Here is a 67,922-nt window from a genome sequence, read left to right on the forward strand (position 1 = left end):
AGATAAACCTGCTCAAGGACGACGGAGCAAGATAACAGCCGGCGGGGACAAGAGACCTCGCTTTGACCCCGGTGGAAGCGCGAGCTGTTGCCTTCGCCAGCACAGAGATACAAACATGAACACCTTCTGACATATCAGGCGCATGCTGCTGCTGTCTGCCTCACTCGGGGTTTCCTCTCGGACGTGTCATGGAACAAGTCTTCTGGTGCTTTGTATCCACCTGTGTTCTTTTCAAAGATGCACAACACGCGTTCCTTCGTGTGGGAAACATCGTCACCGGATTCATCTGACGTGCACGCACTCCTCACGTTGGGGAGCGACGCTTCGTCTTCAAAACTCCTCAGGCTGTATTAGCAGAACGGGGGTGGCGTGGTCAGCACTGCAGACCTTTAGTCACGGTGCCCTTTGAATTTCACTGCGGGACTCAAAGCCATCAATCCTTGTTATTAATCACCCCGACTTGATGGCTTCCTCACCTCCGGTTCATGGTGTGAGTGAGTGAGTGAATGGCGCCCCCTTTCCACCTGACACTGAAGTGCCATGACCATGTTGTGTGTTATGTGTACGTTCGTGAATATTTTTCTTCTCTCTCCTGCTGACAAACTCGTGAGGTCGCTTGTCCTCAGATTATTTCTGGGTGAACCGATTTCAAGATTATTTCAAACAGATTGGAAAAGAGATGTAAACTTGCTTTGTTGTTTATTTAAAGTCGGCGTCTTGAGGGGCGTCTCTTGCTTCGCTGGGGTTTGAGGAGGTGTTACTTAAGTTCATGTGTTGCATCATTTAAATACTGCAGCGTCACCGTCAGATTATTTTTGCATTCGGAACAGGACAGCAGCGAGGAGTGGGAAACAGCGGGAAGATAAAGAGGAGAAAACATCGAACAGGCTGAAACTAAATGGAGATCGGCGTCGAGATAGCAGAACTGAGGTACAGCACGGTCCGTGTTGAACACAGTGGGCGAGTCTAGATGTGAGTCAAGGTCCAAATTATGGGAGGACCGTCAAGTCACCGAAGTAAACAAGGCCTGTCTCCAGCAAAACATGTGACCTGGCCAAGAGAAACCCAGAAAGTGTGCTGAGTGACCGCAGCTTTCCGAGGTTCTGATGAAACGTTGCCGGCAGCAGTTGTGAATATGTCAATATTTCATTCGCCATTGATTGATTTGTGACTCTTATTTTCTCCCGGCTTCGTTGATTTCAGAGATCAGGCGTGATTCCTCCTCTGCTGGGAGGAAGAACAAATCCCCAAAGCCTCTGAGCCGCGTCCTTCTTTGATGGAGCTAATTAGTGCTAGCATATGCTACGACGGGGAGGACGTCGACAACGCGACGAGCTGAATTGTCGACGCCACAGTTGTCGGGTGGATTTTGTTTTGCCACATTTGATGATGTTTTTCAGGAGCGAAAACGTCGGCGCACAGGTTGCGTGTTTCCAGGAGACGAGCTGCAAAGTTGTTACCCGAGCAGCGACATCACAGGCCGAGCCGCTGCTCTGTGTCAATTCCCATTTCCACTGCCAAAATGAGAATCATTATCTTCCCTTTCTCCATTCTGAACGGAAAAACCTTCCACTGGCTCCTTGCCAGGAGGCGCTTTTACATCACTCGGTTGGGTCTTTTGCTGTGCTTTCTCTGCCAACTGCCTCTCCGGGGTCCTGCAGTCGCGGTCAGAAGTCGCGGATCTGTGCGAGGCAAACAAAGACAACAACTCGGGTTCGCTCACTGCAGCAATTACGCTGAGCGCGCAGAGAAAAGCCCTTGTGCATGGTCGGGAGCAGGAACTGAACCTTGGGCTTTCTCGCTGTGCGTGACAAACACAATCGCAGCGTGGAGACCTTTGAAGGCCAGTCTGTGCAGTCCATGTTGAGCGGACGGGTGCGTTCAGAACCATTTTGGGGGGAGTTTTTAGTCATTGAAAATGAAAATATCAAGCGCCAAATCAGTGGTCGGGAACCTTTTTGACAGAAAGAGCCGAAAAACCCACGTATTTTAAAATGTATTTCCATTCCATATATATATATATATATATATATATATATATATATATACATTCTCCGTGCCCCAGGTAGACACACCAGTTGGTCCAGACTGATGTCCATTGGTATTTAGCATTATGGAATGGTTCTGTGAAACAGTGATGACAAACCTTGTGACTTCCGTAACTACATACCAATACCAACCAATACTGCCATGGCTGGTGTGACTGACTGCAGAGCAGCACTGGTGCCATTAATCTCAATAATAAACTCCCATGATGCTTAGCAGTCCATTTGGCCAATCACAGTGGTTCATCGCTACAACATGGCTCCGCCTCTACAGCCAGTCAGCTGAGCAGCGCGGAGCTACTGGAACAGAAGAGAAGTGGGAAGACGTCGGAAAACATATGGACGAAAACAGCGTGTTTTAGCAATTTAATGTCAATAAAACGCCTGTAACTTCATTGGTCTGATGTGACAAGGCGCAATCTTGGCGGCCTGAAACCGTCATTCAGTGACTGACGGTTGTGATTGGTTGACTGGGCTGCAGTGCATCATGGGAAGACGCCGTTACTGAGCTGGCTGTTGAGGGTGAAGGCTCCTCACATGCTACTTCATTTATTGACGTGGCAAAACAGGATGGTTAAATTGGAAATGAGTTCTGACAGTATTCCGCACTCTGATTTCCTTCAAAGAGCCAGATTCCTTGTGGAGAGAGCCACATAGGTTCCCGGCCCCTGCGCCGCATGCTGCTATGATTCGCTCAGTGCAGCTCAGGACACAACTGGTGCTACTAAGGCAGGCGTAAATGCGCCGCGAGTCAGCCGTCGTTACGCTCCAACCTGAAAACAATGTTGCCAAGCTGTGGACGGTCCAAGTCTAGCTTGACTCTCGTGACACGCTGCGGGTGTGTGGCGGTTCCTAAAAGCATTTTTCCATGTTTCTGTCTGCCTCTGCTGTGTGTTTCCCTGTGGGATTCACAACAAGCGACAATAGAGTCGGACAGATGGCAAGGTGGGTGTGTTGGGTAACCATCTTCTGAACCCGGGGGAGATCTGCACATACACAAGCTGTCCAACAAATGTCCTCGGCAAGACTCGCACTAATGTAATGAGTCTTGACTCTGAGCTTCATTTACGCGATGCTCTGTGACGTCCCGCATCATCAAGGATACGCTCCTAATTCCACACCCCTCTGCTCGTGATAGGAACAATCTGCGATTGAAATTGAAATTTAAAGACTCCAAAACAACGTGTCATGTCAGGTTACTGCCTCTCCTGCTCACTTCATCCGTGATCTGTCCTCATCCCATTCTCTTGCCTCGGACAGCAGCCAGGATGATTCAACATCTGCCGCTCACTCCGGCAACTCTTTTTAAATTTAGTCACTGCACGTCAGCAGAAGAGGGATGGAGATTAAAAAAAAAGGAAATAATAAGCAGATTCAGGTAGAAAGGTTGGCAGAATCCCAGCGGTCGGCTCAGAACACATGATGTAATAACACGTGCGTGTCATTCTCCGGGTAATAACGCAGTAACTAACCATAATAACTGACTGAAACGGAAGCTGAAAAGAAATTCAGGAGCAGGTTTGGGACTTTTCATTCACGACACCATGAGTCATCATAACGCAGGAAGTGCCGCTCCACATTTGTTTGTTTGGTTTCTAGTTCCGGGTAATCCGTGCCGAGGCAAGGAGGACCGCATAGAGTGACACGTGTTAAGTGCACCAGACCTGGTAAACAACCTCAGTGTGTGTGTTTCCACCGACACCAGAAGCAGGTCAGAGGCAGAGCCTATTGTTTTCTCACTGCGGCTATGAATGTTTTCCACCTTGTTTTTGACAGACTGATTTCCCATCTGGAGGGCGGCACACCTTCTTCAGCAAGAGGGGTCAGGTTTGGGATCCAGCTCTATTCTGGGTACTCGGGTTTCCTCCCACAGCCCAAAGACACGCTCACTAGATTAATAGGACACTCCAGGTGTGAATGGTGCGTGTGCCCTGCGACGGACTGGCCACCTGTCCGGCCTGTATTCCTGCCTCTCACCCGTGACAGCTGGGAGGGACAGGCTCCAGCACTCGCCGCAACCCTGACCAGGACTAGGCACTGGTCCACTGAAGAGGCATGTATGATTTGTAGGATTGATATGAGCAATCCTCTCAACTGCAACTTACCTGGTTGAGCCGTGAACAGCTGTATATTAGAAGCAAAGCTCTGAATCTATGGACGATTCCAAGTCAAAAACCTCCGGTTGCTTCCATGTCCAGTGGAAATAGAGGGGTTTGTGCGTGATACATGCGTCTCGTAAACGTCTCAACTGTGAGGGCATGGCAACACAAGGCTCCTGTTTTTGTCATACATTCAGCACAGCTGAGCTCCAGCAGGGGAAGTACACATGGTGACTGATGGATGGATGGATGGATGGATGGATGAATGGATAGATAGATAGATAGATAGATAGATAGATAGATGATAGATAGATAGATAGATAGATAGATAGACGGACGGACGGGCGGACGGACGGACGGACGGACGGACAGACAGACAGACAGACAGACAGACAGACAGACAGACAGACAGACAGACAGACAGACAGATAGATAGATAGATAGATAGATAGACGGACGGATGGATGGACGGATGGACAGATAGATAGATAGATAGATAGATAGATAGATAGATAGATAGATAGATAGATAGATAGATAGATGGATGGATGGATGGATGGATGGATGGATGGATGGATGGAAGGATGGAAGGAAGGATGGAAGGAAGGATGGATAGATCGACAGACAGACAGACAGACAGACAGACAGATAGATAGATAGATAGATAGACAGACAGACAGACAGATAGATAGATAGATAGATAGATAGATAGATAGATAGATAGATAGATAGATAGATAGATAGATGGACGGACGGACGGACGGACGGACGGACGGACGGACGGACGGACAGACAGATAGATAGATAGATAGATAGACGGATGGATAGATAGACAGACAGACAGACAGACAGACAGACAGACAGACAGACAGACAGACAGATAGATAGATAGATAGATGGAGATGTGGCAGCCTGCATCAGTCGCCCATGAAGATCCTGCTGCTCCACATCTGAGTCTTCCCCTCGTGACACGATTGGAAAGGCATCCTCTCCTGGAGGGCCAGAGCGCGGCTCTCCTGCTCATGAAATCCATCTAAATGACTCACAGCAAATTTCATCATGATTCATTTTCTTTACATTTGAAACCATCCGGAAGATTAGCAGGGATGCAGAGGTGATGGTGATGTTTCCTGACAGGGTTCCACCCACACCGCTGTTGCGGCTCACAGAACCACCAAGTGCTTCAGCGTTTGACGTAAACTATTCTTCAGCTGTGGAGGCCGTCACCTGCGAGGCCTCCACAGAAGATCCAGAATATCGCCGAGCAGGCTGCAGGTTCTCCATCCTCAGGCTGTGTCACAGTGGGAACCCGCTCTGATCTTTGGAGAAAACAGGGCGCCTGTTCCTCCTCCCACAAGGAAGCAGCAGCCCTGCTGCTGTGTTGTCTCTCTCTCTTATCAGCAGCACTGTTGCACACCACTTCTTCATCTTCACTTGCTTTTAAAAGCAAGTCCCTTCCTGCTTTTGTGCGACTCTTATCTGCTGCAGCTTCTCACAAAAAGGTGCCCACCAGATTCCTCCCCTTCATTCCGTAGTGGATCACTTCATGAGTCAGCCGGGGAGATAGCGGCGGCCGTGATAACAATGAGAGTAGATTTCTGAGGCGAGGAGATATCTGTCTTCAGCAGCTCCTCCTGAATAATTATCCGACTCAATCGATGATAGAGGGAAGCGCTGAAGCCGTCTCTGGCCAGAAACAACGGTGGGTTTTCCCTGTGTGTGAGTGCACACGAGGACGGGGAGAAGAGCCCCGCCTGTCACACTCCATCGCACTCATGCATGTGACACGCAGAGACCAGATATCACAGTGGGCTCCATCCTCTCAGTGCTCATTCACTTCAGACCATCAGCTACCAACATGAGGAAAACAGCCACATTAGATGGATGGTGGAGGCAGCGGCTGATCCAGGGTTTCCTCTCCTCAGAGACTTCCAGGGTAATTTCAAAGGGTTCCCAGAAAACTTAAGAAGCCCGTCTCACGATTGGAAGAGACAGGAGCCACAGGAGTGAAAGTGTAGGAGTTTAGATACAACACACGTGGATCGGAAAGAACATCCGGAGCGAGCAGAGAAGTCAAGCACTAAAGGCAACAATGAGAGGACATCCAAGGATTGTGAGAGGACCATAACAACGGTCTGGTCTGGCTGCTCAGGTCCAGATGAGCAGCCGGCCAGAGTCCACAGTCAAGCTCAGGGTGGACCGGGACCTAGACCTGGAAGGAACACGACAGTATAGTCTCTCCAGTGAGTCCTGGGTCTGCCCCGACCTGCAGAGATATATAGATACCAAAGGAGCACAACTGGCTTCTCTTGTCTCACACTGGACAGAGTCGGAGTGAGGGCTATCTAGGAAGATGAACATACTTGCAACTAGATGCAAAGTAAATTTGAGGACAGGATGACAAGGTAAAGCCTAAAATACAATCCATTAGAATTGACTTAGATAGTACTTTCCATATATCTCACTTTGGACCAAGAGGCTAAGAGGCAGCCATGCTAAAATTGGGCACCCAGAGGCGAGTCACAGAACTGCATCCTCGAGATCATTCATGGAAGTTTGAGACCCTTGATGTAGAAGATGCAATGAACCTTCCATGTCTCCAGGTGTCTCTACAGAAGCTTATTCTCTCAGTCACTACCTGATATCAGTCCAAATCCGTCACTCATGTCATGATTCTGCTTTTATTTTGGTCACGTGAGTCCTGTTTTGTTTTCTCCCTCCTCTCTTCCTGTTCCTGTGGCACACGGCTGGAGCCCATCAACCCCGATCACCTGAGTACAAGAGCACCTGGACTCCAGCGACGTGGGCCAGATCGTCTGCTTCTTTTGCTCCAACTGCGCTCGTTCCTCTCTACCCGCGTACATTTACCCGTCGTTAAAATTATCTTCTGTTTAGCTATTTCTATACCCTGGTGTTCTGAGGTTTTGTAGTTTGACCCCCTTTGTTCTCCCCGCTCCGTGTGGCTTCTTGGTTTTCTCTGTTTTCTGTAACTCCCTACTCGTTCGGTGAGGCTTTTGGTTTGGACTCAATCCGTTGTAGACTCTTCTCACGCTCTGGATTTGTCTTCTGTTTTGTACTCCCGGTTCGGTGACGCCTTTTGTTATGTATTTTGTATCTTGTGATTAAATTTATTGTCTTGACTCGCTCCTGCCTCCTGTGACTCTTTCAACACTGCACTGGGTCCCACCTTGCCTCTTGACCCGTAACAAGTCGGTCTCCATCGTTCACTGGTGAACAAGACCCCAACTGACCCACTAGAAGCAGGTTTTGACCAATGAGCTTTCAGCTTAAACACCAGCACCAGAGTGAGAATCAGCTGTTGACTCTCCTAAGACACCTGGTTGGTGAGAAGGTGTCCAAAGCCCTGCTCTCTCTGCTGCCCTCTGTGGAGCCGAGTGGAAACCGCAGAGAAATTCTTCAACTCGAGAACAGAACCACTTACTGCTGTGGCTGAGATGAGTCCCAGCTGGAATGTGGTCTGGCTTCTGGCCTGTGGTGCCACATTCTGGGAGCACCTCCCCAGAGGTGAGGGGAGAGACACAGCAGTGCAAACTGACATGAACATTCAGTTCTGATGGACAAGCAGAAGGAGAACTGCACTGCAGCAGCCCTGAAGAGACCTCGCCACGACACGGCGCCAGCGACAGGAAGTGGAGATCACCTCCACTACACCTCTCTAAAGGTGATTCTACATTCAGATCTTCACTGACCCTGCTGAGCTTCACTCAGGCAGTGATTCTCCCAGCTTCCCTCCAGGCTGTCGCCACCAAGCCTCCATCAAAGCTCCCTCCGTCCGCTGGTATCTTCCCTTCTCCATCAAGCCACCGTCTCACCACACTGGAGGAGTGAATCCAAACCAAAGCGAATGTTCCTGCGCCTGCTATTTCCGTGAGATCTGCGTCTGGCTGCTGCTCCTGTCATGTCAGAGACCACCACAGACATCGAGTGATGCTGTTCCAGCAGCCTGATTTCTATTTAAAACAGCGCACCTCTGAGGGGAAAGTGTTTGCGTCTGAACATGCAAGAGCATTTGCATGGCGTACGGGCTCTTCGCAGTCTTTTCCAGCCCATCTTACACGTCTGACTATCGCCGATGTCACTGCAGGAATACATTCATATCACAGCAGCTTCAGTCCTGCAGTGATTGCAGCCTCTTTCCCCGGGTGGCTGGGGAGGCAGCGTGTGCAGCAGCTTCCTGCCGTGTTGGAGCCTGATGCAGTTGTGGGGTGCTGGAGCTTGCAATATTATCCAGCAACAAACCAATGGCATCACACTGACCCTGCACTGACAGACTTCAGCACTTTATCCTGGTAACTCCTGATGTTTGCTGACAGCTACAGAGCCGGGCGACACTGTCCTCGCTCGATAGCCAGTGAGCTACTGCGCCTCAGAAAATGAGCAACGTTCCAGATTTACTTCGTGTGTGCCTTCCAATGAATAACAGGAGTAATACACACATATATGACTGATATATATATATAAATCTGCTAAGCTGTTTTGTATAGCTTTATGCACTTTATAATATAATTTCTTTTTCATTTGATTGTGATGTGTTGTGTACAGAGCATGTTACCAACGTAATTTCCCATGGGATTCGTAAAATCTTCTGATTCTGATTTAGTTCATTTCCATTCGTATTCTCAACCATTTTAGGTCTGTATTTTCATTTCCTATCCTCTCTATAAATTGTAATACTTTGATGAGCAACGCCTACTGGGGCAGTATTTGTTGTTGCATAAAAGAAATAGTTAAGAGATAACTCGTGAAATTAAGTGGCTAAATGTCATATTCCATGTCTGGCCATAGTTCTGTTATTATTTATTTTAACAAATATGCTCATTCCGAAGGTGAAGAGTTTTTATGGTCGCAGTACTTCACTCAGCTGAACGGCGAGGCGCTGGCGCTGTAAATCCATGGCACGTTCCTCAGAGATTTCAGTGAGTTGATGCTTCGTTGGTTCCGCGTCTGCCTTGGCGTCTGGCTGTGGTCTGTGGGAGTCTTTCCAACCCGTGTCCGAAGTGTACCCACCTCCCCTAAAGCCGTCAAAGTGGAAACAGAAAGTCAGTGCATGAACGCCACAATGGCCAGTTTCCAAAAGGAAAGCGCATCACGTCTCCAACCACTGGCTCGGGCACCAAGCCATCAGACTCTTAGTGGCGGAGGGGAGTAAGACCACATGGTGTCATGTGACATGGCGAAGATAGAGAACGGCAGGAAGGTTTATTGTCGCCGTCAGCTGCCCATAGAGCAGCCTTTTTTAAACTGGTGTGCCGCCAGTGTCAGGTGTCCCGTGAAAAAATGATCCAGTTTCACCTCATTTGTCGCGAAATAGAGGTGGGCGACATGATGACATAAAATCATCTACCAACATGAAGAGTTTATGTGGATTCACTCCCATTCTTTCTATACACTATAGATCTATGCTGTTGTCTTGATTCGTCCAAAGCTCTTCGCCCTCACGCACCCAGTGAAGACGCTCCTCAAATGTGCAACTTGGAGTTGTTTTCAGAGCTGACGCACCTCGAACTTCACCACACACCGTCATGACACGGACCCTGATTCAGACGCCTGAGAGAGCTAACAGAGCTAACGGCTAACCTGAGCTAACAGCGAACCTGAGCTAACGGCTAACGTTCTAAACTTTATTGACACTGGTAGACCATCAAGGTTTGCTCCTTGGTTTGAAAGTGGACTTAAAACTAAATACAGAACCAAACAAATGCGCTCCAAAATGTGAAGCGAGAAAGAATGATGATTGGCTAACCATCCATTTGTGAATGTCATGTGACTCGGGTGACCAGAAGTCCTGAATAGTTCCAGACAGCCAGGGGAACAAGGTGCTCCAATGAGAGTGACAACTGAAGTAAAGCCGCTGAGAGCGTCTCCTTCTTTTGTGCTTATTTTGACCCAAACACTGTTAAATAAGTGTGTGTCAGAGCCAGCAAACACGAGTGACGATACACACGTGTTGTGTCGGAACCATCGGCTGAGCGAGCCGCGGGTCACCGATCGCCGGTGCGGAGATGCAAAATGGGCAGCGACAACTCGCTTCCTGAGAGGTGAACTATCAAAGCGAATGTTCAAACGCGCTTCAAGTGGACGACACAGTCCTGAGCCGGAGAAGCAGCTCCCTGGTGAATCCCATTGTTGTTGTGCCAGCAGCGTTTCATGAAGCCGCCTTGTGAATTCACCGGGGCAGCAAGGCCATCAGGACTTTCCACGATGTGAAGTAGAAATAGGACAGGAATATCATGAATATTCAAGCGCTGCACTTCAAAGAGTGGGAGTGAAACACTTGGGCGTTAACTACGTCTGACCAGTCAGAGCTTCGCTCATTAAGCAGAGCATTATTTCCTCAAGACGGTGCCGCCTGGCTCCACTGCTCATTCTTTAAAAGCGTTTGCCCGTCCTGTTAGCAGCTGCATGTTCATGTGTGAAGCAGGGCAGATGGAGCTCGCGCAGCGTTAGATAATAGCTGGATAAGTGACAGAGATGTGGCACGACCATCCAATAACTCATGGTTTGAGTGGATTTACCAAAGTACAGAGCATGAAAGCCGCCGAGCAAATAACCGATCACAAATGCACAGCGCGGGCTTCATTTAACATTCATTTAGGATCCAAAACTCTGCAGTAAATATGTGAAATTATTCAGAGGGCTGGCAACGTTTTTATTTTTCATGGCGCCTTGCTGGGTTTGTAGCACAAACACAATCCGTTTCTCTGCGATCCTTGAAGCCCCTCTGCTCCTGTAGACGCGCCATGTAGTCTGGATCTTTTGACACATTTTTCTCAACCAGCAACAGTGTCACGGTTGTCATCCACTCAATCCTTCGCGGATTTCGTGATTAAAAGTGGGAGAAGCCATTTTCCTGCGTCACAACATGAGCAAATGAACAGGAAGTGTGGCTGCGTTCATAAAAAGTGCCTCGCAGGCTGTTTAATAATGTCAATAAATAATGTGAGAGACAACAAGAGCAGAATCTCTGAATGGAGCTGTCGCTGCTCTTCACCGCTCCCGTCACTTCCTCACTAATTCCTGCGCTTCTGTCTCGCGGAACTTAAAAGACAGTGCTGACGCTGATGACATTAGCATTTCACGACGCTGGCACCTTTTCCCAGAACGGCCGTGCACACAGGGACATGGCCGCCGGGCACACTCACGGCCCAGCTCCTTTTCAGGGTTCAACCTCCGCAGAGGGAATTGACTCGCCATTTGTGCATGGATGTGTCTGGTAGATGTCAATTTTGTAGCAGGACTCCATGAAAGCCGGGCTGGATTTTGCTGACATCAGCGCGCTACATCCATTGTATCTTCAATATTTTAAAAAGCTCTCTGCTTTGACACGATTTGTCCATCATCCTGTCTTGCTCCCTCCTTTCTCTTCACTGGAGAATACCTGTCCTGGCCTGGGATCTCACCCAGTCTTCACTCAGACCCCACACATCCTTCACTTCTCCACAGCTGACGAAAACCTGCTTCATGAAACAGACCCCACCCAAGCTCTCACATTCCTGGGGCTCCGCCCTCGACCATCCCACTTCTGATACCATTTGTTGCTCCAGTCCGTGCCGTCTCCCACCTCTGACCAGGGTGAGGGGTGGGGTTAGGGGAGGTTCCCAGGAAGACCCCTGTGCTGCCACTCATCTCACACCCTATCACTGAGGACGTGTCCAGACTCTTGTGCTCTTGTATACGACTAGAGTTTAGGATCCCCCACAGGCCATTGACACCACTGTGCAACCCCAAAATTCCAGGTTCACATCCAGACCGCCCAAGTGGAGAGCAGCCTCATTATCAGAGGTAGGTGGGCGTTGAGACAACTACTAAAAAACTCATTTTGATGCACCGTATCTGCTTCTTTTGGTCGCTACCCAAAGCTGGTGACTAAAGTCAATGAAGGGTTGTGTCTTTTGGCTCAGCTCTGTCTCCGCAGAAACAGAGGCCTGATGACTGAAGACACTTTCTGTCCTTCATCTCATGTTCGATCCACGGACAGCGATTCATTTATCACTTCCATCGTTCACTCTCTCTAGAACAAGACCCCCAGAGACTAGAACTCCTCCATCCAGGGAACGAAACAGACAAACTACTTCCATCATGGGAGTAAATAAGGAGGAGTGATGGAGCAGAGTCACCACAGGCATCGACACCCGGTTCTCTCATGTGATCCAACACATGTAAACAGCTTATCTTCCTCTTATCTCAGCATCTAAGTCAGAAACACTCTTGTGTCTGAGGTCCTTTCTTCTGTTGTTGTTGGTTACATCAGCGAAATGATGCAAAAGTCTGTGTTGATCTCTTCAAGCGCAGGTCGACAGCCATAATATTGAAGTTCCCAAAAACGCAAACAGGGCAAGTCAGAAGCTCTTTTGTGTTTGAAAGCACTAAAGTTGTGAGCACATCAGTAGAAATGCACTCCCTGATGAATCTTGAGCGCAGCTGCTCTATCAGCAGTACAGCGCCACACGTGACGCCAAAAAGCAAACCCACACACGCACACGCACAAACCACTGCAAACCCTTCATCCGTGGCTCCACATTTCCTCAGTCCACAGTTTTAGGAAAGTCTTCCAAGCAGATCTGTGACTTCATCTTTAACTAGACAACACATCCATATTAAATATGGATGAAGATGTGTGTGTGTACATCACACCTTTGAGAAGGAAAATAAGCATGTGCTGCCGTGGATAGATTGTGATTGTTACTGAACCACTGGAACCAACGTTCATTCTTCACGTCATTTGAGCGCGACAGTGCAGTGCTCCACTCATGGATACAAGATCATCAAAGAGGCTGCGGAAGCAGCTCGGGGTTTGGCAAACTGAAGGTGTTTCTCAGGATGGAACTCCAGAAGTGGGTCTCTCCCTCCGAGTGCCGTGATCACTGGTCGCTTTGCCTCAGTGGGGCGCAGGAGGGTGAGTTAACCTTCCAGTTGTGATTCCACGGGGAGCACAACCACCTGCTGTTGGAGCTCTGAATCCTCCTCTGATGTAGCAGCCGACCTCGACAGTAGATCTGGGACCACATGGCCGCCTGGTAACTCACCCTCTGGAGCTGACTTCACTCAGTCTGCTCAGTGATGATGGTTAAACTGCCCTTCCTCTGAAAGGACAAGCGTTGGTCCTCTATTGGTCCACTGAGCTCTCAGTCAAACCAAGGCCATTGGACACCATGAAGCCAAGACGCTCAGCATCTCCCTCCATTTCATGAGCTCAGCAAGGGCTGTGGCTCAAACCCATTTCCCAGCCTTAACTTGCTTCTCCGCTATGAAGCGACAAAGTGAGTGATGTACCTAAGAATTGGCACATTCATGACGTTACGCTACTTACGTCACGGGTAAAGACAATGCAAGCGCCATTGGCCGCCGTGGTGTGTTTTGGTGACGGTATATTTTCATATTTTTCATTTACTGTGATCTGTTGTGTACAGAGCATGTTACCAACATGACTTCCCTTGGGATTAATAAAGTTTTGTGATTCTGATTTCGAGTGTTTTGGAAATGCCAGCTCCAGCGTTTCTGCAACCTCTTGCATCAGCGCTGATCATCTCCTTTGGTTTGGTGAACCAGCGGAGAAGAAATGGGTGGTGATCTGTAACAGGTACGTCGACGCCAACGTTAGCCTGGTTGCTAGCCAACGGTTGCTGGTGTGGTGTTGTTAACGTCGACCCTTTATGTGAGTAACGTGCAACACGAGGAGAAAGTAAACAAACGCAAGAGTCGTCCCTGTTGTTTAATTTTATTTAATGCACGCTTGGGACTCTGTCCACACTTCATCTCCCCACTTGGTTTCAAGTCTCAAGCCTCAGTTTGATGGGATTGTTTCAAGTGGTGAACGGCGAGTGCCCTCAGTCTGAGGAGGATTGGGTCACACTACACTGACACGTGACACGCAGAGCCCAGTGTTAGGGTGAGAACTGGGACTGGCCCTTTGTCACCGGAGGTGCTCATGGTCGCTCCCCTCGGACATCCAGTCCAGATGTGGTTGAGAGAGCAGAGACTCGCTGGGCTTGATGAGTCCTCTCCCGTGCCCCGGGTTGTTTACAGTCAAAGTCGAGAGGAGCAACTTGCCCTGATGAGCACCCGGAGCTCCTTCCAAGAGTGTCTCGTCCTCCTGCGTCCAGCAGGCCTCGGGGGCAGCACCCACAGCGCCCACTGTCCCCCAGAGCCTTTGTACCACCAGCTCTTCTCCTGCCTCCTCCGGCAAGAATCCGCCGCGCGGCGCAGTGTGCGCTGGCACACAACCCACACAGATGTTTCACTGCAGGACAGAAAAAGAACAGCCCCTGAAACGCAGGTGTGAAGTTCGTGGCGTCCTTCTGTAAAAGGAGACGGGAGCCGTTGTCAGCGGCGGAGCGGCGCCACCTGCACCAGCTGCAGCGGCTCCTCGTAACGCCGGTCCTTAAGTAATTAATGCAGAATCTTTCAGAGCTTAATTCAGATCAACTTTGATTTCACACACATCGACGTTCCATGCATTATTCAAACGCACCTTTTTACATTTCACAATGACCGTGAATAATTGATGGCGCGTCCTGAATATTTGAAAATACCTGAAGATGTTTACATGCACGTCCCGCTGTTTTTCATGTGGAGGGCTAATGGCTACACGTCAGCGGCGCTGCCCGGTCCGAGAAGAGCGAAGAGGGTCGGCTCGGCCTCCTGAGCTGCGGCCACTCTTCCGTTCCCTGCCTCCGCTGGCTGCTGGCTGGCGTCTCTGCGTCAACAGAAACACCTGGCAGGACAGTGGCCATGCATTTTTCAGGAAGAGGAAGGAGTGTTTGAACCAGTTAAGCTGTTAGCAATCACCCACGTCAGTCGGTTAAAAGCGTTCGATCACGGACGAAGAGCGGGGTCATGAACTCAAACTAAGAAGACGGCGAGTCTCAGGTTATTGATCGAGCGGATGAGGTGGTTGTGATCCTGATCGCAGCCCGTCCTCTCGCTCCAAGCTCAATATCGTATCTCTCTGTGGCCTCCCTCGTGCGACTGGTGAGATTAAAAATCGTCTGCAATGTCATTTCGGTCAAGCAGGAAGCCTGTTTTGGTCGGTGTATGTTTGGAGTGGTGGAGGGTGGATTGCTTTGCTCCTCTCCCAGTTTTTAAAGTGTAAAAATCATCTGATTACCAGCGTTCCTCACGACAGCTTCAATACACACGTGTAGCCCCTCCCACTTCCTGTCTCACATTTGTTCTCACCCAGTCAATTTTTTTGTATTTATTTTTGAATGCTGGTGTTTTTGTTTTGACAGTGTTGCTTGTGTTATACGTAAATAGAAAGAAGAAGTACTGGTTCTCATAAGTGGGTCAAATGCTGGCGCCATCTTGTGACGTCACTGGCGCTGTTGCACTGAAGCGGTGGAAGTAGCAGCAATATCAGCCAATAATGAGGGATTTGTCTCGAGTCTTTGAAGAAGAAGAGCATCTATCTATCTATCTATCTATCTATCTATCTATCTATCTATCTATCTATCTATCTATCTATCTATCTATCATTCATCCATTCATCCATTCATCTATCTATCCACCCACCTATCTATCTATCTATCTATCCATCTATCTATCTATCTATCTATCTATCTATCTATCTATCTATCTATCTATCATTCATCCATTCATCTATCTATCTATCTATCTATCTATCTATCTATCTATCTATCCATCCATCCATCTATCTATCTGTCATTCATCCATTTATCCATCCATCCACCCACCTATCTATCTATCTATCTATCTATCTATCTATCATCCATCTATCTATCTATCTATCTATCTATCTATCTATCTATCTATCTATCTATCATCCATCTATCTATCTATCTATCTATCTATCTATCTATCTATCATCTATCTATCTATCCATCCATCCATCCATCCATCCATCTAGCTCGAGCTAGATACCGACTTGTTGGCATTTGAGGTGTACGTGTTGATGTAGATGACCTTTAAAAAATAAGTCAAATACATGTCAGCTGTAGTAAACATCAGGTGAAGTGTTGTTTTGAAAGGTCATAGTTTCATCTTTGTGAAACGGTCCCATTCTTCCGCTGCTTTGGGTCATGATGGTCCGGTAGCCTCGGCTTGCGGCAAAGGAGGCAATGACATCACGACGAGTCGACTCGAGAGCCTGTCGGCGACTAATTTAATAGTCGATTATAGTTAGAGTGTTGACTAAGCTACAAGCTACGTAACAGAGTGTCCCAAAGATGATGGGCTCCTGAACCTTTCGGGCCCCAGGCTTCAGCGCAGATCAGCCCCTCCATTCAGGCGGCCATGTTTACTATTGAAATATACATGTTGATGTGTGATTCAGAAGTGTGTTCAAAGGCAATGTGAGGACTGTTGTCGGCCTGATCTTTTCCTCCGGTGACTAATCACCACTCCTTTCTTCCCCCTCACTTGTGGCTCTCTCTACCTCCCTCTTGGATCCGCCTCCGCTCTCGTCCTTGACCCTGTAAAAACCCAGCTCTTCACGTCCGTGCTGCTTGTGGGTCAGACCCTTGTATTGATTCAGTGTGGGCAAAGATTCCACAGCTTTGTGGTGAGACCGACTGCGTCCGTCCACGTCTTTAGAGTCTCCCTCCGTACGGCCACTGTTTACATACACTCCTGCAGCAGATGGTGGAAGCCTGAGCCCGTGGATGTGAAGCTGCATGCGGCTCTCACTTTGGTTTGAAACAATACTTGGATAGTTTGGAGTTGTGGCGAAGCAGAATGACCTTATTGTTCATTCACTCATTTTTTCGTCTCATTCCCTCAGGTGGCGCAGTTCAGATGGGACAGCGTTCGCCCTGGGACCGTGTCGATGTGCCCCTGAGCAAGGCTTTTCCCCCGACTGCTCCTGGTGGTTCAGCTGTGTTGCAGCCTCCGTGTGCGAAAGCATGCAAAAGTGGTCTATAAAAACAGGGCCCTTTAATGGGGGGACCTGACCCTGCTACTTGGGCTGAGAGACGGGGACACCCTGGACAGGTCTCCAGTCCCTCACAGGACACAGAGAGTCAGACAGGAGGGTTTCACACTCAAGCTGAGATCCAATTCACCCCCACCTCTGTCCTCGGGGTTGTCTCTCTATTGCAGTACTCACTCTGACCAGCTGGGGGCAATCACCTCTGAGGTCCAGTCAAAAGCATTCTGATGTCGCCGAAGCCTTCTGTGTGTTTTGTGGAGTATCTTGGTCCAAATATCGATCAGTCAGTTTCCAACCGTTGCGTCATTTCACACCTCCTGTGCAGAGTTGCCTCGGGCGAAATATCACACACTGCTCTGGTCAAGTCCGGGGGTCGTGTGTGTTCACTCCTCTGGACCCTGGATGGAGTCCAAAGTCTTCATGCTCCCTCACACAGTGAGCTGATGCCACCCCCACCTGCGCCCTGGCTGCTCTCTGGACGATCATCTCACTCCGCCCAGCAGGGGGCAGTATGCACGGAACCAGAAGGTAGATGAAGAACATTTTCAGTGCTCGATGAAGCGGCTGAGGACTTCAGCGATACAGCATGTTTTTACGAGTCGTTTTTAGAGTCACTGCACACCAGTGATGGGATCCTGAGGTTTCACGAAACACTGTTCTCAGTTTCAGTGCTCAGTGGGTGGCGCTGTTTTTAATAATGAATCGGTTTAATAATAATTGTAGTAATGGTTGTACTAAAAAAAGAAAGCCTCATGACTCCTTAGCAGTGCCTGTCAAAGCTCAGTAGTTGGTGCTGTCAAGTTGAAAATTCTGTTCCACTGAAACAGCTGAAAGCCAAAGTCTGTAGAGCAGGAACTGCCACCTAATGGTCACTGAATGTGAGGAGACCGGACCAGGAGCTGTGCTGGAAACCTAAAATAGCTCCAGTCCAAACCCCGACTCCCCGAGGAGTCCAGGACCAAACCTCTCCACGTGGACTCAAGTCTGGTCCATGTTCATATCTGAATGGCACAGACTCTGACCCAGGCCTGAGTCGGCAGTGTGGAAGCCCATTTACTGACCTCTGGAAGATTTTCGTGGGAGGAAGGGAGAAGGGGAGAAGGTCAAAACCCGGACCCTGTCACTGATAACCTGTGCTCCAGTGAACCACTGAAACAAATGTAGATTTCAGAGCGACTCGTGTGAGCCGACTCGCGGTTCCTCTCAGATGCAAGTGAGATATTTCCAGCCTCATCTCTCAACTAAACTTTCAAAGCTGTGCCGTCAGATCCGGGGAGATGATGCTATCGGTGGTGTCACGCAGTATTTCCTTTCCTTTTATCAAAACCACTTCACTTCCAATGTTTCTTCTTCCCTCCCTCAGGTTATAACACAGTTAAACTGGCTACCACATCAAAGCAACCTGCACTCTCCGGGTAACAGTCAGTCTGGGAGAGAGGTCTGTTGCCATGGCAACGTGTGCGACTTCCCGCGCGGCCTCGCACAACAATTTTATCATTGTGACAGCAGCATATTAGCAGCATCAATCAAAGCGCGGCGGCGCCACTCAAACAGACTCGCACCTGCTGCCGAGTTTCAGGTGGCGACGTCAGATTTCCAGATTCCACAGGAAGTTAAGAGGCAGGCTGAAGTGGAAGTGACACGTGTTGTTCCTTATCGCCCGTGCGACGCTCCTCCCCGGGGAGCGGCGAGGCAGAGTCAGACTCGCAGCATCAAATATGCACGCGCCTCACCGTCCTTGGACGTCTCCTGTATAATTGAGTTGTCCGGATTAGAGGACGGGTCTCATCAGCGGCGCTGATAAAGTCGTCTCCCATCCCAAGTTTCTCTCCAGTCGGAGGCAAACTACCTTGGATTGTTCACGCAATTAAACTGAAATCTGATGTTGACAGCCGCGTGAACCTGCAGTCTCAGAATAGAAGCCTTGTTTCTCAGCGTCATTGATTTTAGCTCCCTGGCATCGGAAATGAAGACGTCTCGCTCTGTGATCCTCTCGGAGGGTGACATTTCTGGGTAACCCCTCAGCTACCGCTGCAGCGGATGAGGGGAAACTGCCCGTAGTTGTTTCCATGAACCACCAGGGGGCGATATAGCAAAAGCAAAATCTCCATCCTGAACGTCTAAGGAAGTATTGTTAGCGTTACTGTCTGAAATGACTTGATGGTCAAACACGTCGTTCGCCATCAGAAAAGTTGAACCACGTTTATCTTCATGGTTCAGTGCAAAACTCCACGCCACTAATAGAAGTGTGAGTCTGGTGGTGAACTAGGGTCAAACTCCTTTCCTTCCACATCAATTTTTCTGTTTTCACCACGCCTCCTTGCATTAGCTAGCACCAATAATCTCGGTTCTTTAGCTTAAACACGAGCATCTGCCCAGTTCACTGTTGATCTGCATCGACTGTCATTTGATCCAAACTTTCCACGGGCCACAAAAATTGACTCGGACGTCCAGTTTTGGGCCCCCGGGGCCTTGAGTTTGGCAACGTAGAAAAACGCAGTTGTTGCCCTTGCCTAGCAAATGAATGCCAAATAACACAGGCTGTAAAAGGGGTGTTATTAACTGGCATTACAGAGCGTCAGCGCCCCCTACTGACTGTGGCGTTACCGTCAAAACAACACCTGTTTGCTAGAAAACAGTTACATTAGCTTGAGGAAATTTTCTCCGGCTGGTGTCTCTCTTATGAGCACGTATTCCACCCTTCTGCCGTGGGTGGCGCGTTGCATGCAGTAAATGAAAGAGGTGTGTCTGGGCTTCCCTGCTTGAAGTGTTGCCCCCACGATCCGGAGGATGAACCTACAGCGACAGTATGTTTGTTTTGCATCATGGCTCCTACAAAAGAGAAGAATTTTGATGTGCAGTTCCTCACATTTTCTTCTTCTTCCGTTCTGTTGACCTCGTTCACACGTCGGCAGGTTGATATGTCGGCTTGTGTCATGTAAACATTTTGAGCGCGAGCACGGTTCGCTCAGGCTCCAGTGTCACGTTAGAAGACACTGGAATCAGCCGATTGTTTGCTCTTTCTTCACTGTTTCAGTGCTGCGTCCGGCGATGACATTTAGTGTTCTTCGAAACGTCCTCACACAACTCGTGTGAATGGCCGTGAGTCATGGTGAGTCATGGGCTTGCTGAGGGCTCCGGCGAACTGAGACACCAACAGCCGCGCAGCTCTTCCGCCCGCTGCTGGCTCATGATGTGCAGCAGAGCACGCTGCTCGCCGTGTCGAGGCCGATGCGCATGTACTGTAAAGCGCATCCATGATTCATGAGCCGAGGTAGGAACATTGGAAAGATTTTAGATTCCTCTCCAGCGCGCCCATCAGCCACCGTCGCCTGATGAGAAGACGGAGTGGAGGAGAATTCATTTGCATTTGTGTTTACAAGGCTGACGCTCACCCACTTCCTCCTCCTGTTCACCAGCGCCAAGGCATTCTGGTCGGCACGCAACCGCTGACACGGCGCGGCGCTGAAGAGCGGCGGAAGTTCATGGCTGGGAGTTGGAGATAAAGCTCCGGGGCAGGTACCAAATCTGTCCTTCCTGCCGCGGGGTGATGATGTCTTGGACAGAGCATTGTTCTCAGTTGACATTGCACCAAAAGCAGAATGGGCAACTTAGCAGACCGTTATACAAATCTGAAGATGTTTTTATACATTTGCCAGGGAAACAATCCCCTGTACACGTCAGCCAATCAGGACGCTCGGTTCGGCAATCCCGGAAGTGCTGGGACCGATTCGGTAAAGGTTCAAACTCCTTCATGGAGCCACATTTTCCTCTGGCAAAAACCTCTTCAGCCCAGGTGTATAACCGTCTGTGAAGGTGTCTGGCTTTGGTGCAATATCAAGTGAAAACAACGCTCCGTGCGTGTCGGCCAATCACGACACATCTAGATATAAATGTGACGCATGTGGTAGAAAGTGCCATCGAATCCTTCATTTCAATTTCCTCTGGCTCAGTAAGACATGTGAAGAACAGCTACCGTATCTGCCAGGTGTGACATCATCACCCCGCGGCAGGTGGGACACACGATCGAGAGCCTGCAGCAGTGCAAGATTGGAGTCAAACTATTTCCCTGAAAAGGATTATCACAAGATGAAAATAAAGATACGGATGAGAAGGAACATGGGTGTAATACAGGGCAGTAGAAGCGCAAATAACTAGCAGTATTTCATCTCTTTCAATTCCTCTCTTTCATATTAAAATGGTGACCCACTTGCAGCGCTGTCACCAGCTTGTTTTCATCGTACGTCGCCCTCTCTGATGGTGAACTGCAGTCTGTGAACGCATCATGGTGAAGCCCCGACCTGCCGCTGTCATGTGACCTTGGGAAATTCTCTGCGACTTTGAGAGGCGATGAAAGGAAGACGGAAAGTTCTCGATGAACAAACGTGAAAGACCGTTGATCAAAGAACATATAAGCTGAAATGAATGTTCATTAAACGCGTCTAAAAGCATGTACGTTATACAAACTTGAGATGAAGAGGTGTTTGAGGGAATATTTCAGGGAGTCTACTGCTCTAGCTTTAACAATTGTGTCACGGTGCGGTGGAACCAGCCATGTCGAAAAGCAGTGTCACAAAGTTCAACTTCCCAGTCGCAGCGCCATCGATCGACGAAACAAACAATGGAATCAATGAGTACAGCTGGTGCCATGTCTGCTGATGCGTTCAGGGACGCTCAGTCCTTCTCATTGCCACAGAACAGATGGTAGCCTCGTGTCGCTCATGCCTGATTATGACATTGTGAAATCAAACGTAAACACCAACCACTTTGTCCCATCAAGGATTCTAGACGGGGAAACTAGAGCTGAGGACTCCATGAGTTCATGGGTTCCATAACGTGTCCTGGGTCGGTCCGTGGCGCCTTCCTAGTGTCCCTGAACACCACACTTGGGAGGCATCCTGACAAGACACCGTCACCTCCACTGGCTTCTCTTGATAAGCAGGAGCAGCCGCTCTACTCTGAGCCTCTCCCAGGTGACGGAGCTGCAAGCTTCAAGACAAGTAGATTGAAAAGCTTTGCCTTCTGGCTCAGCTCTTTCTTCACTGGGACCTTTGACTGAAGACGCTGCTCTGACTCAACTGTCGACCTCCTGATGACCTTCCACTGGACAGGGGCGGGGCCACGTTTGAAGGTAGACCACACTGGCTCCCGCCCTGGTCACCTCCTTCATCATGAACCTCTCAGGTTCTTCATCTCCAACAGTCGTGGTGCAACACCTCTCCACATGTCCCAGTCTTCTGACCTCCCCAGCTTTGTCCACTAAACCTGAGCTGTGGTGTTTATTGGGGGAGTCCCAGATGTGCGTGAGCCCTGGTACATTTTGAAGTGGTACGTGTGAGTGGCTCCTCTGCACACGTGGCAGGAGAATCCCGTATTAATAAATATATCTCTGGATAAATAATTCACAGCAAGAGGAACGATCTATCACCACTGAACCGGACGGGAGCGTTTAATTATCCCGGCACGTGAACGCTCCGGAGGGTGGGTGCACACACGTATCCGTGAGAGGTGTTGGAAGGACCCCAAAAATAAGAGCGCTTGTACTGAAGACTATTTATAGTGTGAACTGGTGTTGAACTGATGCTGGAGCCATTGTCAGGAAGCATGTTAGGACACAGGCGACTGCCCCGCGTGTGAAGGCGGAGCTGGCTCAGGAAGACGGCGCAGAGGACTTCATCGCCGCTTCCTTCCTCTGCGGCGGGTGATTGGCTCCTCGTGGTTAGAGAGTTTGGCGGAGGAGAGCCGAGTTGTCCGTCTCCAGCTTGTCGCGTTAAATTTTCATGCAGGATGTTGTGCGCGACTGGACGGTGGCTGTTTCCTGGAAATGCTCCAGCTTCTACATGTGTGCCACAGACACTGCTTCGAGGACGTTGTGCGCTCGCAACCTGGGTCATTCCCGTGTTGTTAGTAGGTCTCCCCATGCTTCTGGCACTCTGCTTTCCTCCCACCTTCCAGAAACACAGATGCTGACGGACCGTGTGTGAAGGCTCTCTGTCTTTATGACCCGTCGAGCTGCTCAGGTTTGCAGATGACACCATCATCATCATGGATGTGATGACCCCCTCTGCTGGACAGACGTGGAACAATGCTTCCTGGAGCTCACAAGACAGCGGACATCATAGAGGATATGCATCATGGGTGGCCCCGATGTTTGAGTTCACCCAACTATTGGGCACCTTATGCACCCGGGACCTGAAGGTTAGGTGTCAAGACCAGACTCATTTTCAAGGTCCTGGACTTCTGTCAGTCTAAGCATTGCTGGACTTCTGATTTCTTTGTGTGAAGACCTGTTCACACATGATTTATGATGGCAAATAGACAAATGATATTTCAGTCTCGTGCCTGAAAGTCTTGGTTCCCCACCTCCATCATCTCCTCCTCCATCACTGACCAGTCCAGCAGAGAAGAGTAACTCTCTTCCTCCCCTTCATGACCTCTCCCTCCCCTCTCACCCGGGACACCTTTGAACGACTCCCTTCTGGCACAAGGAGGAGAACAAGACTCTCCTGAGCTTTGACTCTTCATCTGTTTATTTTTGCACCACAACAAATCCTGAGCTCTGAAGCTTTGCTGGCTCTGGTTGTGATTCCGCGACACCTGGGTCAAGAGTAGACAACAGTTAGCCAGCGAACTGCTGACCCCTGAAGAAGACGTCCTGATCTGAAACATGACCTTTAAGTTTCAAATGACAATCCCATTATCACTTGAACGCACAAGCTCACACCAGAGAGGCCTCAGACGGAGCGAGCGTCACATTTGATTCCTCACTCCATCAGCTCTTGGTGGCGTTTCAGCCAATGTGAATCCTTTGAACTGGTTCTTGCTGCTTCGCCCAGCTTGGATTGACCTTGTTTCCCTGCCAGCAGCATCAAACACAGGCAAGTTAGTGACTCTTCACTGTCCAAGAGTCCTGCTCTCCACAGATAACAGCTCTGTCAGAGAAATTCACGCGCCCCGGTCTGGAGGAGGCGGCTCCTGCGTTGGCCTTGAAATGCCCATCCATTGTTTGTTCCGTGACATTTTAAATCACCGCCGCGTCAGTCACAGCCGGGAAATGAGTCATGACGTGATGATATCGGACGCCATCGTTGGATTAAGTCAACCCCCGCCGTCTGTCAATAGTTTGGGCGGGGTTTGACTTTTTCATTCAATGAATCCTCTGGACTTGAAGGTCTTTTGAACAACATCCTTTTATTCAGTCCCTGATCCTGAATTCTCATTTTCCACCTGATATTGAATAGTTCTGCTCGAACCTGCTAAAAGATCATTTTCACTTTATCATTTGCAAAAAGAAAAATATATTTCTACTGAACTAATTTGAAGGTTTTGTATTTCTTTCATCTCTACCTCAATAAACGTTCAGAAAAAAATATATTAAAATATATTAAATCTAATATATATTAATGATATATGGGTGTAAAGAGATTGATGGAGGTGGTGAAGGAGGACGTGAGGTTTGTAGGTTTGAGAGAAGAGGAAGCAGAGGACAGATGGAGGAAGATGAGCCGCTGTGGCCTCCACTGAAGGAAGAAGGTGTTTTTTTCTTTGATTTTCAAAAACCCAAGAGACAAAACCAAATGTGCGTTAAGATGTTCTTTACTTTCTACAAGTATTTTCTTTTTTTAATGGGGGAGGGATCATTCTTGATTATTTTCCATAACATGCACAAACGCTGGGACTCTCCTCCCACCCAACAAAGCCATGTCTCTCACACAGCTTTGGACAACTACGTTTCCCAACTGAGACATCAAACTCCAGGACTCATGTGAGGAACCGCCTGTCATGACTCTGCTTTTATGTTGGTCCCTGGAGTCCTGTTCTGCTTTCTCCCCCCTTTGTTCCTGTTCCTGTGGCACACGGCTGGAGCCAATCATCCTCTGATCACCTGTGTTTAAAAGCACCTGGACTCAGGCAACGTGTGCCAGATGGTCTCCTCTTGTTCCCGTGTTAAATTGTCTCACCTGGTTTGTTCTTGCTTTCTGTGCGCTAGCTAGCTTATTGTGATGACTCTGTCTGAAACCCTGGTGCCTGAGTTAGTGTTCTGTTCCTTCCTCTGTTTCCTCGTGTTTCCTGCTTTGTTTCGTGAGTGACTCTCTCTGTTCATTGTGCTTTTGTCTTTAAGTTGTTTCCAGATTTAAGTTGGTTTGACGCCTTCTGTTGGACTCTCATTCATGTTTATGGACTTCTTCTAGTTTGGTGACCCCTGGATTTTGGACATTCTGACTTTGCTGTGTTTCTCCTGGTTCGGTGACGCTTTCTGTTGTGTTGTGTCCGAAGCACAGCCGCTTTTTGATCAAACATTCTTGTGAAACGGGACACGGAAGTGATGATGGAGGTTTGGAGGTGGTCTGGATCCTGGAGGGCGTGTTGGCGAGCGGAGTAACCAAGGTCTCTGATGTCCAGGAGGAGCACGGCAGACCAGCAGTTCAGGACAGAACACAGGCTCGCCTCTTCAGTGACACCGCTGTGGAGGAAAACATCAGAGGGTGGAGCTCATTTCACTCCTCACCGCCCTTCCACCGAGTCAGTTTCAACCCCTGCAGATCGTGTACCCGTCACACAGGTCACATGTTCCGATGGTGCCTGGAAGGTGCAGAAATATTTCAATAAGATACTATAAAATATGGAGCGACATGAAACTTTAAAACATTATTAACTATGCAAAATGGTGTGTTCAACCATATGGCCCCAGCAGCAGAGCAGGAATTATATGTGCCCATCCGTATTCCTGCTTTATATAAGCCTCGCCTCACCACGGCGGTTAAACAAGTCTGTTTTCATACCTCGCTCGCACCTTGACCGACACAGTCGTGTGATGATGGAAGCCTGTACAGAGAGAGTTGTAAAGTGTGTTTGTGAGTCAGGCCTCCTCAGGCCGGGCCCTTCCTTTGATTTGGACCTCTCCTTCAGAGCAGGGAGCCATGTGAGGGTCCTGGCTGACTGGCTCGATGAAGGATCGACTTTTCTGTGATGTCGCCTGGAGAAAGCCCAGATCAGACTTTAAACACCACCAACCCAGTCCTGAAAATGAATGTAAGAGAGTGTGATGATCATGTCAAGCCTGTTAGAAGCGCCTGAGTTCTGGACCAGTTGATGGCAGAGAGGGATTTCTTGGTGAGGCTGGCGATGAAGGAGTCGAGACAGAAGAGATACGTGCCACAGTATGTGATACTGGGTTGGGTTTCTGGAGCATGACCCTTTTCTTTCAGAAGGTGGAGAGGAAGGCCACAGAGGAGACGGATGGAGGTGGTGAAGGAGGACATGAGGTCTGTAGGTTTGTAGGGGAAGCAGGAGATGGAGGCAGATGATCCGCTGTGGCCACCTCTGAAGGGAGAAGCCCAAAGTGAAAGAAGGAGAATTTCAAGCTATTTCAATAAAATATCACACCATTTTTAAACCCATCACCCACGGAACCCTGAAACTGAGAACAGTGCTTCATGAGGTTCATGTGGCACCAACAGTGAAAGACAGAAAAACAGAAACCATCTCGACTGGTAGATCAGGAACCTTCAAAGAGCCAGTGGAGCTCTGGACCTCACTGAACCCTGGGTTGGACCCCGGGCAGATCTTCGTCTGCGGTGACCCTGGAATAACCTGGTGGTGAAGTCTGAGGCCTGATATTCACTTAGATGCATCACGCAGCATGTGTTTTTAATGCGACGTACATTAACATCTGCGTCGCCGTGGAAACGAGCATTCAGATGAAAATAGAATTAATGATGTCCAGGGGGCGCTGTGAGGAACAACAACACCATCATCACGATTACATACAGCCTGGTTTCTACAAGGACTCACATCACATGACGTTTATGTTTCACTCGCCGCCACTCGCACTCGTGACGTGCTTGAGATCATTCCAAGACGACGAGCCGAGCGTAACGTAATCCTGTCTGTGAGCCATCGTGATGGGGTCACACAGATTCATGCAGTTTACAGTGGGAGTCATGTAAGCTCATGAGTCAGTGGTGTTCACGGGTTGGAACTCGTGATACGGGGGTTTGGATGGAACACAATCTATCACATCCATCCGTCCGTCCGTCTGTCTGTCTATCTGTCTGTTTCTCTATCTGTCTGTTGGTCCATCCGTCCATCCGTCTATCTGTCTGTCTATCTGTCCGTCCGTCCGTCCATCCATCCATCTATCTGGACTCTGAGCGATCTCATGGTGGTTCGTGGTTATTGTCTTCCGCTCAGGAAGGTGCAGCAATACAACACGGAGAGTTGAATCAGCTAAAAATAGAGCTACGATGTTGACTTTGAATGACCCCCAAAGTCTCTTCTTTCTCCCCGGTTTAGTGCATTTTAAGAACTTTGGCTCACAGATCCTCATTATGCCGCGACTCTGTGAGCGGGGATTTAGTCGACTTGAGTTAAACTCCCATTTAAACCTCCGTCTGAAGTGCCAGGCTTGAGGGTCATCCTGTGAAGCACCAAAACTGAGATTCTGAATTTCAATGCGGATCAATGACGCCTCGCTGTCCGAGGGAAGAGGAAGAGCCGGGGATCGATATCACGAAAAGCTTTGTTTTGGCCCTCGCTACTTCCCAACATCGCTTCAAAGCTGTTAGCGGTTTTAATGAGCTGTTGTTCATGCGGCGCCGATTGATCCGGCAATCGTCCACTTTCAGACCGAGTGTCGGCATCAACAACATTTTTCTCATTTGACTCCAAGCGGGATCAAGATCGGAGCCCAAACTGCAGATGAATGCCCTGAAAGACTGTTGGTCTGTTGGTCCCACGAGAACAAGACCTCCAGCTGGTACTGAGACGCCTTGTAGATGACAACAAACACTGTAGTATATAGTACCATGTTTGTAGATCAGCTGCTCGAAGTGTGACGCTGTGGTTCTCGGCTGGGAAAGTGTCCTGAAGGGGCTTTAACATGGCCTCATTTGGGGCGTTGCTCAAGAGTCAGGGAAGGATGGTGAGTGGTACGAGCAGGTCTTTGGTTTTGAGGATACCGTATTGCTCTGTTAAGGAAGAGAACTCCAGACAGATTTCTACCAGCATGGCATGAAGTATCACGAGGATGACAACCTCCACTGAGTATTGATGTCGGCAAAAATGCCTGCTGCCAGCTCATTTTTTCAGAAAAAAATGTGATAATTCATGGTTCTGGGACGTTACAAATGCGCTCGTAAAAAACTAGGCCCAGTTTTTTAACTTTAAAAAAGCTGCAATGCTTTGAACCAAATACACTTTATTTGAAAAAAGCAAGTATTTTAAATGCAAAAAACACATACATTAAATAAATAAATGTCCATGTAAAATGAAAAAAATGACGCTGAAATAGTCCATCCTTTTTATGCTGATGTCCCGTGAGTAGTGTCCGAGCAAACAGTATTGTTTTGTCCCAGAGCTGCTCACAAGGGCGGAGCCTGACTGAGGTTCGGATGGGTGGAGTCTGAGAGGTAAAGAAACAGCCCGGAGAGAGATGGATCTGGAGGTCGGCCATGTTTGTTTACGTTTGTCCCGTATAGTGTTCGGGTGACGCTGCACTAGTCAGGTCCGCTTCTTACTTCCCTCTATTCTACATTTCCATCATGGGGATTTGGACATTTAGGAATGGATTCAGGATCAAATGCGAGCGTTTGCCGTTGCACATGACGTCATCTCAACACGGAGTGAGGGAATATGAAGATGCACATGCAGCGTAGAGGGCACGTGCGAGAGGAGACTCAAGTGATTGGTGGAATTGGCGGGAAAGTAGCGGTGAATAGACAGCATTGCAACTCGCAGGGATGGGTTGGAATTGCGCTGATAGCTGCAATCGCAACATCGCCATCTCCTGGAGGGACTGGAGCGTGATCCGACTGGGGTGACTACAACATTTGGTCCATGTAGCTCCTTGGCTTGACCAACTGGTAAATACCATGTTGCTGGAGGAGGATACTGGGGGACAGGAAAGCTTGGCCTCTTGGCTTCAGCTGCTGCCCCCACGACCTCTCTCTGGCTGAGCCCTCTTTTGTCAAGCAACACGACGGTCCACTGAGGACACGTTTTACCCCGTTCTGGTGATAACATGTTGCTCTAAACGAGGTCAAAGAGATCGGCGGTCATAATCCAAAGCCTCAGTTCTGTAACAGCGAAAGTGTTTATCCGCTATTAAAGGAGAATCCGGCGAGCTAATCTGGACGTAAGACAAGGGATGAATGCAAACGCTCTCTCTCCGTGGCGTGGCTCTGCTGTGGGCTCACTCAGGACGTGTGTGCGGAATGTTAACAGCAAGCTTCCACTTCTCAGTGGTCCGTCAAAAGAACTGGCTGGGAAACACGCGACCGGACATGACCGCCTTTGTCGCGCCTTGGCATTGTTGCTAAGGGCAACAGTTTTGAAGCGTCACCAGGATATACAGTCTGCTGTTGTTTCATGAGTTAACAGACGTTAATTCCACTGGCCTTCAGTTGAAAAGCCTTTCGTCGCTGTTTTCATAAGCAAAAGAGCTTTTCACATCTCTCTAAGTGTTTGACGTAAATGACGAAGGGGAGCAGGTAGTTTGCATGTCAGAGACTTGAAGGTTGCATCACAGCTTTGTTCGCCCCCACACCTCCCCTGGAGAACTGACCAGCATCCGGGGTGGCAGCGGAGGAAACGGGGTGTTGGCGGGATGGAGCTCCGTCATCTGAGAGAGACTCAGACGAGAGCCATGGCTGCTCCACATCAGGCCAAGACCACTGGAGTTTGTCAGAGGCCTCCCTGACCCTCATGAGGAGGACATGTTGGAGAGCCTGTGTGTGGACGCCCATGATACTCAGCGAAAGTTTGGAGTACTTTTACAAACGTCTGCCATGACTGACCTCTTTCTGAGCTCACCACTTCCTCCTACAGTCACTCAGGACATGCACTGTGGCAGTTGGTTGGTTGCTATCGGAACCTCAGATCTTCAGCTTTTTCCAAGAGGCATGCGCAGAGACGAGAGGGTGAATATCTCAAAGTAAGATGCGCTTCACCGCTGAACGTAATATGAAACTGAAAGCATTGATTCATGAAGCTATTTCTGCGTAAGCTTTTGGCTGAAGCCTTTGTGGAGCTGGTGAACTGTTAGGGCGGTCTGACCTGCTACATCAATCCAAACCCTCAGCAGGATCTCCACGTCCCACCTGTCAGGTTGATGGAGCGCTCCGGCAGAATCGGATCGGCGCCGACGTGAATCCTTATTAATCTGGGATGAAGGTGTCACGCGCGGCGCGGCTGGAAAATAAAGCTGTTGTGTTTTCATGCTGAGCATTCACGTCGCGCCGCGCCGCCAGGCCGAAATGAGACGCTCAACAATGAGTGGCTGCGATCGGCCAAACAGCCACTCAACAAAACACGGCGGGATTCAGACACTGACCTTTGGGTGGGACATCGGGCAGGAAGAGGCGCTCTCACACCCACAGAGGATTTCCAGTCACCGATCAGCCGCTGTGCTTTGAGACTGTGGGAGGAAACCAGAGTGGCCGGAGGAGCCTCGCACAGGCAGGTCGCAGGTTCAGTCCAAACTGAGAGTCGCCCCCAGCTGCTCTCGAACCTTCTGCCACTTGTTTGGGCAACTGAAATCAAGCTGGCAGGTTTGAGCCACGGACTCGTGCTTTCAGAGATCACTTAAAACAAAGCACAAGTGCGTGGCAAGCTCACAACAACAACTGGACGCCGGGATGTCTCTTGCATCTGGAACAACATTGGAGTTGGTTTTAAGCTGCTAAAGAATTTAAAAACTGCCCAGCAGAATGACTCTCAGAGCTCGACGAGTGTGGATGACATGGAACAGCTGCACAGCCTTTTACCGAGCAACTGGTGACGGGGGCTTGGACTCGCTGCTCCTCGCTGCTGTTCCAGAGTCCCAGGCGTGACTGAAGGTGCTCTCTGGGCTGCGTGTAAAGCAGGGGGTGCCAGTCTCTGTGAGGACAGACCAGGGACCGGAGGAGTGACAGCCATGTCAACTACCACTGACATATTTGTTTATTTACAGCCAACAGAGATCTGACTGTATATCCCCACTCTGCAACACGTGTACCACACCCATGCAAAAACTACGGTGGCTGAGAAGTGCACACATTTACAAACTATTGAAACAAATGTACAAACTCTTGGAACAAATTTACAAATAGCAAAACCTCTTTAGAAAAGTTTGTATACAAGTTTTCAGAGCTTGTAAATTTGTTTTTACACTTTGTAAAGGTGGTTTCACGGTTTGTAAATTTGTTTTCAGAGTTTGTACATTTGTTTTCAAAGTTTGTAAATTTGTTTTCAGAGTTTGTACATTTGTTTTTACATTTTGTAAAGGTGGTTTCACGGTTTGTAAATTTGTTTTCAGAGTTTGTACATTTGTTTTTACACTTCGTAAAGGTGGTTTCAGAATCTGTAAATTTGTTTCTAGTATATGTGGTTGCTGGAATGTTCCACTTGTACCAATCGTGGGGATCATTATTGGGACTCAACTAAATGCTGAAAGACGTTCAAATTTACAAAAAAACTAAATGTGTTTGAAAAAACATTTAAAAATGTGAAAGTACACTTAAAGACTAAAAGAGAAAAAATCAGTTTGCTAAAGAAATTTCGTGAACTTTGTGAATGTGTTTTGCACTTCTCAGCCACTGTATAAAAGGTGGTAGAGCTGCTCCCAGCGGGCCACAAATGGCCTGTGGGCCGCAGGTTGAGTCCCTGCTGTTTTCTGTTGCAAACTCGTGACCATCAATCCCAAATCAAAATCTTCACTCTCACAGCCAGACCTTCTATGGCATCCCACCTGGCTCCAGGCCACTGGCCGTTTGAACAACGGGACACATCCGTATGGATCTGTTTGCCAGATCTGAAACGACGGTGGGCCAGATCCGGCCCAGGTCAGATTCCAGATACCATCCGACTGATATCTGACTGGTGGACTCTGCTACCTGGGCCACGTCTGGAGCCAGATATGGGGCCAAACTGTACATTTAAAGAGCGAGGGCAGACACCACTTTAGCGCCCTCTAGTGTTGGCCTCAGGTTGGGTGGCCCCGAGTGGGGAAACACCAGACAAAAGTCATATTTTGGCCTGAAACTTTTTGGCACAAAACCACTAAAAGATCAGTCAATCATCCCATAATAGCGGAGTGGTTCATATAAAAGCAGCAGATGAATCTGAAGTTGCCCTTTCAAACATCCACTCTGCAGCCATCAGGCAGACGGCTCCACAGATATGGGCCGGAGTCACTAAAAGAGGCTTCTCCATCTGTCTCTCTTCTCACTGGACAGTCAAGAGACGACCACAGCACCTGACGATGGACCAGAGATGGACCGGAGACTGGGGATACGGTCCAAGCAAATCAGACAAATAGCCTGGACTGAGAAGGTTGAGAGGGTTATAAACCCAAAAATAGGATCTAACATCGACTCTGAGAAACACAGGAAGCTGAGAGAGCGACTGAAATGGTACCGTTCTTTTAAGAGGTCTTGCTTTACATCTGCACAAGAAAGCACACAAGGATCTCACGTCTGGTTCATGAAGAAGGACTGTGCCGATTGTTTCCGCCGTTTAATACGAAATCTGGATTAGTCTGTTCCACATAATTAACCAAACAGCGTCATTACAGCGCTAACCCTGTTGAGATAAGTTAAGAAATGTTGACGCAAGCTTAGCAGGCATTCAGCGCCAGCTGGATTAGTTTCCCCAGAATCAAAAAAGGAAGGAATTGAAATGCAAATAAGAGGGGGATTAGTGAGAGAGCATTCACGGCGCCGCGCTCCCTCCATTAACCGTTGAGATAGTGACCCAAACGGCGGCTGAGCCACATGATTATTTTCTCTGAACTTGTTTGCGGGATGTTAATTACTCCGACGTGCCGCATTTCTCACCGCGGCGGAGCGTGAATCGCAGCGAGATCGCGCCAGCGAGATCGTGGCAGCTCGACGCAAAGATCCCCAAACACGGCAGTGACTGGCGCCACTTGGATTTCAATCCAAATAAATTTCGGCTAAATGAGAGTCTGAATCATGGCAACTTCAAAAGCCGGCTCACCCAGAGGTGTGAAATGTGGAGCCGCGGGGTTGGCAGCGACATGAAAGCCCTAAATAAAGGCGAACGCTCCACAATAGTGCGGGGAGCGGAGAGGTGTTTCCTGGCACCTGACGCGCCGCAGCCGGCCCCACTAACTGGCCTCTACAGTCATTCATTATTCATCCCTGCACTAGAATAAATGATGTTATATTGTGGGCCCACTGTTTATCTCCAAACTGTGGAGTCAATTATTCATGTGTCTGCAACTAGCATGGAAATATATTGAGCACAACATGGCAGAACAGGGCTTCCAGCGAGGCCGGGTGCTGCCTGTACCGGTCGGACAGTGCCCTCTAGCGGAGACGACACGCACTCACCAGTGTGTTGGTCTGCCACTGACCGAGACTGGAGGCCGAGCCAAGGCTCTCGCTACGGTGTTTGAGAAGCAATAAATTAGGGGTAAAAAACTTCACTCAAATTCCTAGAAAATAAATAAATAAACAACACTACAGAAAAAAAGGCTGTATCTCGAGGCCGCATCACAGTGGGAGACTCGTTCCTCAATCGTGAAACACTTCAAAATACACGGAACATTCACATAATTAGCTCAACTTTCCCATTAATATGAACACTTTTGACACATTTGGGTGGACAGCTGTGTGACGCTTGCCGTGATGTGTCGGTGTCACATGCTTTGATGTTCAGGTCATGTGATTCAAAGGTTTCGTGTCGCTATGCTACATGCTAATGAGGTCCTGTTTGGTCTATTTTTAAGGCCATTTACTATCCATTTTTGTATTTCATGCTGCGTCAAGTCACTTCCAGCCACATCTTCAGTTTTGAAATACACAGTTTAGCTCGCAGCGACTTGTTTTCACACCTGTTGTCCTAATGTATGGACTCACATGACGATAAAGGCTCCTAAACAGACGGACTGCGTGGTGTTCAGTGAGCAACCTTCAGCTGAACACCACAAAAACCTGGACTTCAGAAAGGGCAGAGCGGAGCGGATGAAACAGTCTACATTTGTCATACATTACTGACCATATTGATCATCGCACAATAGAGAAATCACGATGTGCAATAACAAATGATTCACGTTTCCATCCAGATGAGTGCCACTTTCTGTTATTAGGCTCTTTTTACTGCTGCTACTTGTGTATATATTATTTATTAGTACCGACTTGTTGTTTTCTGCTTATGTTTGATTGTTTTTGATATATTCTCTTTTACATTTTTGTACCAAGGGAGTAGCGCTCAAATCTTGTTGTACACTGCACAAGGACAATAAAGGCTATTCTATTCTATTCTAAAATCACACTGAGGTGTCCAGCCAGTACACACAAGTCACATCTCCAGGGCCCAAAATGGAGTCTAAAAACAACGGAAGGCAGAAGTACACATAAGCTACGCTAACAAAGTAGCTTCCAAATCACTGCAGGTATCGCCACATAAACGCAGCAACTTTACGCAGCGTCGTCGTCTTTAAATCGGTCAAATCTGATGTACAACAGAAACGTCGCCTTTGTTTACTAGCATTTGAACAAACCAGGCCCTCGAGACAATTTACAGGACCAAAGTCATCATGTTGTGATGTGTTATAGATGGTGGCTGGAAATATTGGCTCCAAAAAAACAGCTAGGTTCGATCAAAACTTCCATGTCGCCCTGTGTCGAGAGGGCGACATGGAATAATCCAAGCCAAAGTGGATTCTTGGTTTTATTTTTTTTCTCAGAAATGCATTCACAGTGTATAAAAGAAGCAGCATCTGAAAGTGTTCTCATGTCACGCTGTCGTAGATCTTGCGGCTCAGGTACGCCAGCTTCTCCATCCGACTTTTCCTCAGCAAGGGAAACCAGTCGCGGTGGTTCAGCTCCACCACTCTGTACCCGGCCAGCCGCAGGTGTCGTCTCTTCATGGCGTGGAAGCCCATCAGCTGCTGCGAGTGGCAGCAGAAGTGGTTCCTGGTGGTGACCTGCACGGCAAGTTTGACGACCTCGGACAACCCGGGCGGTTCTGCCGCCGTCCGGCTGGGGCGGGTGAGTCTCTGCATGATGTCGCCGGTCAGGTGGCACCCCGGCTCGGGCAGACCTCGGTCAGGCTCTACTCTGCGTGGCGCGGTCCTTGGAGAGACAGAAGCTGCAGGATCCGTGGTGGTGTTTTTGGAGCTGGTGAGTCGAGCAATGAGGTCCTCAGTGACAGTCACCCCTAAACTGATCACCCCCCAGTCTTTGTCTGAGGGATGAGTCGAGGGGCCGCTCTTGAGGGGCGCTTGGGGGGGTTCGGACGGCTGGTCCAGAGGGACTGGCTGACCGCTGGAGTCCAGATGGACCTCAAAGTCAATGGAGCGAGTGTGAGGCAGAATCATCCGTTTGCGGACAAAGTCCCTTCCACCGAGGAGCTGCTGCAGGGAAGACTCCGCCTCCAGGACCTCGGGTTTTTGACACATGTCTGTCTGTGCCACCTTCCACATCATTTCTGACACCTCCGCTCTCAGTTCCGGGCTGAGCCTAGGCCCGGTCCAGTGCGGCAGCTCCAGAGCCAGCGCCCCGTCCAAGGTGAGCAAGTCCTTCTTCAGCTCCAGCTGCGTCGCCTTCAGCGCCAGTTTGACAAAGTCTGGACTCAGCGCTAACAAAATCAAGTCCTCGGGGAAGTGGCCGACGAAGGCCAGGCCGATGAGCCCGGTCAGCAGGTGCTCGGGGTAGCGCAGGAACTCGGCTTTCTTCTGTCGCAGTCCCTGAGTGAGACTCGGGTAGAAGTTTGGGCTCTGATCAGGGAGGAAGCCTAAAGTGCCGAATGACCAGATGAGCTTGCACGAGTCTTTGCTCCGACAGTGAGGCACCAGAGACGGAATTCTCTGGGCCACAGCCACCAGGATGGGATCGCTGCGAAACCGCAAGGCGGAACAAGCCAGCACCACGTGCATCAGGCCCTGCACTCCCATCCCGTGGGCTCGCCGAGGAACCTCGCGCGCCATGGCCTCCATCCACGGCCCGTGGAACAGGTAGCTGAAACGCAGGTACTTGAAGACGTTCACTAAAGCGTAGTCGCTCATTTGGGCCGAGACCTTGTGCGCCTTATCGAAAACCCTCAACGCCAGCAGCTCCGAAATTGAAGTCTGGGATTTGAAGAGGCCGAGGCAGACAGCGCCGACCTCCTCGGGCAGCAGCTGGTGGAGGTGACGCATGAGCAGCTGCACCAGAGGTCGGATCAGCTCTGCTGGACAGTGACGGCTCTCTCCAATAATGTAGAGCAGGTGAACCAGCTCAGGGACTGTCAGCGTCGGCCGCGACTCCACTGCCTCGTACAGCCTCCGTAAAAACCCAGGCACTTGCTTTCCAATGCAGCGCCAGGCGTCGGCGGTCAGCAGCAGCTGGGGCAGATCCATCCTGGAGGCCCGGCGGCACAGCTCCTCCTCGTAGGAGTCCAGGACGCTGTGAGTGGGAGGCAGCTTCAGCCACACAAAAGACTGCAGCACATCCAGCAGCTGCAGGTCGGACAGCCGGCCCAGGTTTTCCACTGAACCCTGCAGCAGCGCCTGGAAGCGTTTGTCCATCCTCAGCAGCGCGATGTGGTCTGGCTGCACGGAGCTCAGTTCCACGATGAGATCAGCCACATCAGCCGGACTGCGGTGGCTGCCTTTCAGAGCGGACGACCTGCTCAGCCGCTTCCAGGCCTGGTCCCAGTCCAGGGCCCGAGGCCGCGGGGTCAGGTCAACAGTCATGGCCCAGTACTCCGGTCTGCCCTTGAGGAAGGCGCGCGGGTCGAACCTGACATCCGGCGACACCGGTACGCTCCCATGATGCTGATGCTGACTCTGCGATTCCGGGCTCGTGCTGGACACCAGGTCAAATAAAGTCTTTTTGGCGCTGGAGATGTGGCGTGAGCTGCTGATGCTGTAGCGGTTGCACTGCTGCCTGAAGGAGGGCGGCATATTGGAGACGCGATAATCATCTTCGTCGTTGTCACCCTGGCTTCGTGAGAGAGAAGCGCTCCACTGGCGGTAGCAGGAGGGGTTGTAATTCAGCTTGTAGTCCTCGGGGAGAGCGAAGTCTCGGCTCTCCCAGGCCTCTTTTCTGCCTTCCTCCTTATCCTCCTTCTCCTCAGCTGCTTTGCTGAACTGAGTCCGGACCAAACGCTTCCTCAGACCCAGCAGACGGTGAAGTCTTGGAGGCCGCCGACACAGCACACAAGCAGCCATCGGTCCCTGTGACCAAGATAAACAATCAATTTTAAGTCAGTTTTATTTTATATTTGCAATGACATCCCACTTGTAGCAGGTGTTGTGGATGTCAACAACCCCATTTTCTCGACCACAGAAATTCTTGTGCTCTAGGATCCTATCAGACGCTACTCTGTGACAATGTTTGGGTCCACGTTTATCCACCTGCACCACACACACACACACACACACACACACACACACACACACACACACACACACACACACACACACACACACACACACACAGGACTCAAGTATTGAACCACAACAAGGATGAGAAATCAAAATCCCTTGCTGTCACTCACAATGACAACACTTGAACAAAGCGGACACAACTAAAGCGGTGATTTCATCTCTTGAGAATTCTATAGAAAATTGGAGATCCTGGACAACATCAAATGGGTGTGAAAAGTCGTGACGTGAAGTCAGGTTTCACAAGGTGTTGATCAGCTCCATTTCATAAAAGGTTTTAAAGCTGAAGGTTTGGCTTCCACTGGTGAAGTAGATTGGAAGCCTTGAAACATTGGATGCCTGTTCACAAGTAAGTGAATCGAGTTACACTAAATTATTGTTCACCAACAATATAAAAAAAATAAATTTAAATACCGAAGCAATGAATAACAAATAAAAGTTAAGTTAAAAATAGTGCTCCCAGTTTTAAGGCAAGATTATGATTAAATTCCTGTGTCTTTTTCAGCAGGCGCTTCTCCACTCCAACTGACTGCAGCAGGTAACGCTGCTCTCACTGTTCGCTCGAGTCTCTGCTGGTCATGTCGCAACGTTACAGGAAATGCGGGTGACAGGTGTTAAAGATGAACGTTCACCCACCTATATTTCTCGGACCACAACCCAATCCTCTTGTCAACTTTTGGTCCGGCACACGCTCGAGCTGACACCCAGACATCGATCGAAGCAAACATGAACCGGACAGCCGGTGGGCCGGAAGCTCAGTCAAAGGCGAACCTTCAGAGTAAAGAAAGGCGTTGTCATGTTACGCGGCTAATATATTTTATATACACAAACGGACAAAGATAATAGGTAATATATAGCTTTTACATATTTTTTTCTGATACAGTTCGTGTCGCGGCAATGTAAAGTAAAGCGAATGGCGCCGTTGATTATTTATTCTGGAAAAAAAAAACAAAGCTTCCGGAAAACTCCACACGAGGCTTTTGACCTACGGAAACCGCGTAGGTTCAAACCAGAAAGAAAACTGGTATCACACTTCCGTTTGCTCACCCCTCAGGTGAATCTCTGTGACTTTTTACTGAAAACAATGATGGAGGAAACCAATTCAACTCCATTCATCACATGATTTACCAGGAAAACCTTTCATATAGCTGTGTTTAATTAATATACTAATCCGTGTATTTACTGTTTTGTTGGTAATTCAAATGTTGAATTGCCAATTGAAATAAGTTACCCTCATTCTAACTCAAACTAATTGATAATTCTGTTAATTAGCACAAAGAAAATGTCACATATCACAATGACAATTATTAAATCCAAAATTAAAACCATCATAATTATGACTGACTTTGTAATTTTAAAAAAGACCAATTCAAAACTATTAAAACTATAGACAACTATTGCTTCTTTATATTTTTGTTTTATTTTATTTTATTTTAAAACTATTTATCAGGCTTCTGTTTTCAATTTGCAAAAATTAAATACAGGTGTCAATTATTTATAGCTGATCAGTTGAGGAAAACGCTGTCTAACATGTCGAGCCCACAATATTTGTTCACCAAATTGGGAGCTTGTAAATAGCTGGCTCAGCGGCTCAACTCCGAGTCTCACCCGAGTGTCGTAGCACCTCACCCTATCTCTGAGGGAGACGCCTGCCACCCGTCGGAGAAAACTCATTTCAGCCAATTGTATCTGAGATATCTGCCTTTCCTCATGACCCGAAGCCCGGCTGAGTGTTTTGGCTCAGCTCTCCGGGTTGATTCATTCAAAATCATCAATTGCAGGAAGCGTAATGAAAATAAAGAGATAGAGGCACAACTTGCCAAAGGACACGCTGGACTTGTCGAGCCCAATGAAAGGACTCTGCAGTTGTGATTTTCAGATTCAGAAACAATTTTGTCTGCTTTTTTCAAACTACTGTAAATATATTTGGAGTAAATTGCAGTAAGAAATTTGCTTCCCATCCGTGCTCTGTGTATATATATATCAATAATAGTAATAGAACTGAACTGAAATATGAGTATTTAAATCAACAAACACCACTGATCAGACAATTATCGTGCATTCTGCTGGGAAGGTGATGGGTTGCAGCCTGCCACCTCTTCAGGACCTGGGTGAGACGTGCAGGTGGGATCAGAGCCTTCGACCCTTCTCACCCTGCTCCTGGACTGTTTGTTCCTCTTCTGATGCTGTGGTCCATCCACACCAGAACCTCCCGTCTCAGGAACAGCTTCTTCCCCTCGGCCGTCAGACAGATGAATTCGTGAAAAGCCCTTGTTGTTTGAGGGTTATTTATTTATCACTTCAATTATTACTGTGGGTTTTTATTTGAATATTTTTTTTTATAATGTGTTTATTATTATTAATGTAATGTATTGTCCACTGTTGCACGTTGTTCCACAGCACTTTCCCAGCGGGTGGGCTCCTCACTGACCGTGGCAACATAAAGCTGATGGTGGCTGAAACGCCGGTGCGGCGGTGATCGTGCTTAACGCGCCGCACCTGTCCGTGACGCCTCGTCGCTGGCGCGGTGAAACTTGAGAGCGGGAGTTGGAGAGGAAGTAGTTGATTTATGTTAATGAGGGGTCGGGGTTTATCTACGCTGGCTGGGAGCCGCCCTTCATTCACCACATGGTGGAAGCCGGACTGCACTCGCGCCACTTTCGCAATCCTACTCCCATTCACAAACACGCGTCACATGGCTCGCCGCGTCTCCTCGGTGCCCGGCGTGAACAAACGAAACAGGTGAGTGCGTGCAAGTGAGCGGTGCCGCTCGTCTTGTTGGGGCGAGAAACCTGTTGTTAGCTTTGTTGTCCTGCGCCCCAAAAGTGCCACACTTGCGATCGACTTGGTGCGGGCTGCGAACCGAGCGCGGATCCCGCTGCGGGCGACTTGGCTTTGCAGGCGGACGTTCTCTGAGAGCACGGTAGTAAGAGGCGCGTGGCGGCGGCGGCCGCTCCTCCGTCGCTGGTGAATGAGGGAGATTTGAAAAGGCATGTGTTGCTGCTGCTGCTGCTGCCGAGCTCACGCCTGCACGGCGGAGCCACCCGCGTGAAACCACGCGTCCCTCCGCGCGCCCTTGTTCTCCTCCGAGCAGCTCGACCACAAAAAACCCGTCCGAGTCAAAGTGGCGGTGGCTGCTGGCGAAACTGGCGTCCAGAACAAAGCAGCGGCAGCACATGGGGTCGCAGCAGGCCGCGCGCGCGCCTCTGCTAACGGCTAACTGGCCAGTGAACACCCGCAACTCCTGCCGGCCACTTGATTCGCTTCCACCACCGCCCTCGGTTCCGAGTCCAACTCAGTTCTAACCACTCGCTCTCCCGCGGTGTGGCTCTATAAACCTGACTCTAGACCCCGACTGTCCAGGCGGGTGGTTGCTAACTTACTAGCTCGCTTGTTTGGGGGAGTTCCTTCCGTCACGCTCGCTCGCGCTGCTGCTGCTGAATGAGCGTTGTTGGTTGGGGACAAACGTGCTTTGTGAACGTGGCGTCCGAGCGCCCGGTTCGGCCGCGGACGGTTTGGACCGGACCGTGTGGTTCGGCGTGGAGCGAGTTGGCTGCAGCAGCGGCTGACTCGGGCTCGAGGGGACTCGCGTGGGTAAACGCAGGGTTTCCGCCGTTCAACTAGCCGCCTGCTCACGGTTCGACCGCCCAGAGCTGGCGTTTAAACGGGGGGGGGGGAAAGGTAGTGAAACGGCGAAAACACCGACGCCTGGGCGCCATGTTGGTGTGTGGGGGAGGGGCGCGGCAATGTGACTGGAGCGCGAGCGTCGTGGTCCCCCGTTTCCCACCGACAAGTCACTTCCGCTCCGCTGTTCTCTCGGAACACGCCGCCTCACTCACCCGTCCGTCAGTTGGGTCGCACCGTCCGCTTACCGAGCACGGTGTTGAGTTCGGGGGAGGCGGCGGAGGTGCGCGCGGGTGGGTTGCCAGGTTGGTGAGGGAACCCTCACACGGTCAACTTCTTACCTTTGTCTGAAACTTTCACTGTAACAAGATGTACACTTTAAACCATCAGTTTTTACCTGCTTATTTGTAGCAATATGAGTCAAACTGGTGTTGAAAGTCGTCACTGAAGTGCAGGACCATCTAGTTTTGCCTACAATAAGCCGTCACCAACTCCTTGTTTTGGACAGTAACTTGCACTGTTCAGATCAAGTGCTGCTTTCATTGAAGCGCATGGTTTTCAGTCCCACTAATGCAGGTGTTTGTGCTCCCTCTCGCAGGCCCCGGTGCACCATGGGACGTCTCCCCGAGTGGACGAACCCTCCGTCCCGCTGCTGAAGGTTTGTCAGTGCAGAGTCAAAGTGCTTACAGTGCAGGTAGTTTGATCGCATCTACTGCAGTGGAGGCACTTTCGGCTCTTGGCTGATGTTCATGTCGGGCGGCCTTTTCATTAACCTGCGGTGGCGTGAAATGGCTGTCGGTCACGTCCACATCTCGTGCTCGAGGGCATCGACGACCTTTGGCCTGATGCAAGTGGCTATGAGACAAATGGCGCGACGTAGCTGCCTGATGTGAATCACTGTTGCGTTGCCAGAGCTCTGATTCAAGTGAGAAAACGTTTGCCGGCGCTTATGCTAAGGTGCATCTAGTGCAGATAGTGAAGTAGACTAGCACCTACTGCCCTAAGTGCTCCTTCTGGCATAAGGAGCTGGGACTCGCTACCTGGCCGTCACTGTGTACTCGGCAGTTCCCTGTCAGTTTTGCGTAGTTGCGCTGCGGGAAGACGCGAGTTGTGCAAATCTATGCAAAGCTGACGGTGGTCTGCTCCTTCGCCGGGACTGTCCAAGTCCGTGGGAGCAGGTCTCAGTGGTATTAAAGTGCTTATAGTGCAGGTAGTCGTCCAAGGTTCTACTGCAGTGTGAGCACTTGAATTACTCCTCGACACTCTTCCTCTTCCGTGGCGCGGCAGCTGAGGCGGCTCCTGGGCCCCTGGTCAGTTTTGCTGGTTTGCTTTCAGCTTGTTTAACTGCGCTGTGCAAATCCATGCAAAACTGACCATGGGTCTGAAACAGGCCGGGCGGAAGTCGACCCGCTCCTGTGCAGGTTGGGAACGGTCGCAATGCTCTGTCTGCGCGGTATTGCACTTGTCCCGGCCTGTGGAGGGCGCTGGGGCGCGCATCGACGGACACGCTTCCACTCTTGGCTTGTGGTTGAACGTTTGAATAAAAGTGCTGAGGAACATCTACAGTCTCCTGTTTTGACTTTATTACAATGCTGCAAACCTTTGAGCTTTGTAATGCGTTATAGCTGTGTTGCCATTGTTCTGCTCTCTGAACAGTTGAGGCCTCCACTGACCGGTCATCTAGTTTCTGTGGACCAATGAGAACCATGGTGAAGGATTTGCTGCCTTCTGTCCTCTGGAGCGGATGGAGCATCATACGTTCGGTTTTCTGTTAATGCTCCCAAATTAAGAGTGACGTTTGGCTCATTTCTGCGTTTCGCCTGAACTGTTCTGGTGCAGAGGAAACCCACCCTTAAAACTCTGTCATTTAATGTTCCAAAAGTTGTGGCTGAGTTCTAGACAAATGATAAAGTTTCAATATCAAGCCAAATGAAGACTTTATAAAACCCATTCATATGGAGTAGTCCTGCATTGAATACACGTCCATAAACGTTTTAACCACTGTATATTAAAAACAGTTCAGAAAAATCCTGTTGTGTTCTTCTCCACTAGAGGGCGCCATGTGCCCATCCAAATAATTCGAACCATTCTGGCTGCGGGACATAAGTACCCAGAAGGGGGGCTGGTTTTTTTTCTTCACGAATATCGACCAGACTGTTTTCCTGCTTAAACTCCACCGACACCGATGGTCAAACACCCTCCATCATCCGTCACTGAGGCATTTGCCAGCGCTTCATGACCATGTCGTCGCTTGACAGTGGAGACAGATGGGACGCGTCAGTGAAGGACGCGACTGCGAGACGCTTGTCAGCTGGGGCTGATTGTCCCATCACCCTTTATTTATTTCGAGTTTGAGACCCGCAGACATCTCAAAACAAGATAAAAGCGCTCATTCCGAGTCAATATATGCTTGAAACACGCAGCAAGATAGTTTCACCAGACAAGATTTCCTATCCTGGGGCCACAAAATGAGCGAATAAATGTAGGTTTTAAGTTGACAGGGCTGAAAACTTGTAACTTGTCAGCCCAAAAATAAGTGCAAAATACTAAATTTAAGCAGAAAACAACAGAAGTTGTCTGTTTTTAAGATGACTTGCTTCGACTAGACAAAAAAATTGTGAAATAAATTACTGTCTGATGGCTGTGCCTCAACATGCTTGAAAGACTAAGCACTTGAATTAAGCAACTTGAGTTTATCACTAGATCTTTATTAGAAACGTCTCTCCAAAATCAAACTCAGGCTTAAAACAAGGCAAATCATTTGACACTTATTCTAAAGCTAATGTCTTTGTCTTGTTTGGAGCCACATCATTGGTGGTGCAGGCGTCTCAGGCCGGTCCTCAGAGGGGCAGCGCTGGGTGCAGCTGAAACAAACCGCACCAGACTCAGAACCAACTGCACTGACTGAGGACCGGCCTGAGACCCCTGCTGGAACATCTGCCGCAGCAAAACCAGCCCAGTAAAAGAGAGTGGAAGAGTGGAAATTGTTTAATTTGAACAAAATAATAAACAACATGCAGGGAGCTGATCCTCGTCCCAAAACGTTTTTTTTTTCAAATTGAACTGAGATGAACCGGTGAAGTTTGGGGGACGAGAGTCTTGAGAGCGAGGCCCAGCGGAGGGAAAGCAGCGTCTCTTTGTGGATGCTATTCGTCCTCAGTCATTCAGCGGCGGAGTCTAATTGAGACGAGATCCTCTGGCAGCCAAAGAGCTCTTCACAGGATGCGTCTGGTCTTATGCTTCCTCACTCAAGTGCGCTGCTCACCTCATGCGCTGATCTGTATTCCGAGCTCGGCCTCTCCTGCTGCCTCCCGTCCACGTCTCACGCGGCTGGAAACGACAGACCGATGACTGGAGACGGAATTCATGATGAGTGGACGGATGCGGAAGATGTTTTTGAATCTTAATTTGCTGAGGACAGAGAGATGCACGCGCCCAGTGGGAACGGTTCGCTGGCCCAGGCCCAGTCTCAGCGTGGAGCTCCTCCAGATCCTGATGGACTGGAGTTGATCGGTTCAAAGAGGAATTGGCAAGACGCAGTAAAAGTCTCTAAAGCGTGTCATAAAACACAATTCTATCTCTGGAGCCCAATGAAACGCGACACTGAAGAGCAGCACTTGCGATGTAAAACACTAAGATGGTGTTGGCAGTGAAGGATGTTCGGAGGGGCTCATTTCTGCTCTGATTTTGATGACCTTCTTGACAAAGAAGGTCAGGGATTTCTCACATAGTTCTGTGGAGCCATCGTGGAAAACAGGCGACAGGTGTTGTTATGGAGTCTGAGACCTGGAAAAGTGCTCCAGGGTTGGAGCAGTTCCAGGAGATATAGTGACATTAGGATTAAAAAACCTGAAGTGTATCTGTTCGGGTTGTAGTCAGGACTGCGTGGGGACCACAGCACACAGAGACAGAGAGCAAACTGACTCCAGAATGCAGAAGTCTTTCAGTCATACAGACACACACGCTCATTTCCTACCTCAGAAGAAAGAGCATTTTTACAGAATAAATGAAGAACTAAGCCGTAGTTAGCTGTGTATTGGGTCGGGTCTCCGTCTTGGTCTCCACATGGTCTTGACACTGAGTCTCAAACGAGTGTGGGCAGGCTGGTGTTTGTGTGTAGCAGTCAGCTACGGTCATCACTTTGTGATGCTTTCATTTCGCTCATGACATTTTATTTCATAGTAGGATGTTTATTAGGATTTTAACCCTTTTGGCGCCAAAGTTTTTTCAATGAAATGTTCAAGATTGATATTGCTGTTTCTGAAGACTGCAGCTTGGATTACATGACTCTGACAGATGCTTGTCAGGTGATCGTCGATGGTGATGGCTGGGCATCAGCTGCACCTCCGTCACCACTCACGCCGTATTTTGCTACATTCCAGATCAACGGTGTTTGGCCGTGCCTCCACCACATCCATGGACGTGGAGAGGCTGAGGATCAGCTCCAGTTTGTGCCACTTGTAGACTGTCACGGCGAAAAGACTTTGTCACTCTCAGTCTCTCTGAAGAACCAAACATCTTCGTCGGAGGTTGAATATTCCGCCTCAGAATGTGAGTCAAATTCGGAGCGGATTTTACTCCACACATGTTGCCTAGATGAAGGGTACAGCTGTTTGCCATCTGCTGGTGTAAAGTAGTTACTACATCAGGCTCCATATTTGTAATTTCCTGTCGCAATATTTGCGACTCTGGTGCCTAAAGGGTTCATTTTGTGGTTGGCAAAGCTGTTGACACACAATAAGACATTAACAGAGGGTCACACAAAGTCCGATCCAGTGTCCCCCGAGACATTAGGTGGAGGAGAGGTGGAGGTGGGAGAGAAGAAGATGGAATGTGAGGAGTGAAAACAGTGTGGGCTCAGAGATGAAGGAGGTGAAGAAGAGAGTGCAGCAGGGCGGTGTGTGGTGTCAGAGCAGTAGCATTACAGGACAGTAGAGGTCACTGTGTTAGAGACTAGAGTCATTGAGAGCAAGGTGAAGATGAGAAATGAGACCTTGAGAAGTTTGGAGACTGTGGTGTGATGAGAGTTGGACCAAGGAAGTTGAGATGGAGGAACCAGTGAGGTTCATGATGAATGATGGAGGATGATGGAGATGTGGGGACCCCAGACAGGAAGTGCTGAGGAGGACACTCCAGCAGGAAGTGTTTGAACCAGCGTGTCCATCATGAGGAGCAAAGCCGCGCCGCTCTTTCTTCGCTGCTATCCTCCTGTCAGCTGTTTATGTGTGAGATGATATTGGTGTGGGATCACCGATGAAATCCTTTCGTCCTTGTCAAGTGCAACTTCATCAGGAGTTCCATTCACCCGTCAGCAGCGGTGTTTAGTATGAGGAGGCGGCTCCAGGATGCATATTCACGCCAGACCTTGCTGGAGTCTCGGGGGTTGTTTATTTCTGCTAACAGACAGAAAAGAGCTGGTGTCAGCCGCGGCGCTGATCCGGCGATCCGGCGCCGGCATTCACTCTGACAGGGGTCCGTTCCTGCATCCGACCTCCGCGAGGTAACCAGCCCCCGCCTACCCCCCGGGGTGACCTCGGATTTCTTCGATATGCAGATGACGCGCCGCTGCTGTCAATTTATGCTAATGAGCTCCTGAATTAGCAATGACATACAATTAATTTTCCAGGCAGGTTGATGAGCTTTATCACTGTCTTCTGTGCAGGAACACTGCTGAGTGTGTGACATGAGAGGTGAGGCGTGGATGGAATTGAAAGAGAATTCTGTGGGGAACTCTTGATGGCTTCATTCACCGGAGTCTCTCACACACGGCTGTCAAGAATGAGTTATTTACAATATTCATGAGCTTATTTTAAAGCTGAGTTGCAGAATAATGTAATGATAAAGTCCTCGCTCCAACTTCCAGCCATGAAAATTCATCACCAGACAAGGACAAGCCCTGGGTTGGTGGCCTCCTTCACCACAGCCTCGTGCGGCTCCTCCACTCCTACTGCGTCGCGGGGGCAGCACTCCAGACGGGCTCTTCCATCATGAACATCATGTCCAGACAGAAGACTAAACACCTAAAGCCAAACCTGCACTGGAGAAAGTGAAGCCTCAGTGGAGACAGAAGAAGCGTTCACAAGGTGAGAAGCAAAGGCCTGATGATGTATTCTGCACCAGGAGGAATGAAACTGACTGACTCCTCATCTGAAACATAATCTAACACAGGTCGACAGCACAGCGGACCAGCAGGTCACCGACCGCGACTCGTCTTGGCCATGTTCCAAGGAGGAGCTGAGAAAAAGTCTGGTTCTGAGGGCAGCAGCCCAACATCGTGGTGGCGAATGACCACAGCAGGATGACGGTCATCACCAGTGTCCGTCAAACTCACTGAAGAGAGGAAGAGGTGACTGTGTTGAAAAGGCCTAGACTGGAAGGCAGCTGCTCACCAAGAGGGTCCGGTCCAGACCGTCCAGGTGAGGCCTTTCACACTGACTGGTGCGAAATAAAGGGTCATCCACCGTCGTGAGGCATCAAAGTACGGATCGCATTTCAGTGTTCAATAGAACACGAAGATGGAACATGGTTGTTTTTCACATTTACTACTGGAAACTCTGCAGATGGACCATGGTAAAACATCAACAAAAAACCTGCTCGAGGTACATTTACACCTCCTCTGAAGGACCTGCTGGACCCTGAGACGGCAGCGTCTTTAGTCACTCTAATAGACTTCCACAGTCCCGCCTCTCTGCTCCGCCATGTTGACGCTCCACTAATTTAAGAGCCGCCACCGGCTCATTTACCTGCCGCAGAGGAAGTCGCCACTCAGGTGCGAGGGGCATGACAAGTCGCCTTTGTTCTGAAGGCACCAATTCAGACCAGCAGGTGGCTCTGCAGGAAAAAACCATGGGTCGACTCCTGATTAGTTAGGGGCCAAAACCTGCCCCTGCTGTGGCCCTCTAGCGGATCAGTTTGAGACCTAAATATCAAAGAAACAACTCAACAAAACGTCAAAATCCTTCTCCAATGATGACACTTTGCTGACGGAAATTTCACCCAGTTCGAGACCAAGACAAGACCGATACCTTCAAAAAGTGGTCTTGAGACCAAGACCGACCTTGAGTTGTACAACATTTAGTACAACAGACGGAAGTGTGCCATGTATTAGGAACTCCGGCCTCTGAAGTACTGGAGAGAGAGAACACTAAAACCCTCTCACCTTTACTCTCAGACACGCACGAGGTCCCTCACCAGGATGATCACCTGGGGCAGACATGAGTCCGCCCGAGAGGCTAGTGAGGGAGGAGGTGATCCTCATCCTGCCGCACACCAGCGATATGAACGTGGTCCAGGTGTCATTACGGAAATACGTCTGCATACTTTTAAAAAATGTCCTTGTAAAAGTCAAGTCTGGATGATTGTGGCCGACACCCGGGCCCCGCGGCCGACCGTGGAGGAGACCACAGTGGTCAGACGCCGCTAAATCACATAAGAGCTCTTTAACCACAGCACTTCACCGCCACCAATCTGCGTCCCATTTTTTCCTGGGCACAGGCGTCACCTGCCTCTCATTTCCTGCCTCTGGGGAGTCAAACTTCCCTTTGGCTGGAAAGCTCCTCTCTAATCTTTCCTCATCTGGTGCGACTCATTTCTGCCGGCAGGGGCCGGGGCCCGGCACCAGCTGCTCCACAGTTTCCTGGGTCCGCGGTGTGAACGCCAATTTCAGGGTTGTGAGATGAGATCAGCTCCTCGCCGGATCGATGTTTCCGTGAGGGTTTCTATCAAGCGGAGATCAAAAGTTTCTGGCACTGTAGCTTCATCAGCACTTTCATTTGGTCTGTTTAATTGGAACTTTAAAGGGGTTTTATTGTGGCGCGACCGCTGGTGTGTCTGCCTCGATCAGTGTGATGCGGCGGGAACAATCCAAAATGCACCATCTGGGCCGCCGCTCCCGTTCATGGACTTGGACCAGCCACGGATTAGAGTACTGTATGGGACAGAACAGCAAGTGGAGCGTCTCCAAGAAAAATGTTTTCGCTCAATGACAGATGGAGGATCAATCCGCGCCAACACACACACACACACACACACTCATCCCTCCAGCGCGTCATAGGCATTCAAAAACAACCAATCAATCCTCCCGATGAAGACGGAAGGGAATCATAACTGCACTACATTACTGTTGGGAGGTTGCAACCTTGGCGACTTTCCTTCAGGATTCTGCTGGCAGTCGGCGTATCAGGAGTGAAGATGGTTCCTTACAGATCCGGACCTGAGCGGAGCCTTCTGTCCCTGCTCTGCCTTCACTTCCTCCGTATTCCCACAAAGTTGACTGATACAGACCAAACGGAGCAGTACCAGTGGAAACCATGGGGGGCAGTGTTGCTGTTACTCTCTGATACACAGCTCTAATGAGACAGGAAGAAGACAGAACAATGGTGGAAACTCTCCGTCCTCCAGTGGCCATATATTTACTGTCCTCACCGACCAGCGCCTCCTGCAACACTGCCTCTGTTTCCTCCTTAGTGGAAGAGCTACATGGTCAACACTGACTCCACAGTCGCCATGTTGGTTTGGGAGATTGTTGTTGTCATAAACATTTGACCGAGGGCTGCTCCCCCCGGTGGATACATTGGTGAACAGCAATAAAGAAGCATGGAAGAATGACATCAGTGATGGTATCGTCGGCTACATTTTCATGTCAAGTCTCGACTGTTGCACTACGATATGGGAGCAGGAGATGCGACATGTTGGGGACCACTGAGTCGCATCTTCAGTGTGTTATTAGGGACGTTAAATCTGAGCTTCAACAACGAGTTGTGGCATGTTAATGAGTCAGGGACGGCGGTGACTTTAATAGACATCCACAGTTCCACCTCTCTGCTCCGCCATGTTGACTCTCCTCTAACTTAAGACCCGGCCCCAGCTGATTTACCTGCATGTCTAATGGGACTTGAGAGTCACACCTTCGCCCTCAGAGGAGAGAGAGGGTTACAGGACATCGCCACTGGAGGACGGACAACTTCCACCGTTGTTGTGTCTTCTTCGTAACAGGAACACGGCCCCCATGCTGGTGCATATATTGGTCAACAGCTACCTAAAGACGCATGGACGCACGTGATCAGTGACGGTATCATCAGCTGTATCTTCATGTCAAGTCTTTGCAGACTGTTGCACTACGATATGGGCGTGGGAGATGCGACATGTTAGGGGCCACAAAGTCGCAGCTTGGAGGACGCCATTGTTGTGTCTTCTTCATAACCCTCCAAGTTGGTGGTTATATTGGTGAACAGCAACGTAAAGACGCATGGAAGCACGTGATCAGTGACAGGTACAATTTAGCATGATGCTATTAGCATCAGCGCACTTTTGTGAACTTCCTTTTTTCTCACATTTGAGGTCTGAAAAGTTGCAGTTAAACTTGAATGAAGCAGGAAGAGCCCCTGCATGTGAAACGGTGGCACTTCTGCTCTCCACCAAGTTTGCTAGCGAGTCACCGGGAGTGATGGCTGAAGCTCATGCTACAGGACTTTAGCTGTGATGTCGATGAGTCATCGGTGTCTGTTAGCGACACAGGGATAATGAGCAACACTTGCTGAGGCTTAAGCGTGACTGACACTCCTCAGTGAAGAGGCTTGATGGATGAGAAGCACGTGCTCCACATCCGGCTGGGGAACCTGAACCCACCGTGGGGCGAATCGTCTGCGCCACCCGTCCTCTTTTCACGGAACAATCTGCTCCTCCGAAGCACCGACTCTCATCAAGAGACCTGGGAAGTTGAGAGCAGCAGGTATTAGCCTGATCTCAGCGAGGGGATGTCGCCGATGGAGCCGCACCAGGTGGAGCGAAGGATTGGCTTCCCAGAGGTTTATCAGCGCCAACGCACGCCACATGACGTCATCCTCGGGTGGGAGGTCTCCTGCACTCCCTTCTCCACGGAGGACGGCTTGTGTTTGAAGTGTCAGTCATTGCTCGTCGTGGTTCGAACGGCTAAAGGGTTGTCGGGATGTTACAGTGAAAAAAAACGTGGTCTGATGGCAACACACCGATGCTCTTCCACAAGTTGAAAGAGGGTCGTGTGGTGACCTACCAAACTGCAGAGGAGGCGCTCCGTGCCCACTGCTGCATCAGTATGATTCACTGAGAGTTCCACTTTCAGAAACCTTCTCAGGTCATACAGAAGGGTCAAGGAAGTGGAAGATCACGTTCATGATTCACTCACTTGTTAAAGTGACCGGCATCTCCTCTGATACTGTGTCCATCAATCCTCACTCCAGTCCACTCTCGGGAGCCTGGGATTCAAAATGACGTGAGAGACGCTCGAACCTTTCTGAGAGCTCAAAGAAGGTGCAGAAATGACAAGAAACCTTCTTCTCTCTGCTCCTTTTCCATCCCTCAGATCAAGATAATGATGAAGGCGGTGTATGTATGTTTGATGTGGGATTGAAATAAATCATTTGAATATTGAACTTGCATTCAGAATCACAATCAACTTTATTGCCATGGTCAGTGAGGATCCCACCAACTGGGAAAGTGCTTTGGATTAAAGTGCTGTCATGAATAAAATAAAATAAAAAGGACTCCTCACTACCACAGGCAACATAAAGACGGTGTTTAAAAACAAATAAATAAATAAGAATAAATGTTGAAATGAAATGACATTGATTCCAGAGATTACAGCAACAGTCTCAAACTATTGTTCAGATTATCACAAGGTGAAGGACATGATGAACGGAGCCACCTGTTAAGCACTTGAATAACATAGTATTAAAAAAAAGTACTGCAATATCTGAAAGGCGAATTACTGAAAACATAACTGGCAACAGGTGACATTTTCAAAGACTCCAAGTCTGAGTTGAGAAATGTAAGAATTACGAGTGAATTGAGTTGACTTTCCCCAACACAGTTATGGCGGGAGAATGTTGGAGAGGAGGAGCCAGTGAGGCTGATGATGGAGGCCTCGACGTGTGACTGGAGACGTGCAGGCAGGAGGGGAGCAGTGGCACTGATGGGGTGGGAGGATGCCGACGGAGAAAGAGCAAACCGCAGGAGCCACAGTTCCAGCTGCGCTCTGCTGAAGGAGCCGCATCCTTCGTCCTCACAGTGGTTCCCCATCAGATCACCGCCTCTGAATTAGCATCGCTTCCCATCCTGTCAACGTTGACGAGGAAAAGCTGCCAGCTACTATCTGTCACGACTCCAGTCGGGAGAGTCGATGCTCTGACCTGCGCTCGTCTGAAAGTCTCACTCGACACTCGTAAGGCCGCGGGCAAAGTCGAAGCCGACGCACATCCCTGACAACAGCTGAAGACGCTCCGTCGCCGGAGATAAACTCATATTTTTATCCCCCTGTTCCACCGCTCTTCATCGTGGCTTCAAGGCACCGGTGAAGGTGCAGAAGTTTGGCGCTTTAATGCAAATTGACCCAGATTCCAGAGGCGATAACACGGTCGACACTGAGCAGAGTGAAGCAGCCATTCTTCTCAGAGCGTGCTGGTACCTGACGCCGTGGTCCAGCCATCCACCCTGGAAGAACTGGGAAACTGCTCCCCCGTTTTATTTCCCAACCATCCCTTTTTTGGCATTTGAAATGTCCTTTATTGCAAGCAGGTGGCAGTCACAGTTCAAGAAGATTATTTAGCACAGCGCTTTTCCAACTTTTCAACCACCAGAGGAACCGCGGCCAAAGCACAATTGTGCTTAGTCAAAAACCCTGAAGAAAACCTTTTTCTCTCGGCTATTTTTTGCACATGTAAAAACCAATTGCAGAAAATGTATTGGCTTAAGAATGTATCCAGAAAGGACAGAAATATACTACGATTCATTTATTCGTTTATTTTGAATTACTGTTTCAATTTTATCACTATTTCTTTTGCATGATTTTGTTCTACTCTTTGTTTTTCTTCCTATCTTAGTGAGGACCCTCACTGACATACATTAACATAACCCTTTCCCCAGCCTCTCTCCCTAAACCTAACCGTCACACGTGGCAAAACTCAACCTTGAGTCTCAACCAAACTAAAACCCAGTCATAATAACCCAGCTATTCTGTCGTTTTAACCCTCAAACTGAGACTTGACCGGCCAAAATGTCCTCACTCTGTTTAAAAATGCATACAGGTTCTCACAGAGATAGAAGTACGAGAACACACACACACTGACACACACTCACACTCACACACACTCACACACACTCACACACACACACTCACACACACAAACACACACACACATGCACACACTCACACACACTCACACACACACACTCACACACACAAACACACACACACATGCACTCACACACACTCACACACACTCACACACACACACACACCCACACATGCACACACTCACACACACTCACACACACACACTCACACACACACACACTCACACACACACATGCACACACTCACACACACACTCACACACACACACATGCACACACTCACACACACTCACACACACACACTCACACACACACACACTCACACACACTCACACACACTCACACACACACACTCACACACACACACACACACACACTCACACACACACACACACACTCACACACTCACACATGCACACACTCACACACACTCACACACACACACTCACACACACACACACTCACACACACTCACACACACTCACACACACACACTCACACACACACACACACACACACTCACACACACACACACACACTCACACACACACACACTCAGACACACACACACGCAGTGAACAAGGATACCAGCGCCACACAAGTCTGGCAACTCTGTAAACAACTATTTTTGCTCCTTGCATGCAGGACGTGCGTAACAGTGTATGTTAAAAACTGCGGTTGTTTCTGTGGGATTTCAAAACATAATCCAACACATGCTGGGATTAGAAAGAACGTCAGTCCAAAACCCTCATTGCACTGCTGCAATTAAACCAGAACAGAGTTGATTTCAATGATCCATCGTCTGAGTGAAACTAGGCATCGAATTCTGACTAAGTCTGTCCCAGCTACTGAGGGAGAGAGACAGGAGACCCTCAGGACAGGTCACTTGAGACAGGCAGCCCCTCACACACACACACACACTATCTTGATGGGGACCTCTCATGGCCATCACCCTTTCCCCAGCCTCTTCCCCTAAACCTAACCATCCAAAACACATGGCTCGTGGGGTCCAGCCAAATGTCATCTCATCTGGTCCTCACAAGGATAGTGTTTTGTCAAGAATCGGTCTCCACAAAGTCGGATTAACAAGGCTACACACACACACACGTAAGGACAAGTCATCCATTAACCTTTGGATGCTGTGCTGGAGTATGGGAGGAAACCGGAGTTTCAGGTTGATTTGAATTTGCTGTTGTTTCCAAACATGACGATCTTCACCTGAGTGACGGAGAGTGTGTTTCCAGGACTCTCCTGACGGCAGGCGTCTTTCCAAACCCCAGCAGCTCCACGTCCTGCAGCAGACTGGCTGCCAGCGAGTCACTGCACCACACACACACACACACACACACACGCTGAGCCTCCAACTATTCCCTCATTAGTCACAATGAACGGTTTACAAGGCAATTACATTCCCGTTCTCTTTAGAGCCTCTTTGGCCAAAAAAGGGTTTTGGACTTTATTTGCAGATTGTTACTTCCAACAAACAGAGTTTTAATTCTTCTTCTGAAAAGCAACGATGCCATAGGAGACCACAATGCCGCTGGTCACTGGACAGGAATTCGCCATGAGGTTCTGGAGTCCCTCAACAAAAGTCTCAGTCAGTGCCATTTTATTTCTCAATTCTAAATTAGAGTTAAATGGATTGTACGACACGGAACCCTACCCACCGGCAGTTTGTCGACTCACCGCATCACCTTCATCCACCAGCAGCCTTGTCTTCCCTCCCACCCTGATGTGTGTGTTCTTGCAACTAGTTTGTAATCTGAACCGAAGTACTTAAACCGAACGTTAGTCGTTGTTTGTGTCGAAGCCCTTGGAACATTTTGTTGCTCCTGCTTCTGCCTACCATTTTTGGGCTGCCTGCTCTTCTCCTGGCCTCGACTGTTCTTCTGATACCTCGTAACCAACTATGTCATCCACCCCTGACACGGAGTCCCCAGTCTCCTGCGTTCCTGGACCTCAGATCATATGGATGCCTCAGCCTGAGTAGCCATCTTGACCCACCTGGCTCCTTGCCTGTCCTGAAAATGCACCGTGACGTCATGGCCAAATTACTTCGGGCTTAACCCTGGGTCACCAGTTCCAGAGTTCGATGTGAGTCTGCGCCTTCCAGGGGAACAGCAGAGACTGTGGAAAGTGCCCATCACAAACACACAGACTCCAACAGAGACACCACACCGGATAGGGACGGTACAACAGCGCCTTTCCTCTGCCAAGGTGATCCGGTGCTGTCAGTGGTACCAATCTCCACATTCATTTGTAGGTCACCTCCCACTCACCAACCCTCTTTAAACACCAATACCAGGATGCCCCATACCAGGACGGCATGTCTCCCTGCTCCTCCTTCTCTCCAACACCTCGGTGTTCCCTCAGAAGTTGGAGGTTTCTGGGCCTCTTCCAGCTGTTGCTCCCAGGACCTGACCTCAGATAAGCTGTGGGAGACAGATGGATGGATCGGGAGGCAGAAGGATCTGCCCTGCTTTCCCTTCCGTTCCAAAGATGCCGGTATGTTTCCAGACAGTACAGACAAGTTCGCTGATAAGCCATCCGATAGTTGGATATATTTCAAAAAAAATCTTTTTCCAGAAAGCTTCCATTGAAGAAATAACTCAATCAATCATTTTGGAAGAGTGAGAAGTGTTTTCATCAGAACAGAGGCGCATTAAGAATTCAGCACCTCCTGCACAGCGGGACACGCTCCATCCAGGAGCCTGTGGGACCCCGAGTCCAATTTGCCTCAAACCTAAAAGGCAGATGACGGTGCTGATCTCGGAGTCAGCCGATTCCCCTGCTGCCCTGCAACTCTTTTCAAGCATCAAACTGCTCACAACAAAGGGGAGAAATATATGAATCAATGTTAAATGTGCGGGAAGGAAACTGGAGGCGTAGAACCGCGGTACCTCTGTTCACGACTGTTGTATTGTTATCGTAGTGATGGAAAACAAATCTGGCCATGAAGGCGACGATCAGGCCGACTACAGGGAGATAAGTTGCTCCAGCAGCACCTTCAATTGCTTTCCAAGAGATTTAGGAGTCATTCAAGCTAAGAAGGAGAGTTAAGACTAGCACATGATCACTCCCTCCCTTTCTTTATTGAATGCTGTGGCTAAAAATGCTTGATTTTCACGCTCATTTCCAAAAAGGTTGCAGTGAAAGTTTCGATCAGTTATGGTTCTGGAGCAACATGTCAGGAAATAAGGACCGTTGCAAACTAGTTTGTGAAGAACTAGCGTCCGATGTCAGCCTAAAAAAAGTCAACAAAATATGCTTCATTTGCAAAAAGCAATGAGTGTTTCAAGTGCTTAAACACACACAACAAATAAACCAATAAATACCTGTAAATACTAAATAAAAAGTGATGTTCCGTGAGTAGTTTCCTGGCTGACAGCGTGTAGTGAGCGCTCATTGTTTTGTTCCGGAGCTCCTCACCAGGGCGGAGACTGACAGAGGTTTGGATGAGCAACTGCCCCACCTGGGGGCTTTCCATTCCACTCTTCTTCTACCATCTATTTTCTCTTTTTCTCTCTTGGATTTGCTCATGTAACTATGTATTTTAATTCATTCTTGAGAGCAATAATGAGGTCACTTTTAATACCATGTTAAAACACTGCAACACTTGCAGACATCAGATCCTTTTTTTTTTTACAGCTGGAAACGTGATTGAACTACTGCAGCGACTTGTAAATGACTTGCTGTGGGAGAACAGGTCTTTTTTTCGGGGGATATTTGTTGCAGACAGGCTGTCTTCCATTATTTTAGCTTTTCAAACGCGACCGGGTGAAGAATGCCTACAAGATGAACGCCATTGTGCGAAGTTGGTCATTTTGGAGGCAGCACATTTGGACCTGCCTTCCCTGTCCGCATCCATCTTGTCTTATCCCTGTTTATAAGTGCGGTGTCTGGCGTATTCCCCCAGGTCATTTGACTTGCGATGTATTTTCTGAAGATCTTCCAGACGCCTCTCTGTTGTCCAAATCATTACAGTTTCTGGCAGGTGCCGCGCGAGCGGCGTACACGCCGAAGACGAGCCCGAGTCTGCCAGGATTTTATATTCCTAAGTCCAAGCTGCGTTGTTTACAACTCCCAGTGCGATAGTCTGCTCATCGTGGCACGACGGATCGCTCCGACACGTCAGACTCCGGGAGCTTTGTCAAGCATCTTTCCCCTGGAACTCATTTGCAGGCGCTTTGTGTCCGCCGCGGGGAATGTGATAGACCACTGTTCTTAGACAGCAATTGATTGCAATAGGGCCATAACAATGAAAAGCTGTTGGTATTCAGGGTGTGTTGGGTCCCAGTGTCGGGGGACCAGGATGCTGCTGTCAAGAGAACAACTGTAGGAGTGTATTAACATAAAAGTGGGGAGATTCTGGAGCTCACTGAGGGCTCCTGGTCCCAGAGACACCGCGTCTCTAATTGGGTCGTATTGATCCGTCGTGGTCCTGTTCAGCGTGATGGATATCAGTCTGCTCCGCTAAATGAAAAACGTGGACTTGCAAAATCCATCGGCTCAGGTTTTTTGGCTGAAAAATGGTGGCGGATTATTTCGTGTGCTTTGTCCAAATAGCATGAAGAAAATGAGGCGACATTCCCCTCTGTTATTATGCTTCTATTTTTGTTGGTGCCCGTGTGGCAGACACCGTCACTTCTCCTGATGGCATGTGTGGGTGAAGAGAAGAGCGCAGGCAGGGTGGAGACCAGTGTCCGGGGCGGAGGTTGGTCCTCACACTGGCAAGTCCACACGCCTCGAAACTGTGAATGCAGCACATCTGCATCTTCTTCTGAGGTTAACACTTCATTTTAAGTGGAAAATGTTTTGTAAAGTTTTATTCCAGTATTTTATTTTGTAAGAAGAACAAGCCATCGCCAGTGGTCACATGACAAGTGTCAATCCTTTGTGATGTGTTCAGTCGCAGCGGGAACATTCATGTGCGGAGACGGAATAAAAGTCTTTAACAAAGCAAAATATATCCAACGTCCTGAGGATAAATCCATAACAAAGTGAAGGTGAACAACAATAAAAGAGGAAAACAGGAACGAAAGTTGGGCCTGAGGTCAGAACGACAAGCTCGGATGAGAACCACCAAATACTGGCGACGCACTTCGTAATATCCACTTGGAAGCTCTGAGAAAATTGTTGCCAGGCGTTTCTGAGTGAACCTTTGTCATTTGAAAAAGTCATTGTGCAACAGATTTTCGCTGACTCTGGCTACATCTGTCATGTCGACGGAACTAACAGCCTCCCTAGGAATGTGGGAAAACCAAGGCCCAAACAGTATCTTGAACGTATTTCTGTTGAAGAAAATGGGAGGTGAAAGACTGTCACTGTTTTTCTAAATTCAAATTCAATATCTGGTGGCAGCGGCTTGTCTTTCAGACTCTGAGTGGCAGACCAGTGAGGATATCTCAGTGACCGTAGCAGGTACCACAGAATGAGTGCGCCGTGAGAATCCTCAGGCTTTTCTCCCACACCTGACCCAGTTCCATGTTTCTACAGTGGAAGGTGAGTTGAAGGTGACTAAAAGTTGTTCTGTTCAAAATTCTGCAAGTGACTCCAAAACTGAACCAAAAAAACATTTTTCCATAACTCACTGTTTTCTCACAGCGATGGAATACATTACATTTCTGCTCTGCTCCACTCTGAAGGGCTTGGTTTACACTCTCTGAATCTCACGTTTTGAGGCTGGTTTGATGGAAAATGATACGAGTTGGAGCAGAGTTTAAGGCCAACAGTGGAGTGTGGCTACGTTTTAAGCTTTGACTGGTGTTTCAGGTGAAAATATGGAGGAGCTGGAACCTGTTCCATTCACTTTCAATGGGAAAATTCATCTGAACGTTCTTTTCACAAAGAATCAGAGACGGAAATGTTTTGCAGGCAACTTCTTCCAGCTTCATGTGAGTACATAGTACTAGCATCAGGTACCTCCACCTGTTACTGCAGCCCCCATCATCCTCTTCCTCACTCCTTCATCATGAGTCTCGCTGGTTGTCCTCCTCCTCTTCTTCACCTCTACAAATGTCTCCAAACTTCTCCACATGTCCTGATCTGGTCCGTTCCAGTCAGATCTCTGTATCTCCAGCCGAGTACCACGTGCACGGCTCAGGTCTCCAGGACGTGATGTCACTAGTCTGCCTTGTTAACGTAGTTAAGCAGCGCGCCGCGCCAGGACACCAGCGCGCCTCATCCTTCCTGTTATTGATGGGCGGTACGAGGAGCCGCAGCGCTGGCGTTGACAAAGACCCGCTCTAAGAGTATCTGGCACTGATTCATTATGCTGCATTAGAAGTCCTGGGAGAAGGGAAGGGGCCAGAGCTCACAGGATCCAGCCGCATATTCAGTCTGGCTGGGTCCACAGGAGACCCACCAGAACAAGTGTTCTGGTGAAGAGGACCTCCTCAAGCACCTGCAAGAATTATATCCGGATGCAGATGGCCTCCAGATGAAGAGACACTCATCGCTATGACAACGACAGAAAAGAGCTCATCTCCATGAAGAGAAACCTTGACTGGAGCAAACAAATACTACCGACTATGTAGAGTACGGAAGACGTGACGTGTTTAGCAAGCGAGTGATCACATCTTGGATCCTGAAGAGAAGTGGCCCCACCACACCAAACTGGCTTCACTTGGTTTGTTATGTCGGCTCTTAGTGTATGAAACTATACCACCTGCAAGGCTTTTGTGAGTCGGATACAGTAGTTGTGATTTGTTGTAGTTGGCTTGTCCGTTTGCTGATGATGTCACGCTGTGTTGTGTGACTCTGACTTGTATTTATGATGAAATATTTGTGCTTTCACAGAGATTGTTTGAGCAACATTCAGCTGCGTCCTGTTGCAGACAAATTCGGCTACGACCTGTTCAAGGAACATTCAGCTGCTTTGCATTCAGGCGACATTACTTCCTGTTCATGCTACACTACGCAACTTCCTGTTTGAGCGACATTCAGCTAACTCCTCTTTGGGCGAAATTCGGCTACTTCCTGTCCCGGCGACAAGCTGCAACTTCCTGTTCAGCTAGTCAGAGAAAATATATGGTCCATGTGACATAAAATGCCTCTGAAATGTTCAGTTTGGGAAAAAAAGAAAATCCCGGGACACGTTCTGTAACAGTGCTGGGACTTTTTTTTGAGTAAAATAGTGGTATCTGACGGCGTCTCAGGTTCCAACTGCGCCTGTAAAGGACTTTATTCTCTGTCCTTGCATCCTGCCGTGAGGCGTGTCTCCCGCCTTCCATGTTGAACACGACAGTGAAGAAAGGTCTCCTTAAAGAATCAGATCAACAAGAGAGAGGTGAAGAGAAAAACCAATTCTTTGGTGATTAAATATGTATTTCATCACTGGTCACAGTGGAGAAGGTCTCGATGGAGCGGAGGAAAGACTCGTCTCTGCACCAGATACGGTGCCATCCATGGAGGATTTCATCAGCGGCGACACTGAGCTCAGCTGGAATGGAGAGCATCATGTGGGCTGAAGGTGCTCTGAAGAACGTCAGCTCTCGTCCTGGTGGAGCGGAAATGACAAGCGATTATTGCAAACAGACCCAAGCTTTTATGTCTCCGCCCACCGGGGAGTCCGCCGGCCAGGGGAGGTTCAACATGAGGTCGGTGCTTCAAACGGTGCGTGAGCAGCAGGTCGACTGAAGAGGAGCCAGAGACTGCCAGTCTGAGACTGACAGTTCGCTGGTACATAAACCCACCGCAGCAGCAGGGGGCTCTGCACACCTTCACTCCTCCTCCGTCTCCGATCCTTCCTCTCATATTTGGGATTAAACACCGAGCCGCTTGCTTCGCCGGCTTGCTTTAATTGTGTTGACAAAACTGAGCCGCACGAGTTCATCTTTCCTTCTAAAGCCTCTTCATTCTCGGGCACCTCAGGAGAGAGCCCCCCTGGTGGGTGAGTGGCACCGAGCAACAAAGGCAGAGGCAGTGTCAGCGCTGTGGGCGGGTCCTTTCAAGATGTGACGGAACACGCTGCAAGTGCTTCACCTCTTTGACACGGGTGGGTTTGTGTGCGGCGCCTGGGTCGGCGTGAGGTTGTGCAGCGGACCCTGATCCCGGTTTCAGGCTCCTCTCAGCGCTGAAACTGCTTCAGAAGCTGCAGTGTTTTCAAGCTTTAATGCTCCACGTTTGATGTCGCTGCCATTATCTGTGGATGGAGGAGGAGGAGAAGCTGCGGGGATGAAGGAGAGACAACGGTGGAGAGACTGAAGGCGCGTGTGTGAGTGAGAGGGAGGAAGGGCGAGGAAGAGGAGGAGAGGTAGCAGGCCAGGTCAACTGAGGTCACACTAACATCCATAGGTGAAAACAACATGAAAAGACAGAGACGGCGACCAAAGATGTCCCCCCGAACTTTCAACCCCCCGGACTGGGGTCGCGACCCCTGGCTAGCGGCGTGTTACTGCAGACCGTCACACACCATGAAACGCGTCATCGATGAATTAAACCTTCTCCCTGAACAGCAGAGTGGCTGAGTGCTTCCTCAGGTCCTTCGCAGCGGCGGCCGGTGAAACACGTGACACGTGACAGAGAAACAGCAGCTCCACCCTGAGAACCTGAGAGAGGACAGAGCTCCACAACCATTGGTCAACAAAACCACAACCAATGTGCTGCTGCCACTATTGCTACTAGTAGTGACACTACCACTAAGAAAAATAATGATAATAATAGGAATATTTTTTTTTTTTTTTAAATATATTCACAAAAAACAAACAATAAGAAGCTTTATATTAATTAATTATACAATTATATTATTGTATTATTATTTGTTCGTATTCAGTTTTATATATATCATAATTGTTAATTGATTTATTATGTATTGAAAATAATGTTTCTACTTTTTTCAAAGTATTTTCTCACCATTATTTATTTATTTATTTTTCATATTGTTCATTTTTTTATGGTATGGTGTGTTCTAAAAGATGTATGTAGCAGTGGTGTTATTTAAACTGTAAAGGTATTAACTTAAGACATTTATTCTAGAGTGAAATAGACCAAAAAAATTATCATGTTCAACCAGTAAATAAACATAAACTCAGATGAAGTCATTCATAGTAATTCAATATTTAGAACAAATGTGTAATATAAAAATAATCATATCAAAAATGTGGGGGAAAAAAAAGAATATTTCAGTGAGTAGCAGAACTTGAAAAAAATGTGATAAATTTGAGGAAAATGATCAGGAAAAACATAGCAAAAAATCAATCCTGAGCAGGATTGCAATAAGCATCGTGAAATTGAATGGAAAAAAGTATTGAAACGAGAATAAAAGAGCTAAAAATAAAATAAATACATGACATACTTCCTTATGCAACTGAACATGAATATTTCATTGTCATATAAATTAAAGGTGATTTTAAAATAATTTCAATATTTTAAAAGATCAATGCATTTATTTATGCAAAGTGGATTATTAAGAGAATTAAGAGAATTTTTCAGAATTAATCCAATATCCAATACAAAAATCCCATTTATGTAGATGAAGAGTCCAGAATGCTTTTCACATTGATTTAAAAAAAGAAGCCAATATCACTTGAGAGATTCTTGTTTAGTCAAAGAACCATGGATAAAAGCGGCCTGTGCTCATGCGGATGTCTTTCCTCATGTCGAGGCTGTTTATGAATATGAATGAATATGCATGTTTCTGACTCCTTCCCTGTGGTTTGCTGAGGAGCGTGTTTCCAAACATGTGCAGTGGTTTTCTCAGATGCTTCAGTTTAACCACTTCACAGCGGACGACGAGAGGAATTAGGGGGGGAAACATTTGTTGGTCTGTGTTTGCATGGCGTCGCGTCGCAACCACGCGTCTTCCTTCCATATCACATCCATTGCTCAGTGCGGGCGCAGCGTTGCTGCCGTTTGTTTTGTGGAGGTGATGAGGAGGCAGCAGCCAGATGCGTGCAGACGCTCCTCTGGCCCGGGGCATGAGCAGAATCCACACACGCCTCTTTGGCTGAACTTTACTCAGACGTCAGGCGTGTGTAAAGAGAAGTGAGATCAGAGAGTGCTGAGGCTGTCAGCGGAGAACAATTGTTTCCCCCCAAAGGTTTCCATTTCCACACTCTCCTTCCACCTTTGAGCTGCAGCGAGACTTCAGTTGCTGCTGCTGCTGTCTGCTCCTTCAGGAGCTCAGGCGCTTGAAGAGATGGTCACGGCTCCCACCGGATGATGATGTTTATTAGATTATGTCATCGATCGGATGGCCTGCGTTAGTCGGCCGCTGATGACACTTCTAACATGCCGCCCTTGTTATATCATCCTGGAATTTTTTTTCTGTTTGCTTTTTGTATTTCATTTATTTATTTCAATTTTTTTTTTTATGAAATCACCGGTGAAATTAGTACAATAATATAATACCCATTATTCTATACACAAAATTATGTATGTGTCAGGAATATTGTTCTGTCAAAGTGTTAAATATATATTTCCGTGAATATTTATTTTAAAAAGACAAAAATATAAACTGCATCTAGTTCAACTGATAAATCCATTTTAATTTTCATAAATGTTTTTGACCACTGCCTTTTTTTTATTAAAATACACACCATTTTAATTTAATCTAATGAGTAGCAAAAGTAAAATAACTGAAGAAAAATCTGTTAATAATAATATAATATATCCACTAGTAAATTCATCCCAAGTAGCCAATCTATTTTTTGGTATATTGAAAGCATGATGAAAATGAAACAAAAACATATTTTTTTGCCCTAAAATGAGCCATAATGTTCTGTGAATTCGAGATGATAATGAAACATTCTTTCTGCTGTGAGTCATGACATTTGATTCTTTGTATTTCAATGGTATCTGAACTGATATTTGGCCGCGGTGCCAGGCGGCAGCTGTCCATGAGCCGAGGTCCTAAATGACTGTCTCGTGTCGCACACTTCTCCTGACTGAGTGAAAATGTCTGTTCGGCCCTGAAGGTGCCACTTGGCATCCGATGCTGTTAAAAACTCCAGCACTCTGGAGCTCACGGCGCTCCTGAACCCGCGGGCCCGGCTGGTCTCAGGTGTGGGTTCTGGTTCAATAAAACCTAAAGTGAGGGAAAAACACTTGGGTCGGAGGAGAGGAGGGCGGCAAGAGCGGTTAACCCCTCCAGGTCAGCGACTGTCAAATGATTTTCATGATTAATTCAGCATCGCTGCAGCCTGGGTTTGTTTACCTGCCTCTGTTTGGCTCGGCTGACACACAGCGGCTCATTTCCCCGGAGTGGATGAAGAGCTGCTTGTCCTCTGAGCATCTGCTGGCCGCATCAGGAGATGGCTTCGTCTTCAGTGCTCGCTCCCGAACACACCATGGCTTTCACCAAAGTATGGAGCAGATTATAAACTATTTACTCGACTGTCAGGAAAAAGAGAATGCAACTGGGGTCGGAAAATGAGGGCAACATTATCCAACTTTGTTTATTAAGACAATTAGTGGAAGATAAACAGAGTAAAGCTTCATGAAAACACAGCAGCCAAGGACACAGGAAGCAGCTCAGGTGACCCATCATGCTCAATATTCCATACAGATCCGTGCTCTGCCTTCATTTCCTCTTTATTTCTGTGTGTTTCCACAAGGCTTACAGCACCACTGGAAACCATGGGGGGCAGTGTTGCTGTTACCCCCTGATATGTAGCTCTAATGAGACCCGAAGAAGACCTTACAATGGCGGAAACTCTCCGTCCTCCAGTGGCCATATATTGACAGTCCTTATCGACCAGGAGTTTCTTGTGACCGTCACAACATTTTCCCACATAAAGGGAGTATCAATGGGTGTTAAGACCACCAGTCTGCAGTCCTGACACCACCACCAGACTGGACCCAACCACGCCTCAGAACCTTGGCTTCCTGAACCACAGAGGAGGAAGTCAGAACCAGAAAGGCAGGTTGTTTTGTTCTTTCAAAGCACCAGTTGAATCTGAGAAATAAACCATATGAAGCAATATAAACGGTATAGACAAAAAACAAACAAATCCAGAAGGGTCTGCAGTGGGTCGTGTAGGTTCATAGGTGTGTCATGTGTGCAAAATACAGTCTGATAATGACCGGTGTTTGATTTGAGAGTAGAGTCTGGCTGGATGATGATGTTTGCTGCTGCAGTGTGAGGCAGGAGGATGTGGAGAAGCTGGAGCAAAGAGGTGAGGAAGAGAGCGCAGCCAGGTGGAGACGACCGTGATGACGGGGTGAAGGTTTATTTTAGGTTTCTTTTTTTTGTATTTTCAACTCAGTCTGCTTTGAAAGTGCTATATTTTAATTTAAGTGTCTTCTTTTTATAATCTCTACTTCAGTCATTTTGATATTTTATTTGCGCAATATTAAACGTCTTTTGATTGATACTTTACATCTATTAATGGAAAACTAATGCACCTTTATCTGATATTTCTCGCTGCATCAGAACAAATCCTGGCACAGCTCAGATGGCCTGCGAATGAAAGGTTGGGGGTTCGATTCCCTGGATGTTTTTGAGTCCCTGAGCCAGTTGGTCCTCATGATAGTCACTGCCTCCTGAAGGTTGCAGGTTTGAATCCAACTTAAAGGAGTTTCCTCTGGACACAAAGGGCAGCAATGATGTTTGGAGACTCAGGAGTCAGAGAGAATGATACTGAGGGAGGAATGGGACGTGTGCAGAAGTTTGGAGGCAAAGTCAGGGAGGACAGATGGTTAGTGGAGAGACAGAGTTGGACCAAGGATGACGGAGATGAAGAGGGCGCTCAGGTTGATGAAGGTGTGACTGCAGGGGGAGGAAGGTGGAGGACTTGCTGTTGAGACGCTGATGGGAAATGAAAGCTGAAGACTATAAATAGAGTCGGGCGCAGTGAGTGACAGCTGTTTTGGGCGCTCATGCTAACATGCTAAGCTCAGAATAGCAGCAGTGACTTATTCATCGAGGCAGAGAAAGCTTCATTCTTCTGCGGAGGTTGACAGAAGAGGCGTCCACTGTGAACCTCTGAGCAAGTTTCAGTCAAAATAAAGACGCGCTGAATGAGGACCTTCTTTCACCCAGTGAAGCAGCTTAGTCACGCTGAGTGATTCCTCCAAAACTGGCTCTCAAAAAGGATAAATAAAAACTCGGTGCGTTCCAAAGAAAAGCTCATTACTGTCGGAGGAATTGAGCTTTTTTTCCCGCTCGTAGCTGATAATTAGAGAATCTGCTGGGACCTGATGACTTTCTGTTTGATTGTTCTCCTAATTTCCCTGCTTCTCTTATCCCGCCGCCGCCGAAGACGGGGACACCAGAGAGATGCACAACTAAAAATACTTCCTCTCTGCAAGGCCTGGACTTGATCTGATCCATTTGGACGGAGGGAGCCTCTTCATACGCGGTGAATATTCGGCAGGAGGAGGTCTGTCAGGAGCGCGGCCCGCGTTACCTAAGGGTTGCGCGGGGACAGAGACTGTAGGAGTCACCATGTGAGTCATTTTGTCCCGACACATTTACGGAGATAGGTTCAATGGCTAGGCGTGACGTGGAAAATGTTCAGCTCTTGCCACGTACGCCGCGGCAGAAGAAGAGTAGGTGCCCCTTATCCTCTTTTCTGCTCCTCTCCATGAATACATTGCAGGATATCAAGCCGCTCCAGAGGTCTGGAGTCACACTTGTTTGGCACTTTCTCCAAATCCCCCCAGACTGATCCGTCTGGTTCCATCAGAGAAGCATGTCACCCGTAACACTAAGCCCTGCACTTCGCTCGTGGCACTGGCTTCTTCTCAGGCGTTTGAGGAAGAAGCGGGGGCCCCATGGTGCGCGGCCTCTCGCGGAAGTGTTTGACCGATCCTCAGTCACTCGTGAACCAGACAATTATTAATGTGGGGGCTTCACCGCTGTGGACAGGTGCGGCGCCGCTTGGTCCATAAGCCTGTGTTCAGATGTCACTTGGCTGGTAGGTCTTCTCAAACACCGTGTCCATCGGTGTGCTTCTGTGCTAGCTAGCAGCAAAGAGTCCATGAGGTTTCATGAAACAGTGTCCTCATTTTCAGCGGCCATTAGGTGGCGCTGTCTGCCGTAAAATGTTTGGACTTGAACAACAAATTCAGTGTAACCTCACATAATTTCTAAACCAAGCGCGCCATCGAGTGGCCTCTGAAAATGACTACACATCACCACATGCTAGTCCAACACGATACAGAGGAGAGTGGCTTCAGATGGGGGAGTGGAGGAACATCAGCTAACCATGGGGCGTCATAAAATGAATGGCCCGTTCACGTCAAATTATTATGTCAGTCCGACGACCACAAGATGGAGCTGCATGTGCGCTACATGACAAAAAAAATTCCATCAAAAGACGTAAAAGTGAGAAGACGTTTGCTCACTCTGTTTTCCTCAATCCACTTTTCGGAGGTTTCGGTCACAGATTTCTAAAACAGGTTCTTCCAGAATCTTCAATAACTTTACCCTACGTCCCACAGTAACAGTTGTCATGCCTGGTGTTGGCTGGTTCCAGATCCAACATGCAGCATTCTTCACGTCTTTAACCTTTCAGTTCCCCAGTTGCATGGAAAATCTCCCGCACAAAAACACTGACAGGAAGAAGAAGAAGGGGTGAAAATGGAGGGACACAAACGAACGACAGAAGACAAATAACAAGACTCGAGTTTGTTTGCGTTGCACTTGTGAATCCATCGTGTCCAAGTTATGTCAGGATCAATAAACGAAAAGATGACAGCTTGTTATCGGTTGTGAATCGCACAACTCACATACCTGATGAGCGCACATCCAGTCCGCTACACGTCTCAAGATGGCCGCCTCAGCTGCAGAATCTCTACAGCTGCGAGCGTTATTGACTTGT

General features: G+C 48.6%; 1 protein-coding gene across 4 annotated transcripts; it reads right to left on the reverse strand.

The window, feature by feature from the left end:
* Nucleotides 1–34,726: 34,726 nt before the first annotated feature.
* On the reverse strand, nt 34,727–41,314 carry LOC128765871 (FAST kinase domain-containing protein 5, mitochondrial). 4 transcript variants are annotated; one of them, XM_053877072.1, is made up of 3 exons: nt 39,579–41,314; nt 38,062–38,196; nt 34,727–37,215 (listed from the first exon to the last, which is right to left on the reverse strand). In XM_053877072.1, the coding sequence occupies exon 3, from the start codon at nt 37,207–37,209 to the stop codon at nt 34,789–34,791; it is 2,421 nt and encodes an 806-aa protein (XP_053733047.1). In that variant the 5' UTR covers nt 37,210–37,215; nt 38,062–38,196; nt 39,579–41,314; the 3' UTR covers nt 34,727–34,788. The 4 variants fall into 4 exon arrangements, with proteins under 4 accessions (XP_053733047.1, XP_053733048.1, XP_053733051.1 ...); XM_053877073.1 differs by having other exon boundaries at nt 39,522–41,314; XM_053877076.1 differs by having other exon boundaries at nt 41,265–41,301.
* Between the last annotated feature and the right edge of the window lie 26,608 nt (nt 41,315–67,922).

Source organism: Synchiropus splendidus, chromosome 10 (genome assembly GCF_027744825.2).
Source record: "Synchiropus splendidus isolate RoL2022-P1 chromosome 10, RoL_Sspl_1.0, whole genome shotgun sequence".
Taxonomy (NCBI): Eukaryota; Metazoa; Chordata; class Actinopteri; order Syngnathiformes; family Callionymidae; genus Synchiropus; species Synchiropus splendidus.

Excerpts from the sequence above, each read along its gene's own strand:
- LOC128765871 (XM_053877072.1), bottom strand. The coding sequence starts at position 37,209 with ATGGCTGCTTGTGTGCTGTGTCGGCGGCCTCCAAGACTTCACCGTCTG.